The sequence below is a fragment of the Ascaphus truei genome, chromosome 3 (assembly GCF_040206685.1).
Source record: "Ascaphus truei isolate aAscTru1 chromosome 3, aAscTru1.hap1, whole genome shotgun sequence".
Lineage (NCBI taxonomy): Eukaryota > Metazoa > Chordata > Amphibia > Anura > Ascaphidae > Ascaphus > Ascaphus truei.
Genome location: NC_134485.1, coordinates 133,562,804 through 133,634,892, shown reverse-complemented (window position 1 = coordinate 133,634,892; position 72,089 = coordinate 133,562,804). Strand labels below are relative to the sequence as shown.

At 41.9% G+C, this 72,089-nt stretch overlaps 13 non-coding genes across 13 annotated transcripts; all 13 read left to right on the top strand.

Moving 5' to 3' along the window:
- Positions 1-7,310: 7,310 nt before the first annotated feature.
- LOC142491745 (small nucleolar RNA U3) lies at positions 7,311-7,527 on the top strand. The gene has a single exon (XR_012800501.1). It is a non-coding gene; the product is annotated as a small nucleolar RNA U3 (small nucleolar RNA).
- A 14,271-nt stretch (positions 7,528-21,798) lies between these two features.
- LOC142491742 (small nucleolar RNA U3) lies at positions 21,799-22,015 on the top strand. Its single transcript, XR_012800498.1, has one exon. It is a non-coding gene; the product is annotated as a small nucleolar RNA U3 (small nucleolar RNA).
- Positions 22,016-22,874: 859 nt separating this feature from the next.
- LOC142491748 (small nucleolar RNA U3) lies at positions 22,875-23,091 on the top strand. Its single transcript, XR_012800504.1, has one exon. It is a non-coding gene; the product is annotated as a small nucleolar RNA U3 (small nucleolar RNA).
- Positions 23,092-23,967: 876 nt separating this feature from the next.
- LOC142491741 (small nucleolar RNA U3) lies at positions 23,968-24,184 on the top strand. The gene has a single exon (XR_012800497.1). It is a non-coding gene; the product is annotated as a small nucleolar RNA U3 (small nucleolar RNA).
- A 9,214-nt stretch (positions 24,185-33,398) lies between these two features.
- Positions 33,399-33,615, top strand: LOC142491731 (small nucleolar RNA U3). Its single transcript, XR_012800489.1, has one exon. It is a non-coding gene; the product is annotated as a small nucleolar RNA U3 (small nucleolar RNA).
- Positions 33,616-34,469: 854 nt separating this feature from the next.
- LOC142491753 (small nucleolar RNA U3) lies at positions 34,470-34,685 on the top strand. Its single transcript, XR_012800509.1, has one exon. It is a non-coding gene; the product is annotated as a small nucleolar RNA U3 (small nucleolar RNA).
- An 879-nt stretch (positions 34,686-35,564) lies between these two features.
- On the top strand, positions 35,565-35,781 carry LOC142491724 (small nucleolar RNA U3). Its single transcript, XR_012800482.1, has one exon. It is a non-coding gene; the product is annotated as a small nucleolar RNA U3 (small nucleolar RNA).
- An 8,078-nt stretch (positions 35,782-43,859) lies between these two features.
- Positions 43,860-44,075, top strand: LOC142491747 (small nucleolar RNA U3). Its single transcript, XR_012800503.1, has one exon. It is a non-coding gene; the product is annotated as a small nucleolar RNA U3 (small nucleolar RNA).
- An 870-nt stretch (positions 44,076-44,945) lies between these two features.
- Positions 44,946-45,162, top strand: LOC142491739 (small nucleolar RNA U3). Its single transcript, XR_012800495.1, has one exon. It is a non-coding gene; the product is annotated as a small nucleolar RNA U3 (small nucleolar RNA).
- Positions 45,163-46,023: 861 nt separating this feature from the next.
- Positions 46,024-46,240, top strand: LOC142491738 (small nucleolar RNA U3). The gene has a single exon (XR_012800494.1). It is a non-coding gene; the product is annotated as a small nucleolar RNA U3 (small nucleolar RNA).
- An 861-nt stretch (positions 46,241-47,101) lies between these two features.
- On the top strand, positions 47,102-47,318 carry LOC142491750 (small nucleolar RNA U3). Its single transcript, XR_012800506.1, has one exon. It is a non-coding gene; the product is annotated as a small nucleolar RNA U3 (small nucleolar RNA).
- An 859-nt stretch (positions 47,319-48,177) lies between these two features.
- Positions 48,178-48,392, top strand: LOC142491746 (small nucleolar RNA U3). Its single transcript, XR_012800502.1, has one exon. It is a non-coding gene; the product is annotated as a small nucleolar RNA U3 (small nucleolar RNA).
- Positions 48,393-71,001: 22,609 nt separating this feature from the next.
- On the top strand, positions 71,002-71,218 carry LOC142491726 (small nucleolar RNA U3). Its single transcript, XR_012800484.1, has one exon. It is a non-coding gene; the product is annotated as a small nucleolar RNA U3 (small nucleolar RNA).
- Positions 71,219-72,089: the final 871 nt, after the last annotated feature.

The following is a 72,089-nucleotide window of genomic DNA, read 5'->3' as shown; positions in this document are numbered from 1 at the left end:
TGCTGTGCGCTGCACACACATTGTTTTTGGCAGCTCAGGAGACCCCCTGCTCCCACACAATATTATTAACAATACATTAATGCTGCTTCATTACCGTAGCGGATAGTCGGTACGGTAATGAATTATTGTTTATTGATATGTGTGTTTTACTCAGTGTAGATGTTCAGGGGGTCTACGGAGCAGGACCACGTTGATTTCAGGTCTGGGGACCCCCTGCTTCCAGAGATACAGGTCCCAGCTTTACTCACCTGTGTTTATCCTTTTGACTCTCTGCTTGCAGCAGCTAGCTACGATCACCGCTCACCAGTGATTCCAATCATATGGACACTATTCTTAATATTGTTTTTAATATAACAATTGTTGTATATTATTCATTTTGTGTTTTATATCCACATAAAGTTGTCTTTTAGCCATTTACCCGTTTTTACTTCGCTTCCTTATGTTTTTTTCTTTCTTTTGATCTCACAACCAAGGACTGGGGTCCCTTGTATTGGAAGCAGCAATTAATTTGGGTTTTGTTTTTTTTACTTACTTTATTAGTGTTTAAACTCATAATAAGACCCTTTATGCTCCGGAATGGTTCATGTCACGTTATAATCATTTGTGTATTTATTAATTTTAACCTAAAGGGTTTCACGAATCAATCATTTGGCGCACCTACCTTTCCTTCTCTTTTTTATCTTCAATGTAGAGATGCTGGTCTAGAAAAAACAAAAGGATATACTGGTGCACAGCCAAGAGTGGGTCCCAAACAGATTGAGTTAAAAAAATATGCTTTATTATTCCATCTAAAAGGTGGAGGTAAACACGAAATGCATAGGAGGGTGTTTACCTCCACCTTTTTAGATGGATTAATAAAGGATATTTTTTAAACTCAATTTGTTTGGGACCCACTCTTGGCTGTGCGCCAGTATCTCCTTTTGTTTTTCTAGCCAGGAGCAGTAGCCAGGGCTAGGTTAGAACAGCATAGGGTTCTGTTCTCGGACCAGCTGGGCAGGACACATACAGTAGTACAGATCTTCCTGTGCTCACAGGAGATCTGCGTCCTCTGCATAAGCATGCCTACCGGGTATCTGCAGAGACAACTAGGGATCAAAGTAAAGGGTACTGGCAGATCCCCCTGACCCAGGAGGCTAGGGAGAAGTCAGCCTTCATCACTCCGAGTGGCCTCTATGAGTTTTTAGTGATGCCATTCGGGATGAAGAATGCCCCGGCTACCTTCCAATGCCTGGTCAATAGGTTACTGGAGGGAGTGCAAAGTTATGCAAGGGCATACCTGGAGGAGATAGCTGTATTTAGCCATTCATGGGATTCACATCTAGTGCATGTAGCAGTGGTGCTAGCCAGAATTAGGGAAGTGGGGCTCACTTTGAAACCCACTAAGTGCTTAGTCGGAATGGTAGAGTTATTGTACCTAGGGCACCGGGTGGGCGGAGGGCATCTTACACCTGAGCCAGCTAAGGTTGAGGCAGTAATGCAGTGGCCCATCCCTAAGACTAAGAAGCAGGTTATGGCTTTTCTAGGCACCGCTGGCTACATCCGAAAGTTGGTCCCAGAGTACAGTGCTGTGGCTAAACCCCTGATTGACTTGTCCCAGAAGCGACTCTCAGTACTGGTTGTCTGGTCTCCCCTGTGAAGTTGCTTTACATGCATTAAAAACCACACTGTCCACTCAGTGTTCCTATACTACTCTAAAAAGTTTTTGGTGCAGACGGATTCCTCGGATTTTGGCATCAGGGCTGTGCTCAGCCCAGTAGGGGAGGAGGGCAGCGGGCATTGCAATGCGGATGGACTATCCTGCAAGGACAGTCCCATGGACACATTAACCTAAAGAGCTGTGCAGCCAGTTAAACCGCCGGATGGGATGGTCGTAACAGCGCCTACACTTTGAGGTGGGGAGGTGTGACGGTGAGGGGGTACCCAGGCCATTAATAAAGGTATTTGGCCTGGCTGGGTGCCCCTGAGCCATAATGGGTGAAGGAAAACCATTTTTCCTCGCCTAGGCTTTAAACTGAAGGCCCTGTGACTGGACACAATCTGCACCGTTTTGCAGCAGACTTCCCAGGGAAGCTTTCACCCCCTGCCACTGTTATCTTCGATCTTTGGTGAACTTACAGGCCTGGTAAATGAAAGAAATGAAACGTAACGCAAGCCAGGTTTCAAATCCTTTGTCTCAATTTATTACTCATAGGGTAATGACTTTTATACAGAAAAAAAAAAAGATATTAGTTAGAGGCATAACATAGACATATCCTGGGTGTGTCTTGGGCGTAGCTTTGATTAGAGGCGGGATTTAGGGGCAGGACATATTAGTGGCATGATTTTGGGACATGTCTCTCCCAAATACAAGCAATGTCTGAATACATAGCTTATTCATTGTCTGTTATCAAAAGAGACCTTGAGTCTTTAGCAACTATATTACACTATTTTGCTTCTTGCTTAGAACCAGTTTATTGTATTCTAACTAAAACAGCAGGAGACTGTCCATACAAAAAGTATCTTAGCAATATTCTGAGCAGGAAGAAAGGAAATGCAATTTGGCAGAAACTGAGTGCATTTAGGAATTATATTTCAGCAAAAGGCTGACTACAGAATCTTAACTAGTTATGATCAGACAAAATGGAAGCTTAACACAAGTGTAGATTCTGGCCTGACCTACTGGTCCTAACAATTCCTTCCTTTTTGTTCTCTAAAGAACAAATACCCTTACTTGGTACTCTTCTCTATGACTATGGGCTTGTAGTGACCAATAGAGACATATATATCCTTAAGAGACAGTCTATTTACAGAACAGTTAACCATTTCATAGTCCTGATGGACCAAGATGTCCAAGTTGTGCATAACTTCATTCCTTTTTTTACGGCCATTATATCAGCCCAGTTGATTTCTTCTTTGGTCTCTTCTTCTGGGGGACTGGCGACATCATCACCGCAGAGAGGCAAAGCGTCGGTGGGGGTTGCAACGACTTCTGGATCAGAGTTTTGCTGTACTTAACACATAGAGAGCAATGAGTAGGACAAACACACACATACAAAAACATTCGCTAGCTTCGCTCAAAGCAAATCAATCGAACCACCAAGTCCCCATGGTCCCGGAATCCTGGATAAATACACAACATTGCGCTTTAACTAGGGCGCATACATACCCCTCCTTTTGAGGCTAAAATATAGTCTAGAGCTATTCTATTCTGCGGAGCCATTAATTTAAACTAAACCTATTCTTGGTTAAGTGAGTAAATGTCTGTGGTTGTATGATTGAGGATATCCTTGTAAACCTGTCATTCAGTAACCCAACTCCTACATTTGGGAATAAATTCCCTGAAACTTATTCTTCCCATAGACTACTTTTTAGCACTTGTGTATTGGGTGTCTCTCTTTTGTTTCTAACTCTACCTGTGAGCAATTAACATAACCGTGTGTTTGACTGATAAAGCATTCTCCCACCGGGATATCATTCTGCAGGGAGATTCTATTAACCTATAAATCCAAACAAAATAAACAGAGTTAAACAAATAATACCTTATACTACACTACCGACACGTTTAAATCGAGCAGGGCTAGTTCCGCAAGCCGGGGGATGCCCCGGCTTGCTAGCCCCACTCCCTCGGCGTGCCGCGCGTCACCGATGCGCGGTCACGCGTCATCGGGTGTCAGCGCCCCCTGCACGCGCGTCCAGGGCTCCCCGAGGGAGCCCTGGTGTCCCGCGATGTGGGGGACGGCGGCAGGGGGTTCCGGGGGACCCGGCGAACCCGGCAGCGGTAGGGAGAGCGCCCCGATCGGAGGGCGCTCTTCCGCTGCTTTGGCGCGCGCCCGGCACCCTCCGGCGCGCGCCAGGATACTGCTGCGGCCGAGAACGGGCAAATGCTCGAATAAACTCGGCCGCAGCAGTATTTTGGCATCCTTATGGGACGCCACTTACACAAACATAATAGAGCATACATATGTAACTGAAAAATAATAAAAACCTGTAAAAATAAAAAGTTCAAAGTTCATGTGTTGAGGCCTGGACTTTTTTGCCTATGACCTTTCTCCCTTGATGATTAGTGGTCAGAGAGTATTGTGTCCATCAAACACTTATTTGCAGGTGCTATGTCTTTGTCTTTATTACAGTAGCTGTTTGTGCCTAGGCTGGCACTATTTTGACGTGCGTGATGTGTATCCATGATGATAAGAAATTTTTATTGCAATGCTGGTGATGAGTAGTATTTAAATGGCCTTTTCATCTGGGATGAAGAGCGTGCTTGCGTAGAAAATGCTTGACCATTAACCCGTCTCGCGTAGGTGCACTTTCAGCTTCAACCTGTGCCTAGAAAGACTCAAAAATATATATTAGTTGCATGCAATACTTATTAATTATTTTATTACCAATAACATGGTCCTTAATTCGTTACTTTGAACTACTGATGGTCATAACTCATCCCATAAGTGTCTCATAGGGAGAGAATTTATACCTAGAAATAAATTCTTGTATTAATATGGTTACTACTATTATTAGCATCCGCATATTAAACAGAGATATTCCCTATTAACGCTCCTCAAATTTTAAACTAAGCAACCAATGTGGATTTGACTTTGCTACAATCCAAGTTCCTAAAACTTGGTACCTCAGCCTGTGCCAAACCAATTGCTTCCATAATCAACTCTATCCTGTCTGCAGGCCATATCCATAAGACCTGGAAAACTGCCAGAGTTGTCCCAATCTTCAAAAATGGGGACAAAAACACTGTCTCAAACTACAAATCAATCTCTCTTCTCCCAATACACACTTCCTCTCATTCATACCTAACTGCCATCTGCCATTTTCTCTGATGTAAATGGTGTCAACCTTTTAGTCATTTAATACTAACTAACCTTAAAACTCGCCCCACAAATCAAGCATCCCAACAGCCTGCACTCATGGCTATTGTCCCACACCCACAGTCACTCCTGGCTTTCACCTCAAACACTCCACTGTAACTATTCTGCTAAAAAAAAATGTGAAATGCCCTGTATATAATATATAATCTGTTCACACATGCAATTATATATCCCCTGTCCTTTAACTGTATGTCCAGGACATACCCAAAAACGAATAAATGGTTACAAAATTATAAATTTGGCAGATATGATATATCCCTCAACATAGGGACGGCTTGCTACCTGCTTTGCTGTGACATCTGCAAAGGTATTATTATTTTTTACCAGGGGCCTGTCAGCCCTGTTAGTATGGCAGCAACTTTTATTACTGCAAGAGTCCTTGGAGTTAACATTGCTATAATAAATTCTGAACCTGCTGTGCATTGTGTATTATTTACAACATATCAAGCTCTGAACCTCTATAGGGATTTCAGAGAGTCCTTCAATAACCTTTGTATCTCCCCTCTTTTGTTCATATATTATCTTATACAATTATGTGAACAAAAATACAAAAATAGTTATGAAAACAGGTTGCTTGATATATAGCAAAATTAAACTAAATAGATTTGTATGTGTAGTGACTATAAAAATATTTACTGCTTGTGTTAAAAGAAAAAGCCTGCAGTAGGTCTTTTAACAACTGTGGCATTAACAATATAAAAAAATCCTGAAATCCTGAACAAGAGACTTCCTTTTAAAATAGACAAATAATTTTGAACTCTTTGCAAAGTGCTGAGCACACGGCCAGCATTAACTTTTAAAGACACTCTGACTTTAAAAAGAAAAAAATAATTTTCAAAGCACTTTTTTTTTCTTTCTGGACAAACAGCCAGTTTTTCCAGGCCTTTCGCCAGAAACCTCAAATTACAGATAGCAGACAACGGGTTTCGCTGTCTAATTCATATTAACTGCTGGATTAATCCTCGCGCAGGGGATTGTAACATTAGATTAATGTTATGAAGCTTTCCACGCTGTCCTAAAACTGCATTATGTATGGCCTTTCAAAAATTAAATAACGGAATATTTCAAATTACTTATAAACACCAAATCTATGCCAACAAGAGCACTCATTCCCCTGAATGCCTTCTGAAAGAAATCTCATATTCCTGCAAACTTCCATCAATACAATTTTATGCTATCCCGTTTTAACTATGCCCTCTCTTAAACTAAACAAAATATCTTCAAACATGCAACAGTTATACCATGACTAAAAAACTGCAAGCTTGACCCTACCTGTCTTGTATGGCTGCTTATTTAACGGGGACAATTCTCGCTAAAATAACTGATGACCTCCATGCTGCTAAAGACAGATATCACCACACTCCGCTCACACCACTCAACCTCCCCGCAGCACCTGCCACCACGGACACCCTCCTTTTGAAGCGCTATGCACATTAATGGCGTTATATACATATATAATACAATATATTAATTCAAACAGTGTTTGTGATCTCTTACCAGCATTTTTAAACATAAACATTCCCAAACATATCTTAATCCTGTAGAAATAAAATTGAAATGTGTTATCTTACTGCTTTACGGATAAGAAGACAGTTCTACATTACCTTGTTCTCATAAATAAACTGCTTAAGCACAGAGCTAGTTAATTTTAATGTGAATGCTTCGCATTCTTTAAAATGTAAGGGAGAGGCTATGCCCCTCCTTTTATTAAGATAGAAATACCACAAACGAAAAGAAATGTGTCCGGTTTAAAAAGTATCCGCCTGGCCAGGACGAATAAACCTTTCAAACTATAACCAGGGACAGAGCTGAATATACTCCCCTTCCGTTGTGAGGTATTTCTCTCCTATATTCGGTGTACACCTTTTTAAAACCTTTTAAAATTTAGATTTCATCATAAGCAACTAATATTCATATTTTTTGTACACACATGATAATCAGCATGACCCACAGTATCTTTCACACAAGAAATCATTCAGGAAAAAATTAATCAGGGTTACAAACAAACTCTTTTACATAAGGTAGCGGTGTTTTTTAAAAAAAAATTTTTACAGAGACTTGCACTCTGAGCCCCCACAGGCAAAGCAGCACTTCCCTGCTTCTGACTGATAGTGGCACACTCTCTGCCAATGACCAAAACCACCACAATTAAAACAGACACCATTATTCTGAGCTATTCTTCCTGATTGATTTCTGAGAGAGGTAACTTCAGTCTTATTGGCTACTGGGCGAGACACATGCAAATTGCTAGGATAGTTTGCTTATAACTTCAATAAGAGCCTTAATAAAGACTTTGTGCTAATATATTGGCATCACAATTATACAGTACTACCCTGTATTTGAGAAAGTTTCTCACCCTTTGAGCACCAGAATATTAACATTTTTGGAAAAACTTACTATAACTTGAAAGAGGGTCATGTACTGTGTGCATTTCATTTGCAGCGTTAATTGGTTAAGACTATACTTTCAGGGATCATTTCTATAGTTCCAAACTGGAGAAATGTGCTCGAAAGTGTCCAAACTCACAACCCACGAGGAAGAGCTTCAGTGTTTTCTCCTGAGCGTGAAGTGAGCTTACAGTGTTGCTTTCATGCAGCTGCTGTTTGCTTTTGATGACTGTTCCTCTCTCCTGCAAAGGAGAGTTGGAGAGAGAGAACACAAGCTGAGTGGTTAGTTCTTTATAGCAAGTAAAAAATAGAAACCAAAAGAAGAGTAATGTTGTTGTTGTTGTTGTTGTTGTTGTTGATATGACTTTTCTATTAAGTCTAGAAATATTTTTAATACAGATGTATTTCTGAGCGCACATTCATTTTTAAATCTATTTTAAAGCACAATACTCACTCATTAGCTAATATTAGCAACAGGGTGCAGTGAATTAACATATAGGAATATCAAATACAATTATTTGGATTTGCACACTGGATAAGGTGAAACAATGTGCTTTGTGTTTCTAATTGTAAACATGTATTTAATTCTATTCAAATCAGTAACATTTCTTGTTTTCTTACAGATATTTATTACTGTGTGCAGTATTTATACAGATCCTCAGACTTAACAACAATAAGGAAAAACAGGATAAAAATCCAAATAGCAGTGCTTCAGCTAGGTGGATACATATGAAGGCAAACAGTATAAATTGTAGCCAATTGGAGGAGACGTGAAATAAAGCTGTCTGTGGTATTGGACCCAGTGCACTTGATAGCAGTAAGAGTAGAATAATATATAATGTCTATATGGTTGAAGAAAAATGTAGATACTGCTGCGGCCGAGTTTATTCGAGCATTTGCCCGTTCTCGGCCGCAGCAGTATCCTGGCGCACGCCGGAGGGTGCCGGGCGCGCGCCAAAGCAGCGGAAGAGCGCCCTCCAATCGGGGCGCTCTCCCTACCGCTGCCGGGTCCGCCGGGTCCCCCGGAACCCCCTGCCGCCGTCCCCCACATCGCGGGACACCAGGGCTCCCTTGGGGAGCCCTGGACGCGCGTGCAGGGGGCGCTGACACCCGATGACGCGTGACCGCGCATCGGTGATGCGCGGCACGCCGAGGGAGTGGGGCTAGCAAGCCGGGGCATCCCCCGGCTTGCGGAACTAGCCCTGCTCGATTTAAACGTGTCGGTAGTGTATGTGTATCAAACAATCCTGATATTGCTTCACCGGACTATGTTGATATTACCTGCAGCACTGTTCCTGGTCAGCAACTTCCCTTGATAAACAAGGGAAGAAACAATACTCACTTATACAGCCACTTCTCCATTGGTGCGTGCATCACGCAGTATGTTGTAGGCAAAGTAGAGATTCCAAAGATTGCAGCGGTGCACAGCGGAAGGAGGGGACCAGTACCAAAAATATGGGTTAAAAACGAGTATTTATTGGAACATGGTATAGAGGGGGAATGCAAACACACTCTGATGCGTTTCAGGCTAACGCGCCCTTTATCAAAGAGTACGATCGCGTCTCATATCCCTGCAGTTATAAAGGGGATTCCCCGCCCACAAAACTCACTGATGTTGCGCGATTTTGGTGCGAAAATCAAGGTTCAAAGATATTGGTAAATCCAACTCCCAATCAGAGCTCTAGATTGAGAGGGTGCATCTGATGCGGGTGAGGTTTCCTATTTGACTGCGAGGACGGACAAAATGTAAACAAACAGAAGCTGTTAAAACAGAACGAACAAACAATTAACACATACTGTATATTTATAAATTCGCGAATTGGTTCCAATTATGGATGATGATTGAGGGAGACATACTGTAGTATGAAATAGGATATCTCCATAGTTGTAATACATAAATCACAATAAACATTGGGTGGGTTCATAATGTATGCTTATACTCTAATACCCATATGTTTAGTGAGCAAACATAGGTATGACAATACAAGAGAAACATTACATGGTATATGACAAATGAATAAAATGCAAATAATTTTATATGACCATAATATGAAGGGATAATTTGGCCACGGATAAACACTTGCCTGTCCACTTATTAATAGATCATATGTTGAATATGTTAGTGAAAGAAATAAAAATAAATTAAAAAGGGTGAACAAAGGAGGGAGATGGTGAGGAAAGAAGAGGGAGGAGGGGGGGGTGGACAATTCTCTTTTTTATATATAATACAGTAGTCATGACAATGAAAAATGAAGGTACAAGAACGGATTAGCGTGAAGATGGATATAAAAGATCTACAAGAGAGACTTAACAACTTTAAGGATATGGAAGATTTCCAAACCATGGATGAGAGACTCTCCAATAATGTGGAAAAGGCCGAGAAGGAAATTATGATAAAAAAACAACAAACATTCGACAGGGATCGGATCGATTATGAAAGGAACCAAATATATGTTTGGCAAAGGTTACCTCCCTTAACAACACCGACTCGCCAGGACTTCACACAGAGGAATCCTCAATCCAAAAAAGAATACCATAAGAAATCAACAACAAAATGATCCATTCTAAAGAAATTTCCTGAAACATCTAGTATCTCTGACATCTCAGACGGGGAAACTCGTCAGCAAATAGTTTCATTTTCAACGGATGATGACACGGATAGGGAGAAGCCTCTACGTCCTATGACCTTAGAAGTCAAAAGTCATCAAAAAACATTTTAAAAGGACAAGGTGCTCGCCAAAAAGAAGGGTCACTAAAGAAAAGAAAGATCAACCCTTGACACATAATGATAATGTTATAAACATCTCAGGTGTTCCCTGATGGGGAAATGGCTGTTTTGAATAAAGGTCTTAATTTTGCTATTATGGATAACTTTGACCTTTTCAACACAGTCATTGACCTCCAGAGGTATATCAGGAAACTTTCGCTAAAGAAATTCTTTTTATCCAGGAATACTTTGATTCCTGTGTCTCCTCTCACACATGCTGGGGATGTTTCAATCCCCTGCATGTGATCGATGACACCTGGGAGGATAGACTATCCTTCAGAGAGTATGGGGAACTTCAAGATCTAATTGATTTAGCAGGTGAAAAAGAAGTTGTTGATTTTGTAGATAAGGAAGAACAATCTCTATTTCTTAGTGGGACAAAACATACACACTTTAAAAATAAATCCATTTTTTGTCCCTCCTTCTCCAAAGGTCCTCATCTTGAAACCTTTGAGAAAATGGTTGAGAAGGATCTACAAACTTTGGCAAAAGGTTATTCATTTTCTACCCCCTTTTTTGACAATATAACCAAGGAAGAATGTTCACATCTATGTTCATTGAAAAAGAGAACAGATATTGTTATAAAAAGTGCAGACAAAAGGGGAGCGGTGGTTATTATGCATTCAGACTTTTATCATTTAGAAGCTTTGAGACAACTCAATGATAATCAGGCATACTGCAATTTGGATACGGATCCCACACAATCATATCTATCTGAAATTTGTGATCTGTTGGACCTGGGCAGGGAGATAGGAGTTTTGACTAAACAGGAATCATCTTATTTATCAAGCACTCAATGTTGGGGTACAGTAGTAAGACTCACAGTCGTCTATCGGTGTAAATACCGTTGATAGGACAAAATATGGCCCATCTTGACCGGAATAGCTCAGAAAAATAATACAATTTTATTCAAGTAATTTCAATTAGTAAGGTTAAAAACACATATAAAACATTCAAACATTAAAAAACCCCATTAGGAAGTGGTAAGGTGAGCAATCAATCAAACAATTAGTATCAATGTAATATACAAATTTAGTTGCTCTCCACAGACGTCTTATTGCGGAATATAATTATTCCTGGACAAGCAGGTAAGTATCCCTTCAAGCCTATATAGTGAAAAATTCACGATGTATATAGTTATAGATAAGGTGGTATCAGAGGTGCAATATATACACCTTTGTTGTCAGGTGTATGCACTGGCTCAGGAATGGTATGCGAACTGTCACACAATCTAGGATGCAGTACAGCAGGTGCAAGGGGCTCCGCTCCAAAGGGAGAATACAGTGGTATATACTCTTGTCACTAATATAGTACTAATGCTTCCCCAGGAAAGCAAGATGCCCCCACCGCGGGTAAAATATGACTTAGTATCGCATCCAAAACACAATGTGTATCAGGTGTATGTACCGGCTCAGGTGTATAGCATAAAACACAATGTGTATCAGGTGTATGCACTGGCTCAGGAATGGTATGCGAACTGCCACACAGTCTATGATATAATACAGCGGGTGCAAGGGGCTCCGCTCCAAAGGGAGGAAAAATATAGTAGTATATACTCTTGTTACTAGTGTAGTAGTAAGTAGTAAGCAGGACGCCCCCACCACGGGCAAAAATGACTTCGTATCGCATCCAAATCACAATGTATCCTGTCTGAATACAAGCCTGGCTGGAGTCTCTCTGCTGCTGTCTCAAAACGCAGACGCTGCCACTTCAGATGACGTCGCCTATGACGTCACCACGTCCCGACGGTCGTTTTGCGTAGACTGACACGCTTCTTCAAGGGGAGGAGTGTGTTTCCTAGTTATGCCGGTGAATATTTATAGGAAAAAGGTCCCGCCCCTCTGAGTCAGGGGGGCGTGATTACTGCCCGAGATCCAATCGGGTCAGAGAAATATAGATTGTTGTAACATTATGGCATTTTTGGCCTATTAAACTTACCTGCTCCGTACCTCCCCTTAGAGGCTATAAAGACAGCCCATGGTGCACCTCTAAGTACACCTGCAATCCACACAATGGCGAAGTATACTTTCTCTGACCCGATTGGATCTCGGGCAGTAATCACGCCCCCCTGACTCAGAGGGGCGGGACCTTTTTCCTATAAATATTCACCGGCATAGCTAGGAAACACACTCCTCACCTTGAAGAAGCATGTCAGTCTACGCGAAACGATCGTCGGAACGTGGTGACGTCATAGGCGACGTCATCTGAAGTGGCAGCGTCTGCGTTTTGAGACAGCAGCAGAGACTCCAGCCAGGCTTGTATTCAGACAGGATACATTGTGATTTGGATGCGATACGAAGTCATTTTTGCCCGCGGTGGGGGCGTCCTGCTTACTACTTACTACTACACTAGTAACAAGAGTATATACTACTATATTTTTCCTCCCTTTGGAGCGGAGCCCCTTGCACCCGCTGTATTATATCATAGACTGTGTGGCAGTTCGCATACCATTCCTGAGCCAGTGCATACACCTGATACACATTGTGTTTTATGCTATACACCTGAGCCGGTACATACACCTGATACACATTGTGTTTTGGATGCGATACTAAGTCATATTTTACCCGCGGTGGGGGCGTCCTGCTTTCCTGGGGAAGCATAAGTACTATATTAGTGACAAGAGTATATACCACTGTATTCTCCCTTTGGAGCGGAGCCCCTTGCACCCGCTGTACTGCATCCTAGATTGTGTGACAGTTCGCATACCATTCCTGAGCCAGTGCATACACATGACAACAAAGGTGTATATATTGCACCTCTGATACCACCTTACCTATAACTTTATACATCATGAATTTTTCACTATATACTGTATGCTTGAAGGGATACTTACCTGCTTGTCCAGGAATAATTATATTCCGCAATAAGACATCTGTGGAGAGCAACTAAATTTGTATATTACATTGATACTAATTGTTTGATTGATTGCTCACCTTACCACTTCCTAATGGGGGTTTTTAATGTTTGAATGTTTTATATGTGTTTTTAACCTTACTAATTGAAATTACTTGAATAAAATTTAATTATTTTTCCGAGCTATTCCGGTCAAGATGGGCCATATTTTGTCCTATCAACGGTATTTACACCGATAGACGACTGTGAGTCTTACTACTGTACCCCAACATTGAGTGCTCGATATATGAGGGAGCCTTTTTTGATCCTTTTGGGATCTACTCTGTAATACAATTGACTTTTCCCTTAGAGCACCTGTTGCACAATATACATACGTATACATACATGGATGAGCGGTTTATTTGCCCTTTATAAATGTAAATGGTTTTGGAACAGCTAATGTTCATTATATAAACCAGCTCCCAATTCTCCAGAATATATAGTGAGAATCTTCTGATCCATATTGTGTGAGGTGTACACTAACTCTTGTGAGACACCATACACGATGACGAGTTTTTTGACAGATGACCATGACTTTGACGAGTGGATGAATGAAATGGCAAAAGAAACCTTTTCGGTTACATCCATACCTAGTGCAGAGACCCCAGTAGCAGATATCAAAAGTTTTTTTAGTGATTTAGAAAGAACTTACAGCTCAAGAACTAAAATTTGGTGGGAAGTGGTAAGTCTTGAAAACTATATTAAGACCAACTTGGTCCCAAGGGGCCTTAGAGTAAAGCTCCCACCCTCTCACCAAATAACTGATGCAACTTTTCACTCCAATTGGAATAAGATTTTACTCCAATGCTCAGCACAACTAATGGGCCTTTTGGTTGATTATGAAACAAAAAAACTAGACACAGTAAAGGCTGAAATTAAAGTCCTTTTGGCAGATGTGAATAAATGGAAACCTGATCCAACCTTTGAATCTTTGGAAAATAAACTAAAAACAAACATAGAAAAAATAAAAAAAAGATATAAAAGACAGGAAACACAAAAAGTATATTCGTGATTACGAAGATTTCAAAGAAGGAAAATGTTTCCATTTCAAAAGCAGATATCGGTGCTACAACCCTTATCCCAAAACACAAGATTCTTCCACCGAATGGGAGGTCTCGGCTAGTGATACAGAAGTAGACACGGGTACACATATTTCCTATTCAGGATTTGAAATCCCCTTTCCCCTACCCCAAAGGACGGAGACTTTTTTAGAGAACCCGGGTCTTTTCCCTATACCAGCCACAAGAGGAAAACCAGGAGGGGAAAGGGAGGATTATTTACGGGACCGACAAAGGTGGGCTTACAAGGAACCTCCCAGGAGGGCCAGACGAATGAGGAGACACAGGTGATCAATTTGTCTACCAAAACCTTGACTAAAGACCACACTAACCTTCTATCTAAGGGTCTATCATTTTGCCCTACTAATCAATTAGACCACTTTGAATGTGTTAAGGATTTAAACCTTTTTTGTAGAAAGCTGTCACTGCACAAGTTTTTCAAAAAACGTAGACAGTGGAAAAGTGTAAATACACCAATGGAACTATTAAACACACAACAGTTAGACACCATTGACATCCTTGAACAACTCGAAGAAGAAAGTCTAAGACCACCTGGGGAAGGTCCCTTCACAGACCTTAAAAATAAATCCACTTTTGTACCTCCCTTTGACTGTAGTAACAATGTAGACGTCTTTAACAAACTTGTAACCCAAGATATACAAAGACTCCATAGTCACAAAAATAAGCAAAATTTGACCTATTCTGAGAGATTGGCCCTACGAGATTTGGAACAAGATAAAAATATAATCATCAAACCATCTGATAAAGGTGGAAATATTGTTATCTTGAACCAGGAAGACTATGTATAGGAATGTAAACGCCTACTATCTGATACGAACTGTTACTCCATCTTACAGACCAATCCAACTCTCACATACCTTAGACAATTAACAGACATACTCAATGAAGGACTGGAAGAAAAACTGATATCCCAAAAAGAGTACAAATTTATGCTAACAAAAAATCCTAAGGTGGCAACGTTTTACCATTTACCAAAGGTACACAAAAAGGTGAGACCACCTCCTGGAAGACCGATTGTGTCCAGCATAGGCAACCTGACTTCAAACACTAGTGTATATCTTGATCACTTTTTGCGACCGTTTGTAGAAACTCTGCCCTCATATGTCAGAGACACAACAGATGTACTGAGAAAAATTGAGGATGTCAGTTTGGATACGAACACCATCATGGTAAGCTTAGATGTGGAAGGACTGTACTCAAGCATTCCACATGACTATGGTATAAGAGCAGTGGAACATTTCTTGAAAGCCAGAAGTACAGATTGCATATCTCATAATGCATTTGTCCTTAAACTGTTGGACTATGTTCTGACCCACAATTTCTTTCTGTTCAATAACATTCTTTATCATCAGATACAAGGAACAGCTATGGGGACCACCTGTGCTCCCACCTATGCCAATTTATACCTAGGCTGGTGGGAGGAAACAGTGGTCTTCATAGAAACACAAGAACGCTACACTGAATGTGTGGAATTGTGGGTCAGATACATTGACGACATTTTCCTTATCTGCAAAGGAACAGAAGATCTACTTTATGAATTCATCAATACACTTAATCAGAATCCTCATAATCTGAAGCTGACAGCACAAGTAGACAGACAGAGAATAGAATTCTTAGATCTCTACATTTCCAGATCAACAGAGGGGTACATAGAAACTACAATCTTCAGGAAACCCACAGCCACTAATAGTCTCTTAATGGCTAGCAGCCACCATCCTCAACACATTACCAACAATATACCAATAGGTCAATTTCTGAGATTACGTCGGAATTGCTCCACCACATCTGAGTTTACTTAACAGTCTAAGGAAATGTCTTTAAGATTTAAAATGAGAGGATACAGTAATAAATTAATCAAAAAGGCATACCACAGGGCCCTGACAGAACCGAGAGCAAAATTGCTGATTAATAAGAAGAGAGAATCGAAAGACGAAACCATTCGATTTATCTCAACTTATAACAGGCAATGGCGGGAGGTTAAGAACGTCCTCCACAAACACTGGCATATTCTCATGGAGGACACAGACTTACAAAAAATCCTCAAAGAATACCCTAACATAGGCTACAGACGTAGTCCTAATATGAAGGATAGATTAGTGCATAGTCACTTTTCACAAACTCACAAAAAAACCTGGTTGGGTACTAAACCCTGTGGATCTTATCCATGCTCCAGGTGCAAAGCATGCAGTAATATGCCAGTTACAAAACAGTTTTCTGACTCATCTAATACCAAGAATTTTCAGATAAAAGACTTCATCAATTGTCTCACTGTGGGCACAATATATCTGATGACCTGTGACTGTAGTCTCAAATATGTTGGAAAGACTCACAGACAACTAAAGACCAGAGTTTTGGAGCATGTGGGCAGTGTACGGAACTCTATAGATACACCGGTAGCCAGGCACATCATTAAACATCACAAAGGGGACTCGAGAGCCATGCACTTTTGCGGCATCGAGCATGTACCTAGGGACCCTAGAGGAGGTGATTGGGATAAACGACTGCTTCAAAAAGAGTGTCGTTGGATTTATCAACTTCAGACCCTCTCACCCCTCGGTCTTAATGAGGGTTTCATATATTCCTCCTTTATCTAGAGGGAAATCCTTTGATATACCACTAACAATGGGATATGCTATTATTCAACGGGTCTAATACATATATGCATGGAGCTTTGACATACAGATTTTTTACCGCTGGAATTAATGTTTCTTCATTTATTTTATATTAAACAATTGGGGATCCAGGTATATAGATATTAATACCCTCTGGACCTGTATTGACCATTATGGGCAGGTCACCTAGACATCCATCACTCCTACACAATTGATTTATAATGGATTACGTTTTATGAACATGACATAGTCATTCACAAGACACTGAGTTCTTATAAATTCATTTTTAGACACTAGTAACCACTAATTTGAACTGCACTTCCATTCCTACACGACACAGTTTTTCATTTTTAATTGTGTATTTTATTTTTATTTTTATTATTTATTTTTATCCTTATAACTAAGTATAAACAAGTCACTATATCACCAATTTTATTTGATTATGTTGATGTGAAATATACCTTAAGTACCTTTGACCTGTATTGACCATTATGGGCAGGTCTCTATGATATTATTCACTCCTACACTCCACAGACTCCATTCCCTCCCCACTTTTATGTTTTATTTAATTCATTTTGGTATATATGTACACTAGAAACGACACAAGAAGTACGACACCATATTTATTTATTTATTTATTTTATTTATTCATACACAATCCACATTTCTGTTCGGCACATCCATACACACATATAATGGGAATAAACTATGAACACATTTAAATATCTACTATATTTCACTCTGATTGGCCGTTCCAATTTGATCGATCCACTCTATAAGGATAAGAAACATTACAGCATAGCATGATATAGTCGGGTGTCTCCTAGTGCATATATGTTTAAACCCTTGCATATAGATTGTTGTAACATTATGGCATTTTTGGCCTATTAAACTTACCTGCTCCATACCTCCACTTAGAAGCTATAAAGACAGCCCATGGTGCACCTCTAAGTACACCTGCCATCCACACAATGGCGAAGTATACTTTCTCTGACCCGATTGGATCTCGGGCAGTAATCACGCCCCCCTGACTAAGAGGGGCGGGACCTTTTTCCTATAAATATTCACCGGCATAGCTAGGAAACACACTCCTCACCTTGAAGAAGCATGTCAGTCTACGCGAAACGATCGTCGGGACGTGGTGACGTCATAGGCGACGTCATCTGAAGTGGCAGCGTCTGCGTTTTGAGACAGCAGCAGAGAGACTCCAGCCAGGCTTGTATTCAGACAGGATACATTGTGATTTGGATGCGATACGAAGTCATTTTTGCCCGCGGTGGGGGCGTCCTGCTTACTACTTAATACTACACTAGTAACAAGAGTATATACTACTATATTTTTCCTCCCTTTGGAGCGGAGCCCCTTGCACCCGCTGTATTATATCATAGACTGTGTGGCAGTTCGCATACCATTCCTGAGCCAGTGCATACACCTGATACACATTGTGTTTTATGCTATACACTGGCGACACACTTTATTCGAGCTCGGCTAGTCCCACGAATTCGGGTATACCCGGGTGTATTGAGGTTTGTGACTGTTTTCTGCCCGAGTATATTGGGTTATTTTCTAGGCAGGGATTGAAGCATTTTATTCCCGCTGGCTGCAATACTGCACAGTATATATATATATACTGCATTACAATTCATGAATTTATGCCATCTTGTAGACACGCGAAGCATTGCAGCCTATTAAATCCTAATCATTATAATTTAACAAATCAGCCGCCCATCAGCCAGGCATGAACCCAGGCTGGGAAGGCAAACGCAACGGGGCTTGTCAGAGGTGAGGAGCGGCGCATTCCAGGTATCTGCCAGGTACATACCGGGTATTTGCTCGAATAAAGTGTGTCGGTGCAGTACACCTGAGCCGGTACATACACCTGATACACATTGTGTTTTGGATGCGATACTAAGTCATATTTTACCCGCGGTGGGGGCGTCCTGCTTTCCTGGGGAAGCATAAGTACTATATTAGTGACAAGAGTATATACCACTGTATTCTCCCTTTGGAGCGGAGCCCCTTGCACCCGCTGTACTGCATCCTAGATTGTGTGACAGTTCGCATACCATTCCTGAGCCAGTGCATACACCTGACAACAAAGGTGTATATATTGCACCTCTGATACCACCTTACCTATAACTATATACATCGTGAATATTTCACTATATAGGCTTGAAGGGATACTTACCTGCTTGTCCAGGAATAATTATATTCCGCAATAAGACATCTGTGGAGAGCAACTAAATTTGTATATTACATTGATACTAATTGTTTGATTGATTGCTCACCTTACCACTTCCTAATGGGGTTTATTAATGTTTGAATGTTTTATATGTGTTTTTAACCTTACTAATTGAAATTACTTGAATAAAATTGTATTATTTTTCTGAGCTATTCGGTAAAGATGGGCCATATTTTGTCCTATCAACGGTATTTACACCGATAGACCACTGTGAGTCTTACTACTGTACCCCAACATTGAGTGCTCGATATATGAGGGAGCCTTTTTTGATCCTTTTGGGATCTACTCTGTAATACAATCATCTTATTTATACAATCCTTTTCCCACCGTGCCTATTTTTCACCATCTCCCAAAGATCCACAAATCCAGTGTCAATCCTACGGGTAGACCTATTATATCTAGCATTGGATCTTTGGGAGATGGTTTATCTAGGTACGTTGATTATTTTTTACAGACATTAGTGAAAGAGCTTCCCTCATACTTGAGGGACTCTTCGGATTTGCTTCTAGATATTCAAAACATCAATTGGTTAAGCACGTTTATGTGGGTCACATCGGATGTGACCTCATTATACACTATAATTGATCACACTTTAGGCACTAAGGCTATCAGTCACTTTCTTAATCACTCTAATTTACACTTAGCACAGAGCACTTTTTGATTAGATTCAGTAATATTTTTGTTACAACATAATTATTTTATGTTTGATAAACAATATTATTTACAGTCACAAGGCACAGCAATGGGCACGTCATTCGCACCGTCATATGCGAACCTTTTTATGGGATTTTGGGAGACTACACACATTTTCGGTGATAATATTCCATTTAGAGAACATATTATTTTTTATCGCCGTTTTATAGATGATTTATTATTTATTTGGAATGGTGACACAGACACTCTTCACTCCTTTTTTGAATATCTGGAAGCAAATAACTACAACCTAAAGTTTACTCATGTATACCATGATACAAAAATAGATTATCTTGATTTGCATTTATATATAGACGTTGATCTTAGAATACAAACGATGTCTATAGGAAAGCTAACTCTCGCAACTCCCTGCTCAGGTCTAACAGTGCTCATCCAAGACCTTTGATCCGAGGCATTCCTAAAGGACAATACTTGAGACTTAGGAGGATATGTTCAACAGAACAATCTTTCCTTACCCAGGCAAAAGAACTCAGACAAAGGTTCATGAATCGAGGTTATAGATAGAGGGACCTGGAGGTTGCATTTGAATATGCATTAAACGCAAATAGGAAAGAACTTCTATTAAAGAATAGAAACCGCATTAATAACAAGAATAAAGGTGGAGTTTATACTCAAAAAGATGCAACAGACCAGTTACCACTCTTTATAACAACATATTCGAAACAGGCGGAGCAAATCAGGTCTATTCTACTAAAACATTGGTCAATTTTAAAACTAGATAAAGATCTCGAAACCTACACTACCGACACACTTTATTAGAGTGTGGCCGGTACCGCAAGCCGGGAGATTTCCCGGCTTGCTAGTGGCCGCCCCTCGGCGTGCCGCGCGTCATAGACACGCGGTCACGCGTCTTCGGGAGCGTGCGCCCCCTGCATGCGCGTCCAGGGGCTCCCCGAGGGAGCCCTGGTGTCCCGCGATCGCGGGACAGCGGCAGGGGGTTCCGGGGGACCCGGCGGACCCGGCAGTGGTAGGGAGAGCGCCCCGATCGGAGGGCGCTCTTCCGCTGCTTCGGCGCGCGCCCGTCACTCTCGGGCGCGCGCCAGGATACTGCTGCGGCCAAGAACGGGCAAATGCTCGAATAAACTTGGCCGCAGCAGTACACTACCGACACGTTTAAATCGAGCAGGGCTAGTTCCGCAAGCCGGGGGATGCCCCGGCTTGCTAGCCCCACTCCCTCGGCGTGCCGCGCGTCACGATGCGCGGTCACGCGTCATCGGGTATCAGCGCCCCCTGCACGCGCGTCCAGGGCTCTCCGAGGGAGACCTGGTGTCCCGCGATGTGGGGGACGGCGGCAGGGGGTTCCGGGGGACCCGGCGGACCCGGCAGCGGTAGGGAGAGCGCCCCGATCGGAGGGCGCTCTTCCGCTGCTTTGGCGCGCGCCTGGCACCCTCCGGCGCGTGCCAGGATACTGCTGCGGCCGAGAACGGGCAAATGCTCGAATAAACTCGGCCGCAGCAGTACACAAAATCCAACCCTAGAATAGTTTTCAAAAAAGCCAAAACTATTGGGAATTTTGTATCCCCTAGTCTTTATTGTTCTACAAAGACAAACAAGAATAAAATGCCCAAAGGATTCCACAAATGTGGTAACTGCAGCTCATGTAAATATGCCACACCACTAAAGTCAATTAGGAATGTTTACACAAATCAAACTTATCACAATGAAACATTTTTGACATGTAATACCAACTTTGTGGTATACCTTTTGAGATGTGGTTGTGGGAGTGGATACATAGGCCGCACTGTTAGGCCCTTGAAAGTTTGAATAACAACAATAAGGGACTACTGTAAACTATTTATGTTTTGTAGCTTAGCAGAGTGATTCATTTTCTGAATGTTAATTTAGTTCCAAAATATGTATTTCTTTTATACATACTACAATGTTTCGATGTTTTCTTTCTTGCAGGCTAAGCAGAATGCATAGGTTTCTTCAGTCTCTAGTAACTTGCATCACTAACATTATTCACCATGTACATGCCACGCATTTCCAAAGTGCCAGAGAGGTAACTTCAGTCTTATTGGCTACTGGGCGAGACACATGCAAATTGCTAGGATAGTTTGCTTATAACTTCAATAAGAGCCTTAATAAAGACTTTGTGATAATATATTGGCATCACAATTATACTACCCTGTATTTGAGAAAGTTTCTCACCCTTTGAGCACCAGAATATTAACATTTTTGGAAAAACTTACTATAACTTGAAAGAGGGTCACGTACTGTGTGCATTTTCTTTGCAGCATTAATTGGTTAAGACTATACTTTCAGGGATCATTTTTATAGTTCCAAACTGGAGAAATGTGCTCGAAAGGGTCCAAACTCACAACCCACGAGGAAGAGCTTCAGTGTTTTCTCCTGAGCGTGAAGTGAGCTTACAGTGTTGCTTTCATGCAGCTGCTGTTTGCTTTTGATGACTGTTCCTCTCTCCTGCAAAGGAGAGTTGGAGGGAGAGAACACAAGCTGAGTGGTTAGTTCTTTATTGAAAGTAAAAAACAGAAACCAAAAGAAGAGTGTTGTTGTTGTTGTTGTTGTTGTTGATATGACTTTTCTATTAAGTCTAGAAATATTTTTAATACAGATGTATTTGTGAGCGCACATTCATTTTTAAACCTATTTTAAAGCACAATACTCACTCATTAGCTAAAATTAGCAACTGGGTGCAGTGAATTAACATATAGGAATATCAAATACAATTATTTGGATTTGCACACTGGATAAGGTGAAACAATGTGCCTTGTGTTTCTAATTGTAAACATGTATTTAATTCTATTCAAATCAGTACAATTTCTTGTTTTCTTACAGATATTTATTACTGTGTGCAGTATTAATACAGATCCTCAGACTTAACAACAATAAGGGACTACTCTAAACTATTTATGTTTTGTAGCTCAGCAGAGTGATTCATTTCCTGAATGTTAATTTAGTTCCAAAATATGTATTTCTTTTATACATACTACAATGTTTCGATGTTTTCTTTCTTGCAGGCTAAGCAGAATGCATAGGTTTCTTCAGTCTCTAGTAACTTGCATCACTAACATTATTCACCATGTACATGCCACGCATTTCCAAAGTGCCAGAGAGGTAACTTCAGTCTTATTGGCTACTGGGCGAGACACATGCAAATTGCTAGGATAGTTTGCTTATAACTTCAATAAGAGCCTTAATAAAGACTTTGTGATAATATATTGGCATCACAATTATACTACCCTGTATTTGAGAAAGTTTCTCACCCTTTGAGCACCAGAATATTAACATTTTTGGAAAAACTTACTATAACTTGAAAGAGGGTCACGTACTGTGTGCATTTTCTTTGCAGCATTAATTGGTTAAGACTATACTTTCAGGGATCGTTTCTATAGTTCCAAACTGGAGAAATGTGCTCGAAAGGGTCCAAACTCACAACCCACGAGGAAGAGCTTCAGTGTTTTCTCCTGAGCGTGAAGTGAACTTACAGTGTTGCTTTCATGCAGCTGCTGTTTGCTTTTGATGACTGTTCCTCTCTCCTGCAAAGGAGAGTTGGAGGGAGAGAACACAAGCTGAGTGGTTAGTTCTTTATTGCAAGTAAAAAACAGAAACCAAAAGAAGAGTAATGTTGTGGTTGTTGTTGTTGTTGTTGTTGTTGTTGATATGACTTTTCTACTAAGTCTAGAAATATTTTTAATACAGATGTATTTCTGAGCGCACATTCATTTTTAAACCTATTTTAAAGCACAATACTCACTCATTAGCTAAAATTAGCAACTGGGTGCAGTGAATTAACATATAGGAATAAAAAATACAATTATTTGGATTTGCACACTGGATAAGGTGAAACAATGTGCCTTGTGTTTCTAATTGTAAACATGTATTTAATTCTATTCAAATCAGTACAATTTCTTGTTTTCTTACAGATATTTATTACTGTGTGCAGTATTAATACAGATCCTCAGACTTAACAACAATAAGGGACTACTCTAAACTATTTATGTTTTGTAGCTCAGCAGAGTGATTCATTTCCTGAATGTTAATTTAGTTCCAAAATATGTATTTCTTTTATACATACTACAATGTTTCGATGTTTTCTTTCTTGCAGGCTAAGCAGAATGCATACTGTAGGTTTCTTCAGTCTCTAGTAACTTGCATCACTAACATTATTCACCATGTACATGCCACGCATTTCCAAAGTGCTAGAGAGGTCACTTCAGTCTTATTGGCTACTGGGCGAGACACATGCAAATTGCTAGGATAGTTTGCTTATAACTTCAATAAGAGCCTTAATAAAGACTTTGTGATAATATATTGGCATCACAATTATACTACCCTGTATTTGAGAAAGTTTCTCACCCTTTGAGCACCAGAATATTAACATTTTTGGAAAAACTTACTATAACTTGAAAGAGGGTCACGTACTGTGTGCATTTTCTTTGCAGCATTAATTGGTTAAGACTATACTTCCAGGGATCATTTCTATAGTGCCAAACTGGAGAAATGTGCTCGAAAGTGTCCAAACTCACAACCCACGAGGAAGAGCTTCAGTGTTTTCTCCTGAGCGTGAAGTGAGCTTACAGTGTTGCTTTCATGCAGAGGCTGTTTGCTTTTGATGACTGTTCCTCTCTCCTGCAAAGGAGAGTTGGAGGGAGAGAACACAAGCTGAGTGGTTAGTTCTTTATTGCAAGTAAAAAACAGAAACCAAAAGAAGAGTAATGTTGTTGTTGTTGTTGTTGTTGTTGTTGATATGACTTTTCTATTAAGTCTAGAAATATTTTTAATACAGAGGTATTTGTGAGCGCACATTCATTTTTAAACCTATTTTAAAGCACAATACTCACTCATTAGCTAAAATTAGCAACTGGGTGCAGTGAATTAACATATAGGAATATCAAATACAATTATTTGGATTTGCACACTGGATAAGGTGAAACAATGTGCCTTGTGTTTCTAATTGTAAACATGTATTTAATTCTATTCAAATCAGTACAATTTCTTGTTTTCTTACAGATATTTATTACTGTGTGCAGTATTAATACAGATCCTCAGACTTAATAACTATAAGGGACTACTCTAAACTATTTATGTTTTGTAGCTCAGCAGAGTGATTCATTTCCTGAATGTTAATTTAGTTCCAAAATATGTATTTCTTTTATACATACTACAATGTTTCGATGTTTTCTTTCTTGCAGGCTAAGCAGAATGCATAGGTTTCTTCAGTCTCTAGTAACTTGCATCACTAACATTATTCACCATGTACATGCCACGCATTTCCAAAGTGCCAGAGAGGTAACTTCAGTCTTATTGGCTACTGGGCGAGACACATGCAAATTGCTAGGATAGTTTGCTTATAACTTCAATAAGAGCCTTAATAAAGACTTTGTGATAATATATTGGCATCACAACTATACTACCCTGTATTTGAGAAAGTTTCTCACCCTTTGAGCACCAGAATGTTAACATTTTTGGAAAAACTTACTATAACTTGAAAGAGGGTCACGTACTGTGTGCATTTTCTTGGCAGCATTAATTGGTTAAGACCCCATAATGTCATCAACTCAATGTATTCGTGTGCATAATTTGTTTACCTTTTACGCTTACGTAGTGACGACACGCAACCTTGTAGAGGGGGCATGGGTTTAGTGTTTTGTGTATAAATAATGCCTGTATGCTACCATGTCTTTGGGAGAGTTTTTATTTTGAAACCCTCCTCTGCGTGTGCACCGCACAAGCAATAAACTTATTTGTCTATTCTGCAAAACATACCTCAGACTTGTGTTTTGTTATTCACAGCTTTTAACAGTATGGCGCTCCGAATAGAAACCCAAAAAACACCGGAAGCTGAGCACCTGAAAAAACCACTCCTCGGTCACTCAAATCTGAGCGCTCATAAGAATCAAGGTAAAAGGCACCTTTTGAGGAAAGCCTGAGTTTAAAAAGTTGTTTTGAGTGATGTGTAGAGAGATGTGTTTTGAAGGGTGTCTCAATCTGCGTTGACGGGTTAACCTAGCAGTGTCAAATAAGTTTATTTGTCTGTTCCTGTATCCATTTTAAAGTGTTATAGATGTTAAGTTTTATTGGGATTAAGGTGAGAGTCCCGTTAAATTTTTTGGTGTTTTGGTGATGAAGGTGTGTTTGTATGCTTTAGGGATTGTTTTTCAGACTGTCCTGGGTTGTGATAAATATTTTTGTTGTCTGAGCAGGAAGGGTCCCTGATTGTACATTTGCTCTGTCTTGTCATTAACATACCATGTGAGTTTATTTATGGATATCTGTTTAGAAGGTCTTATCTGTATCCATGTTATAGAAGAATAAGGTTTATCAGGGCTGGGTTGGACCCGCTGAAGTAATTCAAGTGTTTTCTTGGGTATAGTTATGGTGAAAAAAATCAGAACAATAACATGCCAAAAGAGTTGTACGTGATCAGCTTGCGCTGATTATTGTATCAGAAGTATTGTACAGGTCAATTAAATTTGATTTCTGTAACCGAAGAAGTATTGTACAGGTCAATTAAATTTGATTACTGTAACAGGAGAATAATGGGAAACCAAAGTTCTCAAAATTTGCCGTTAGAGGTTGTGTGTCTGCAGACAAAAATAATAAAGAATGGATACAGAGAACAAGAAGAGACAATATAAATATGTTTTGTTGGCCAATGAAAATATACATGCAAGTTCAAATGAAAATACACATGCAAGTCCCAGTGAAAAACATGCCACCCCAATGAAAAAAGTTTGTTTGCAATATATTACTATAGAAGGAAGAGTGAAACTATGAGTAGTCGCACCGGTTTTCTTATTCGTAAGAATGCGAACGCAAGGGCTCATAGTGGAACCTTCTAACTTTCAGTGATCCCTGTGTGTCTGTGGTAGTATAAATCTTTGGATTTTATGAGGTTTTTGTGGCAAAAGTCAAGCATGGCAGGCCCGGCTGACCTGATACTGCAGAAATCAGTTGTGAACGTATAAGCTTTTCCTTCCATTTCCCCACATGCAATAAGTGGTTATAAATCATTTCCTGATATAAACTCAAGTTTCGGTGCCGGCAAGTAAAACTGTTGCGCCCTTAATGGAGAGTGGTTAGATGGATTTGATACCCTAATGAATTTTTCCTGAATGATTACCTGTGTGAAAGATAAACCATGCTAAGTATCACGTGTGCACAAATCACCATCCAGAAACTTGCAAGTACGTACGAAAACAGGAATATTTTTTGCTCACAATGAAATCAAATGTCTGCAAGAAAGAGAATCAAAATCGCAGCAGCACAGAGCGTGCCCCCACTTTTTTCTCCAGCGCGAGGAATGTGCTAAGATATGAAAGTTAACTCAAAAAGCTCCGGAGCATCAGAGTAGTTTTAAAGTCAGGTTATTTATGAGAATAAAGAAAGAGAAGAGAACTTTTATTAATAGTTGCAGGGTGAAATTGTTGGGTAATAGGGGAGAAAGGGTTTTCTTTTATTTGTTTGTTATTTTTGTGATGTTGTGTGGCTGTGTATGAGAGAAGTTTTTTGTATTGTGTGTGTTCTGTATTGTGTGTAACCAGTAAAAACACATTTCAATTTTATTTCTAGAGGATTAAGATGTTTGGGAATATTTTGTGTTTAAAAATGTGGGTAAAAGATCATAAGCATTGTTTGAAGTATATATTGTATTGTATGTTTTCATGTATATAACGCCATTAATATGCACAGCGCTTCACAGAAGTGGTGCACGTCGTAATCATATAGTTAGCAAATGGTAAAGGTAAGAGGTCATGAAATAAGTGATCCAGACATAAAAGTAACATTAAGGAAGAGAAGTCCCTGCTCTGAGGAACTTACAATCTAATTGGTAGGTAGGGAGAGCGTACAGAAGCAGTAGGCTTTGATTAGAAGCCAGGAGAGGAATTTCAGGAGGGGAAATGCAGAATCAGAGTTTTAAGAGTAGAGTGAATCTGGCAGCAGCGTTTGGGAGAGATAGTAGGGAAGACAGGTGAAAGTCAGGAAGCTGGGATAGCAGGGGATTACAGTTATCAAGAGGGGAGAGAATGAGGATCTGAATCAGAGTTTTAATAGTTGAGCAACAGAGGAACAGGTGTATCTTTGTGATATTGTGGAGGAAAAAGTGACAGTTATAGAAATGTTTTGAATGAAAGAGGAGAATATGAGAGAGGAGTTGAGGGAATGACCCCTAAGCAGCGTGCTTAGAGCTACTGCATGGAAGATTCAAGAGTAATGTGAAACTAGATAATAGGGTCAGGTTTGGGAGGAAGTATGAGGAACTTTGTTTTTGCCATGTTAAGTTTAAGGCAAAAGAGGGTCTTCCAGGATGAGATAACAGAGGGACATTCAGAAACGTAGGTTTGTATGGCAGGTGTAAGGTCAGGGGTTGAAAAGTAAATGAGGGTGTTGTCAGCATAGTGATGATATTTAAACTCAAGAGATGTTATTAGGTCAATTACAGAGAGTGTGTACAGAGAAAAGAGAAGAGTGTGGGCCACAGAGGCAAATGCTGCAGAGAGTAATAGGAGCAGAGTGTAATGACCTCTGTCTGGGGCAGCATATAGGTAATCAGTTATTTTAGTTAGAATTGTCTCCGTGGAGGGAGCAGTGCAGAAGTCAGATTGTAGAGGGTTAAGGAGAGAATGGGTGTTGAGAAAATGGAGCAAGCAAGAGGATACAAAACAAGTTCAGTAGTTAGAAAGACAGGTAAGGTCAAGCTTGCTATTTTTGAGTCATGGTATAACTATTACATGTTTTAAGGAGAATGGAAATGTAGCAGATTAGAGGGAGAAGAGGAGATTAACAGTGATGGTGACACTCTTTTGAGACAGTGGAAAAAGAGTCAAGGAAAGCAGGAAGAGAGTAGGAAGCAAAAGTAGGATAGGAGGAAAAAGAGGGAATGTTCTGGTGTATGAATTCAACCTCTTTCTTAAAATAGTCAGAAAAGTCCTGAGGTGAGATGAAGGAAGAATTAGTGAGGGTTAGACTTGTGAGTGTTGATTAATGGAGAGAAATAGGTTTGTGTAGCTTGAGAAAGGACAGAATTGCAACAGGATAGCATAAATTTGTAGTGAATGAAGTCAGTGAAACTATGAAAGTTCAAAACAGAAAGCATTAAAAAGAACTGAGTGGAGGGAAATAGCATGAGCGTGTGGAGTTATTTGTGTGTTAAGAAGTTATATAAACCTTAGCTATATAAAAGCCTGTGGGTTAATTTTTAAAAGGCCATAAAAAATGTAGTTCTTAGGGCTCTGGATAAAGCTCCATGTATTTAAACTTTAAGCAAAAGTTCCAATCCAATAATTATTATTTTTCAGGAAGAAGCCGTGGTGTACCTTTATATTATCTTTTCAGGGTCAATTGGCGAAACGCCCAGAAACAAAATGGCTCTTTGCCCGGAAACAAGTCTTATAGAAAATATTTTTTCTTTAGTCAGATGAATATGCAGAGTGTCTTTAAAATTATAAAGCTGACCGTGTGCTCAGCACTGTGCAAAGAGATTATATAAAGCAAGACATTAGTGTGAAGTCTTATACAAAATTATTTGTCTATTAACTGAATGTGATGTATTTTATAACGAATTAACCATTTATTTTTTCCAAAGGTGTCCGTAAGCAGTGGTTAATGTAAAAATTGCTGTGTAATCTAGAATGGGTTTACCAGGAAGGGGTGAATTTGGGAGTCACCTCTCATTTGTGGGTGTGTCTTGTGCATAGGGTTAAATACAGGGGATACATAGTTGCAAAAGCAGTTACATAAGTGAATAAGGTATGCATTATGTAGAAGGCATTTCAATTTTTTAACAGAATCGTTACAGTGGAGTGTTTGGGGTAAAAGCCAGATAGGGAGTGGCTAGGAAATTTGTATGGGTAAAATAATGGTTTAATTGGGAGGGAATATTTTTCCATAACAGTGGATAGTATTGGGAGAAGAGAGATTGGCCTGTAGTTTGAGACAGTGTTTTTTGTCCCCACTTTGAAGATTGGGACAAACTCTGGTAGTTTCCCAGGTCTTAGGGATATGGCCTGCAGACAGGATAGAATTAATTATGGAAGCAAGTGGGTTAGCAAGGGATGAGGCCCTAAAGTTTCAGGAACTTAGATTGTATCAAAGTCAGGTTCACATTGGCTACTTAGTTTTAATTTGAGGAACATTAATAGGGAATACCTCTGTCTATATGTGGATGCTAAGACAGGAGTAAACACATTGATACAAGAATTTAGTCCTAGGTATAAATTATCTCCCTATGAGACACATATGGGATGACTTGTGACTATCAACAGTCCAAAGGAAAGAATTAAGGACCATGTTATTGGTAATAAAACAATAAGTTGTATGCAACTAATACATTTTTTGAGTCTCTCTAGGCAACGTTGAAAGTGCACCTACTCGAGATGGGGTTAATAGTCACATATTTCCTGTGCAAGCATGCTCTTCATCCCAGGTGAAAAGGCCTAAAGTAATCACCAATACAGCAATTAAAGCGGCAGAGTCATTTTCCTGGACCCAAAGTACAGTAAAGCTCGTTCCAGCGCCACCAAAGACCAAAGTCACCTAAAGCACAGCCGCATCAAGTTAACGTCTTGCCGAGTCAAAACTCTAACCGTTAACCAACGAGGAAAATAAGACACCAGGCTAAGGCCAGGTTTTATCAGAACATTTCATTTTTTCAGAGACTCAATATTTTTATTCTTTAGAGTGTGTTAAGTTAGAAATTTAAGGTGTATGTACAAGTGAGCCTTGATGGGAGGATTGGTTTCCTGGAAGCGTGGCTTGTGAAAGCTCTTGTATGTGTTTTGGCAGTACTCATCACTCTCTATGTATGTGTCATGTGCAGCAAAACTTTGATCCAGAAGTGTGTTGCACCTCCACCGAAAGGAGGGGGTCACCCAGGGGCGTGTGTCAGCCACAAGGAAAGGATCATAAGTCAGCCATGTTGACCATCGCACACATTGTCTGTTCTGATATTCTGAGTGAATGATGTATACAATGCGTGCAGGGTGAGGATCATGCATTTCGCTTCCACAGATACCAAACCCCCTCAATTCTCAGTAATAGAATGTTGTGATGATTCTAAAAGTATATGATGATAGAGATAGATGCAATTTCCTTTATCTAGCAACTGCATACCCAAAGAAAGGTTGCTTGCATAAAATAAGGTTTTTAGTATTATGTGTATAATTTCTGTATTTTTCCAATTTTTTAAGGGAACCTCTTTAAAGGGTGTATCAGACACTAGGAACAAGAATCAATTTATGGGTCAAGTGTCTCCACCAACCAATGAAACCTGTGTAAAAATGTATGTTTAGTCAGATAACAATTTACAGGAAGGATGTGGCCTTAATTTTGCAGTTTTAATTTTATCATTAAACCAAGAACAGGTTCAGATTAGGCTTATGGACTTACAAAACAGAATTGCTTTAGACTATGTTTTAGCTTCAAAAGGAGGGGTATGTGTCCTAATTGAGGAACAATGTTGTGTTTTTATTCCAGATCAGTGTAGCAATGTGCAGCATGAACTAGATGAAATACAAGAGAGTCAAAAGAGGTTTACAAAGGGAAGTGACAGATTATCACCCTTGGGGTTAGGTGAATGGCTTAGATCACTTGGAGCAAAAACTTTTGAATGTTTTGATGTGTTTGGGAGTGTTACTTGTTGTCATATATGTGGGTGTCACGTGTTGCAAAGGTATGATCCACAAGAGTGCGACCCCCTCCCCCATTCGGATGCCACTCTTTACAGATGCCAGAAAACAGCAGTACCGTGAAGAAAGAAGATGCCGACCAGTTATTCAATTCATCAAAAGACATATTGGCCGCAGCGCCTTACGAGACTATGACAGTGAAGGGCACGCGCCCTTGTCCTTTGAGTTATCCCTGGACTATCATCATGAACTTAATTCTCAAAAGCTATGTTTTAAGAATAAAAAGGAGGGAGTGACAAAGTGAGAATTTGACGTAAGGGGAGGGTCTGACATAACAGCACTGGGATCTATGCAACCATTTTAAGTCAGCATTCATCTTAGGTTTTGTCTGAGTGAACGGGTTATGAGATGGACGTTTTTGAATGAGGTTTTTGCTTTCAACTTTCAAGTGAGAATAAACCAAGCAGCTAACTGAAAAACCTTGAGCAAAGTGCCAATGTTATGAAAAAGGCCAGACTGATAGGGATGGTTTCTGTATGTAGAGAAAAGGTCACCAGCTTAATAAAGTATTATTGCTGAATCATCTCATTTAGACACCCCATAATGTCATCAACTCAATGTATTCGTGTGCATAATTTGTTTACCTTTTACGCTTACGTAGTGACGACACGCAACCTTGTAGAGGGGGCGTGGGTTTAGTATTTTGTGTATAAATAATGCCTGTATGCTACCATGTCTTTGGGAGAGTTTTTATTTTGAAACCCTCCTCTGCGTGTGCACCGCACAAGCAATAAACTTATTTGTCTATTCTGCAAAACATACCTCAGACTCGTGTTGTTATTTCACAGAGTTTTATCACTTTCATGCAGCTGCTGTTTGCTTTTGATGACTGTTCCTCTCTCCTGCAAAGGAGAGTTGGAGGGAGAGAACACAAGCTGAGTGGTTAGTTCTTTATTGCATGTGAAAAACAGAAACCAAAAAAAGAGTAATGTTGTTGTTGTTGTTGTTGTTGTTGTTGTTGTTGTTGTTGTTGTTGTTGTTGTTGTTGTTGTTGTTGTTGTTGTTGTTGTTGTTGTTGTTGTTGTTGTTGTTGTTGTTGTTGTTGTTGATATGACTTTTCTATTAAGTCTAGAAATATTTTTAATACAGATGTATTTGTGAGCGCACATTCATTTTTAAACCTATTTTAAAGCACAATACTCACTCATTAGCTAAAATTAGCAACTGGGTGCAGTGAATTAACATATAGGAATATCAAATACAATTACAGTACCGACACACTTTATTCGAGTGTGGTCGGTACCGCAAGCCGGGAAATCTCCCGGCTTGCTAGTGGCCGCCCCTCGGCGTGCCGCGCGTCATAGACGCGCGGTCACGCGTCTTCGGGAGCGTGCGCCCCCTGCACGCGCGTCCAGGGGCTCCCCGAGGGAGCCCTGGTGTCCCGCGATCGCGGGACAGCGGCAGGGGGTTCCGGGGGACCCGGCGGACCCGGCAGCGGTAGGGAGAGCGCCCCGATCGGAGGGCGCTCTTCCGCTGCTTCGGCGCGCGCCCGTCACTCTCGGGCGCGCGCCAGGCTACTGCTGCGGCAGAGAACGGGCAAATGCTCGAATAAACTCTGCCGCAGCAGTATTTGGATTTGCACACTGGATAAGGTGAAACAATGTGCCTTGTGTTTCTAATTGTAAACGTATGTAATTCTATTCAAATCAGTACAATTTCTTGTTATCTTACAGATATTTATTACTGTGTGCAGTATTAATACAGATCCTCAGACTTAACAACAATAAGGGACTACTCTAAACTATTTATGTTTTGTAGCTCAGCAGAGTGATTCATTTCCTGAATGTTAATTTAGTTCCAAAATATGTATTTCTTTTATACATACTACAATGTTTCGATGTTTTCTTCTTGCAGGCTAAGCAGAATGCATAGGTTTCTTCAGTCTCTAGTAACTTGCATCACTAACATTATTCACCATGTACATGCCATGCATTTCCAAAGTGCCAGAGAGGTAACTTCAGTCTTATTGGCTACTGGGCGAGACACATGCAAATTGCTAGGATAGTTTGCTTATAACTTCAATAAGAGCCTTAATAAAGATTTTGTGATAATATATTGGCATCACAATTATACTACCCTGTATTTGAGAAAGTTTCTCACCCTTTGAGCACCAGAATATTAACATTTTTGGAAAAACTTACTATAACTTGAAAGAGGGTCACGTACTGTGTGCATTTTCTTTGCAGCATTAATTGGTTAAGACTATACTTTCAGGGATCATTTCTATAGTGCCAAACTGGAGACATGTGCTCGAAAGTGTCCAAACTCACAACCCACGAGGAAGAGCTTCAGTGTTTTCTCCTGAGCGTGAAGTGAGCTTACAGTGTTGCTTTCATGCAGCTGCTGTTTGCTTTTGATGACTGTTCCTCTCTCCTGCAAAGGAGAGTTGGAGGGAGAGAACACAAGCTGAGTGGTTAGTTCTTTATTGCAAGTAAAAAACAGAAACCAAAAGAAGAGTAATGTTGTTGTTGTTGTTGTTGATATGACTTTTCTATTAAGTCTAGAAATATTTTTAATACAGATGTATTTGTGAGCGCACATTCATTTTTAAACCTATTTTAAAGCACAATACTCACTCATTAGCTAAAATTAGCAACTGGGTGCAGTGAATTAACATATAGGAATATCAAATACAATTATTTGGATTTGCACACTGGATAAGGTGAAACAATGTGCCTTGTGTTTCTAATTGTAAACGTATGTAATTCTATTCAAATCAGTACAATTTCTTGTTATCTTACAGATATTTATTACTGTGTGCAGTATTAATACAGATCCTCAGACTTAACAACAATAAGGGACTACTCTAAACTATTTATGTTTTGTAGCTCAGCAGAGTGATTCATTTCCTGAATGTTAATTTAGTTCCAAAATATGTATTTCTTTTATACATACTACAATGTTTCGATGTTTTCTTTCTTGCAGGCTAAGCAGAATGCATAGGTTTTTTCAGTCTCTAGTAACTTGCATCACTAACATTATTCACCATGTACATGCCACGCATTTCCAAAGTGCCAGAAAGGTAACTTCAGTCTTATTGGCTACTGGGCGAGACACATGCAAATTGCTAGGATAGTTTGCTTATAACTTCAATAAGAGCCTTAATAAAGACTTTGTGATAATATATTGGCATCACAATTATACTACCCTGTATTTGAGAAAGTTTCTCACCCTTTGAACACCAGAATATTAACATTTTTGGAAAAACTTACTATAACTTGAAAGAGGGTCACGTACTGTGTGCATTTTCTTTGCAGCATTAATTGGTTAAGACTATACTTTCAGGGATCATTTCTAGAATTCCAAACTGGAGAAATGTGCTCGAAAGGGTCCAAACTCACAACCCACGAGGAAGAGCTTCAGTGTTTTCTCCTGACGTGAAGTGAGCTTACAGTGTTGCTTTCATGCAGCTGCTGTTTGCTTTTGATGACTGTTCCTCTCTCCTGCAAAGGAGAGTTGGAGGGAGAGAACACATGCTGAGTGGTTAGATCTTTATTGCAAGTAAAAAACAGAAACCAAAAGAAGAGTAATGTTGTGGTTGTTGTTGTTGTTGTTGTTGTTGTTGTTGATATGACTTTTCTACTAAGTCTAGAAATATTTTTAATACAGATGTATTTCTGAGCGCACATTCATTTTTAAACCTATTTTAAAGCACAATACTCACTCATTAGCTAAAATTAGCAACTGGGTGCAGTGAATTAACATATAGGAATAAAAAATACAATTATTTGGATTTGCACACTGGATAAGGTGAAACAATGTGCCTTGTGTTTCTAATTGTAAACATTTATTTAATTCTATTCAAATCAGTACAATTTCTTGTTTTCTTACAGATATTTATTACTGTGTGCAGTATTAATACAGATCCTCAGACTTAACAACAATAAGGGACTACTCTAAACTATTTATGTTTTGTAGCTCAGCAGAGTGATTCATTTCCTGAATGTTAATTTAGTTCCAAAATATGTATTTCTTTTATACATACTACAATGTTTCGATGTTTTCTTTCTTGCAGGCTAAGCAGAATGCATACTGTAGGTTTCTTCAGTCTCTAGTAACTTGCATCACTAACATTATTCACCATGTACATGCCACGCATTTCCAAAGTGCCAGAGAGGTAACTTCAGTCTTATTGGCTACTGGGCGAGACACATGCAAATTGCTAGGATAGTTTGCTTATAACTTCAATAAGAGCCTTAATAAAGACTTTGTGATAATATATTGGCATCACAATTATACTACCCTGTATTTGAGAAAGTTTCTCACCCTTTGAGCACCAGAATATTAACATTTTTGGAAAAACTTACTATAATTTGAAAGAGGGTCACGTACTGTGTGCATTTTCTTTGCAGCATTAATTGGTTAAGACTATACTTTCAGGGATCATTTCTATAGTGCCAAACTGGAGAAATGTGCTCGAAAGTGTCCAAACTCACAACCCACGAGGAAGAGCTTCAGTGTTTTCTCCTGAGCGTGAAGTGAGCTTACAGTGTTGCTTTCATGCAGCTGCTGTTTGCTTTTGATGACTGTTCCTCTCTCCTGCAAAGGAGAGTTGGAGGGAGAGAACACAAACTGAGTGGTTAGTTCTTTATTGCAAGTAAAAAACAGAAACCAAAAGAAGAGTAATGTTGTTGTTGTTGTTGTTGTTGTTGATATGACTTTTCTATTAAGTCTAGAAATATTTTTAATACAGATGTATTTGTGAGCGCACATTCATTTTTAAACCTATTTTAAAGCACAATACTCACTCATTAGCTAAAATTAGCAACTGGGTGCAGTGAATTAACATATAGGAATATCAAATACAATTACAGTACCGACACACTTTATTCGAGTGTGGTCGGTACCGCAAGCCGGGAAATCTCCCGGCTTGCTAGTGGCCGCCCCTCGGCGTGCCGCGCATCATAGACGCGCGGTCACGCGTCTTCGGGAGCGTGCGCCCCCTGCACGCGCGTCCAGGGGCTCCCCGAGGGAGCCCTGGTGTCCCGCGATCGCGGGACAGCGGCAGGGGGTTCCGGGGGACCCGGCGGACCCGGCAGCGGTAGGGAGAGCGCCCCGATCGGAGGGCGCTCTTCCGCTGCTTCGGCGCGCGCCTGTCACTCTCGGGCGCGCGCCAGGCTACTGCTGCGGCAGAGAACGGGCAAATGCTCGAATAAACTCTGCCGCAGCAGTATTTGGATTTGCACACTGGATAAGGTGAAACAATGTGCCTTGTGTTTCTAATTGTAAACGTATGTAATTCTATTCAAATCAGTACAATTTCTTGTTATCTTACAGATATTTATTACTGTGTGCAGTATTAATACAGATCCTCAGACTTAACAACAATAAGGGACTACTCTAAACTATTTATGTTTTGTAGCTCAGCAGAGTGATTCATTTCCTGAATGTTAATTTAGTTCCAAAATATGTATTTCTTTTATACATACTACAATGTTTCGATGTTTTCTTCTTGCAGGCTAAGCAGAATGCATACACTGGCGACACACTTTATTCGAGCTCGGCTAGTCCCACGAATTCGGGTATACCCGGGTGTATTGAGGTTTGTGACTGTTTTCTGCCCGAGTGCATTGAGGTATTTTCCAAGCAGGGATTGAAGCATTTTATTCCCGCTGGCTGCAATACTGCACAGTATATATATATATACTGCATTACAATTCATGAATTTATGCCATCTGGTAGACACGCGAAGCATTGCAGCCTATTAAATCCTAATCATTATCATTTAACAGATCAGCCGCCCGTCAGCCAGGCATGAACCCAGGCTGGGAAGGCAAACGCAACGGGGCTTGCCAGAGGTGAGGAGCGGCGCATTCCAGGTATCTGCCAGGTACATACTGGGTATTTGCTCGAATAAAGTGTGTCGGTGCAGTAGGTTTCTTCAGTCTCTAGTAACTTGCATCACTAACATTATTCACCATGTACATGCCATGCATTTCCAAAGTGCCAGAGAGGTAACTTCAGTCTTATTGGCTACTGGGCGAGACACATGCAAATTGCTAGGATAGTTTGCTTATAACTTCAATAAGAGCCTTAATAAAGACTTTGTGATAATATATTGGCATCACAATTATACTACCCTGTATTTGAGAAAGTTTCTCACCCTTTGAGCACCAGAATATTAACATTTTTGGAAAAACTTACTATAACTTGAAAGAGGGTCACGTACTGTGTGCATTTTCTTTGCAGCATTAATTGGTTAAGACTTGACCAGGGAGGTTCCAGGCGGTTCCCCTCTCCCCCCGCCTTGTACCCCCATGCAACGTACAAATAAAGACAGGAAACGGGAGCTGGAGGTAAAATGGCCGCGGCTATTTATTTATACAGAAAACCTAATGGGGTAAATGCACTCCCTGCCAGAGTGTGCTCCTTTGACAGGAGGGGGAGGGGACGGTCAGCCGGCCCTCGAACCGCTGACCTCGTGTCCCCTACGCGAGCGGGCTCTCGAGGTCATGGATAACTGACCTTGCCCACTCGTACTCCCCCCGGGCTCAAACGGCCCAGCTCCCAGTCTGGCAAGAACAAGCACCCACCCCCCAAGAGCCGCCACCGACGGGTCTATTTAACCCCCCTTAAACTAGGCCCGTACCGCCAACCCTCCAGACCCTCTCGAAGCCCTCCCGGAAACTCAAATAAGTCTACCCCGCCTGGCATGCCTAGCAGCGGGACCGATGCTCCTCTACCGGCCCAGCCTGTCCTCTCCATTCCACCTGGGGCTGCCAATCGCGCCTGGGGCAGTAGTTACTCAACTTGCCATGCTTTTTAAAGATGCCCTGAGAATCGCTTTTTTCGCTGCACTATCCCTCACCCGGTCCCGGACATACCCACTTCCGGAGCCGCAGGCCGCCTTTGCCCAGCGCTATCTGGGATTTCGCCTTTTTTACTGCTGCAGGCTTCTTACCCGCCCTCAGTGACCCCTAGGGAATCGACCCTGGCAGTGGACTGGGCCACGCCTCTTCCCTTGCTCGCTCTGTGTCGCCCACTGCAAGCCTTGACGCATCTCCTCGATACCGCCCTAAACGCGACTCCTTACCATTACCCGATACGCCATATGCCGTACCTTCCACGGCGTGTCTCCATCAACCGCCTGCCGGGGCTGTTCCACCATCTGTGTAGTGCTTGATGCTGCCGGGTGGGTCAGCTACCGCGCCCCTGACCCCGGCCGTGGCTGAAGAATTGAAAGACACCAGGGTCCAGCTGATGGCTGTTGGTACTGGAATGGGATTCGCGGTGCCAGTGACCCCGGCCGTGGCCATCTGTGGCTTCCCGTGAGGAAGAGACCTGGGCTGCGACTTGGTTCGCCCTTCACCCGATGCCGGCTCCACGTAGTCGAACCCTGCTGGGTTCTCTGCTCTACGAAACACATTGGCACCAACCGCGGTTGCGGTTGGCCGTCTTTGTCTCCTTGGCCCTGCCGACTCTGCAGGCGAAATCCTGACAGTGACACCGCCCGCGTCAGCAACGGGCGGCCGTGTGGCGTGCCGTGACGCCCTGTTCTGCGTCACGGTGGCTGGAAGTCGCCGCCCCTCCTTGGCGGGCCGACCTGCGCGCCGCTCCGCCGTGTCCTGCGTCCCAGCGGTCGAAATCCTCCCCACCATCGCTGAGGCCCGACCAGGCCGCTGTGATGCCCTGCCTCGCGGTACCGTGACCGAGGGCTGCCGCCCTGCGTGCGGTTGCTGAACTTCGCCTGCCGCCTTGCACTGCAGCACCCTCCGCGCTCCCTTCCTGTGGAGCGCGGCTTCTCTGCCTGCCGCCTGTCTAGCGCGCAATGCTGCCTGAGGACTGTCGACTGTCGCCTGTTGCGTTGTGCTGCAGCGCCCTCCGCTTTGACGCCCTGCCTCACGGTACCGTGACCGAGGGCTGCCGCCCTGCGTGCGGTTGCTGAACTTCGCCTGCCGCCTTGCACTGCAGCACCCTCCGCGCTCCCTTCCTGTGGAGCGCGGCTTCTCTGCCTGCCGCCTGTCTAGCGCGCAATGCTGCCTGAGGACTGTCGACTGTCACCTGTTGCGTTGTGCTGCAGCGCCCTCCGCTTTGACGCCCTGCCTCACGGTACCGTGACCGAGGGCTGCCGCCCTGCGTGCGGTTGCTGAACTTCGCCTGCCGCCTTGCACTGCAGCACCCTCCGCGCTCCCTTCCTGTGGAGCGCGGCTTCTCTACATGCCGCCTGTCTAGCGCGCAATGCTGCCTGAGGACTGTCGCCTGACGCGTTGTGCTGCAGCGCCCTCTGCTTCCCCTTCCCGCGGGGAGCAGCCTTAGTGCCACGTGCTGGTTTCACAGAGAACGCCTGCAGCCACCGATCCAACCATGCCTCGTCATGGTTTTCCGCCTCGACTTGAAGGCGTAACTGCTCTGCCATTGCTGCCATGCAGCCCGCTTCCCGTATGCCTGTCCAAAATTTTCGCGCGACGGGGCACCGGCCCGTCCCTGCTTGCACGGGTCGTGACTATTGCCTGCCCCAGGATTAGCAACCCAGGGCCTCACGCGCTGTGACCGCGTGCCTTCGCCAGTCCCTCTCCCCGCACAGCAAACCGTACGCACCCGCGCGCATTTCCGTGTGCCCATATACACCCGCGTGCATTTCCGTGTGCCCATATACACACGCGCGCACATTTCCGTGTGCCCATACACACCCGCGCGCACCCATAAACATCCACGCGCACCCATATAAACCCGCGCGCACCTGCGTGTGCCCCGCTACACACGCACCCTGCGTGTGCCCGTATACACAGACGCGCGCATTTCCGTGTGCCCATATACACACACGCGCATTTCCGTGTGCCCATATACACACGCGCGCATTTCCGTGTGCCCAAATACACACACGCGCATTTCCATGTGCCCATATACACACGCGCGCATTCCCGTGTGCCCATATACACACGCGCGCATTCCCGTGTGCCCATATACACACGCGCGCATTTCCGTGAGCCCATATACACACGCGCGCATTTCCGTGAGCCCATATACACACGCGCGCATTTCCGTGAGCCCATACACACGCGCGCATTTCCGTGAGCCCATATACACGCGCGCATTTACGTGTTCCCATATACACGCGCACATCTACGTGTGCCCGTATACACACGCGCGCATCTACGTGTGCCCATATACACACGCGCGCATCTACGTGTGCCCATATACACACGCGCGCGCATCTACGTGTGCCCATATACACACGCGCGCATCTACGTGTACATATACACGCGCGCATTTACGCGTGTCCATATACACGCGCGCATTTACGCGTGTCCATATACACGCGCGCATTTACGCATGTCCATATACACGCGCGCATCTACGTATGCCCATATACACGCGCGCATTTACGTGCACCCCTATACCCATGCGCGCATTTACGTGCACCCCTATACCCACGCGCGCATTTACGCGTGGTATTTATCATCTAATAATTACTACAGTATATTTATATAGTTTATAATGTCACTAGATAAAGAGCTCTACTGACATCTACGTGTGCCCATACACACGCGCGCTCATACACACGCGCGCATCCACGTGTGCTCATACACACGCGCGCATCCACGCGTGCTCATACACACGTGCGCATCCACGCGTGCTCATACACACGTGCGCCCATACGCACTCGCGCACATCTACGTGTGGCCATACATAACCGCACGCATCTACGTGTGCCCACGCACGCAAGCGCACATCTACGTGTGCCCCTATACACCCGCACACTTCTACGTGTGCCCCTACACATATAAACATCCACATGTGCCTACATGCATACTTCTGATGTGCCTACACGTATATCGCAGAGAACAACGCATGCAACCACCGATCCAACCATGCCTCGTCATGGTTTTCCGCCTCGACTTGAAGAAGGCGTAACTGCTCTGCCATTGATGCCATGCAGCCCGCTTCCCGTATGCCTGTCCAAAATTTTTGCGCGACGGGGCACCGGCCCGTCCCTACCCGTCCCTGCTTGCATGGGTCGCGACTATTGCCTGCCCCAGGATTAGCAACCCAGGGCCTCACGCGCTGTGACCACTTGCCTCCGCCAGCCCCTCTCCCCGCACAGCAAACCGTACGCACCCGCGCGCATTTCCGTGTGCCCATATACACCCGCGCGCACCCATATAAACCCGCGCGCACCTGCGTGTGCCCCTCTACCCACGCACGTGCGCGCCCTGCGTGTGCCCGTATACACACGCGCGCGCATTTCCGTGTGCCCATATACACACGCGCGCATTTCCGTGTGCCCATATACACATGGGCGCATTTCCGTGAGCCCATATACACGCGCGCATTTCCGTGAACCCATATACACGCGCGCATCTACGTGTTCCCATATACTCGCGCGCATCTACGTGTGCCCACATACACACGCGCGCGCATCTACGTGTGCCCACATACACACGCACGCGCATCTACGTGTGCCCATATACACACGCGCGCGCATCTACGTGTGCCCATATACACACGCGCGCATTTACGCGTGTCCATATACACGCGCGCATCTACGCGTGTCCATATACACGCGCGCATTTACGCGTGTCCATACACACGTGGGCATTTACGCGTGTCCATACACACGCGCGCATCTACGCGTGCCCATACACACGAGCGCATTTACGCGTGCCCATACACACGCGCGCATTTACGCGTGTCCATACACACGCGCATTTACGCATGTCCACATACACACACGCATTTACGCATGTCCACATACACGCGCGCATTTACATGCACCCCTATACCCACGCGCACATTTCCGTGTGGTATTTATCATCTAATAATTACTACAGTATATTTATATAGTTTATAATGTCACTAGATAAAGAGCTCTACTGACATCTACGAGTGCCCATACACTCGCGCGCATTTACGTGTGCCCATACACACGCGCGCATCCACGTGTGCCCCTACACACGCGCGCATCCACGCGTGCTCATACACGCGTGCATCCACGTGCACCTGCCTACGTGTGCCCATACGCACTCGCGCACCTCTACGTGTGGCCATACATACCCGCACGCATCTACGTGTGCCCACACACGCAAGCGCACATCTACGTGTGCCCCTATACACCCGCACACTTCTACGTGTGCCCCTATACATATAAACATCCACATGTGCCTACATACATACTTCTGATGTGCCTACACGTATATCCATATATCCAACTACCTGTGCCCACACACCTATCCCCCACACATGCGCCTCCGCACGCACGCCTCCCCATGCGCCCATCCATGAATTAATTGGGGAATTCAGATAAAGTAACCAAGCATAAATGCTAAACATTGCGATTCCCATTAACAAGTATTTATCATCTAATAATTACCACAATATATCTATATAGTCTATAATGTCCCTAGATAAAGAGCTCTATTGACATTATATAATTCTCTGCACCGTCTGAGACCATAAGTGGGGGGGACACGTCGCTAGTCAGACCGCGCTCCCTCCTATGCAAATCTTATGCCAGCCTTTCTGTCCCAACTTCGCCATACCCCCACCCCGCACGGGCGGGCAACTGCTACCCCCGCACGGGATACCAGAAGGAAGCGGCCGCTGGGAGCAGTCAAGCATCCACTTGCCATCGCTCCCAGCGCCTCAGCGTGTGTCCCCCCGCCGAACTACTATATACACCCCCATACCACACATACATATACATATATATACATATATATATACACACACATATATATATATACACACCCATATATACCCATACAACGTTATTTATTTATTATAGATTTTTCCCGGCCGGCCCCCCCTGTAAAGCCCACCTCACGCATACATTTTAACGACCCCACAAGTGTGGGGGAAGGGGGGGGGGGGGCGCGGGAGCAGCCGCCTCTCCAGCCGCATGGCTGACCGGTCCACCCCAACCCCCGTGCCCCGAGACCACTAACGAAAGGGGGGAGGGGTAGGAGGGGCCTCTGCCCGCGCTACACTCCCCATCGGGAGACGGAAGGCCCGCACCACGTGGGACTGCGCCCCAGCCCCCGAGCGGGCCGCGAGCAGCCGCATGAGTCACACGCGGCGAATTTCCGCGCGGGCTGCATGCCTCGGCCGGATCCCCCCCCCCTCCCCGCCGGGGTGCCCTTACCGATGGCAGCCACCGCGGGGCTATGCGGATGGAGGAGGCACCCGCCCGCACAACGCTGCGGGAGCAGGTAGTCCCCACCCCCAGGGAAAGAAGCGGGAAAATTCCCGTCAGGCCCCTTCTGCCCGTCAGACCCCCTCTGTCCCGAGACCACCACTCCCCGCCTGCAGCCGCCGACCCCCCTCATGGCACAGGCTTAACTCCGGCCCCCCCAGCTCCATGCTGCGCGCCGCAGATGGAGGATGGGAACGGGCCGCTACACTAAGGGTTCCCTCTCCTCCCTGCATCCCGCCTGCCCCCTCACCGCCGATTCAAAAATCGCGGCTATACAGGAGGGGAGAGTGCCCAGGATTGACCCCCCCTTTTGGGGCCTTACCTTAATTTAACCTGCAGGGAGGAGAGGGACGTCCAAATCGTCTGGCGGGCAGCCAAAGAGGATGTGCTGCCCGCCAGCCTGGCCTTAAGTAGGCCTTCCTGGAACTCCTCCCCTGTCCTGGGGAGGGAGGTGTGGGGGCGGGCCAGCGAGGGGAAGGCCGGACCCCCCCCGGTCATGAAGCCCCCCCGCCTATGGCTAGGGGGGCCGCTATACTTTCAGGGATCATTTCTATAGTTCCAAACTGGAGAAATGTGCTCGAAAGTGTCCAAACTCACAACCCACGAGGAAGAGCTTCAGTGTTTTCTCCTGAGCGTGAAGTGAGCTTACAGTGTTGCTTTCATGCAGCTGCTGTTTGCTTTTGATGACTGTTCCTCTCTCCTGCAAAGGAGAGTTGGAGGGAGAGAACACAAACTGAGTGGTTAGTTCTTTATTGCAAGTAAAAAACAGAAACCAAAAGAAGAGTAATGTTGTTGTTGTTGTTGTTGTTGTTGTTGATATGACTTTTCTATTAAGTCTAGAAATATTTTTAATACAGATGTATTTCTGAGCGCACATTCATTTTTAAACCTATTTTAAAGCACAATACTCACTCATTAGCTAAAATTAGCAACTGGGTGCAGTGAATTAACATATAGGAATATCAAATACAATTATTTGGATTTGCACACTGGATAAGGTGAAACAATGTGCCTTGTGTTTCTAATTGTAAACATGTATTTAATTCTATTCAAATCAGTACAATTTCTTGTTTTCTTACAGATATTTATTACTGTGTGCAGTATTAATACAGATCCTCAGACTTAACAACAATAAGGGACTACTGTAAACTATTTATGTTTTGTAGCTCAGCAGAGTGATTCATTTCCTGAATGTTAATTTAGTTCCAAAATATGTATTTCTTTTATACATACTACAATGTTTCGATGTTTTCTTTCTTGCAGGCTAAGTAGAATGCATACTGTAGGTTTCTTCAGTCTCTAGTAACTTGCATCACTAACATTATTCACCATGTACATGCCACGCATTTCCAAAGTGCCAGAGAGGTAACTTCAGTCTTATTGGCTACTGGGCGAGACACATGCAAATTGCTTGGATAGTTTGCTTATAACTTCAATAAGAGCCTTAATAAAGACTTTGTGATAATATATTGGCATCACAATTATACTACCCTGTATTTGAGAAAGTTTCTCACCCTTTGAGCACCAGAATATTAACATTTTTGGAAAAACTTACTATAACTTGAAAGAGGGTCACGTACTGTGTGCATTTTCTTTGCAGCATTAATTGGTTAAGACTATACTTTCAGGGATCATTTCTAGAGTTCCAAACTGGAGAAATGTGCTCGAAAGGGTCCAAACTCACAACCCACGAGGAAGAGCTTCAGTGTTTTCTCCTGAGCGTGAAGTGAGCTTACAGTGTTGCTTTCATGCAGCTGCTGTTTGCTTTTGATGACTGTTCCTCTCTCCTGCAAAGGAGAGTTGGAGGGAGAGAACACAAGCTGAGTGGTTAGTTCTTTATTGCAAGTAAAAAACAGAAACCAAAAGAAGAGTAATGTTGTTGTTGTTGTTGTTGATATGACTTTTCTATTAAGTCTAGAAATATTTTTAATACAGATGTATTTCTGAGCGCACATTCATTTTTAAACCTATTTTAAAGCACAATACTCACTCATTAGCTAAAATTAGCAACTGGGTGCAGTGAATTAATATATAGGAATATCAAATACAATTATTTGGATTTGCACACTGGATAAGGTGAAACAATGTGCCTTGTATTTCTAATTGTAAACATGTATTTAATTCTATTCAAATCAGTACAATTTCTTGTTTTCTTACAGATATTTATTACTGTGTGCAGTATTAATACAGATCCTCAGACTTAACAACAATAAGGGACTTTTCTAAACTATTTATGTTTTGTAGCTCAGCAGAGTGATTCATTTCCTGAATGTTAATTTAGTTCCAAAATATGTATTTCTTTTATACATACTACAATGTTTCGATGTTTTCTTTCTTGCAGGCTAAGCAGAATGCATACTGTAGGTTTCTTCAGTTTCTAGTAACTTGCATCACTAACATTATTCACCATGTACATGCCACGCATTTCCAAAGTGCCAGAGAGGTAACTTCAGTCTTATTGGCTACTGGGCGAGACACATGAAAATTGCTAGGATAGTTTGCTTATAACTTCAATAAGAGCCTTAATAAAGACTTTGTGATAATATATTGGCATCACAATTATACTACCCTGTATTTGAGAAAGTTTCTCACCCTTTGAGCACCAGAATATTAACATTTTTGGAAAAACTTACTATAACTTGAAAGAGGGTCACGTACTGTGTGCATTTTCTTTGCAGCATTAATTGGTTAAGACTATACTTTCAGGGATCATTTCTAGAGTTCCAAACTGGAGAAATGTGCTCGAAAGGGTCCAAACTCACAACCCACGAGGAAGAGCTTCAGTGTTTTCTCCTGAGCGTGAAGTGAGCTTACAGTGTTGCTTTCATGCAGCTGCTGTTTGCTTTTGATGACTGTTCCTCTCTCCTGCAAAGGAGAGTTGGAGGGAGAGAACACAAGCTGAGTGGTTAGTTCTTTATTGCAAGTAAAAAACAGAAACCAAAAGAAGAGTAATGTTGTTGTTGTTGTTGTTGATATGACTTTTCTATTAAGTCTAGAAATATTTTTAATACAGATGTATTTCTGAGCGCACATTCATTTTTAAACCTATTTTAAAGCACAATACTCACTCATTAGCTAAAATTAGCAACTGGGTGCAGTGAATTAACATATAGGAATATCAAATACAATTATTTGGATTTGCACACTGGATAAGGTGAAACAATGTGCCTTGTATTTCTAATTGTAAACATGTATTTAATTCTATTCAAATCAGTACAATTTCTTGTTTTCTTACAGATATTTATTACTGTGTGCAGTATTAATACAGATCCTCAGACTTAACAACAATAAGGGACTTTTCTAAACTATTTATGTTTTGTAGCTCAGCAGAGTGATTCATTTCCTGAATGTTAATTTAGTTCCAAAATATGTATTTCTTTTATACATACTACAATGTTTCGATGTTTTCTTTCTTGCAGGCTAAGCAGAATGCATACTGTAGGTTTCTTCAGTTTCTAGTAACTTGCATCACTAACATTATTCACCATGTACATGCCACGCATTTCCAAAGTGCCAGAGAGGTAACTTCAGTCTTATTGGCTACTGGGCGAGACACATGAAAATTGCTAGGATAGTTTGCTTATAACTTCAATAAGAGCCTTAATAAAGACTTTGTGATAATATATTGGCATCACAATTATACTACCCTGTATTTGAGAAAGTTTCTCACCCTTTGAACACCAGAATATTAACATTTTTGGAAAAACGTACTATAACTTGAAAGAGGGTCACGTACTGTGTGCATTTTCTTTGCAGCATTAATTGGTTAAGACTATACTTTCAGGGATCATTTCTAGAGTTCCAAACTGGAGAAATGTGCTCGAAAGGGTCCAAACTCACAACCCACGAGGAAGAGCTTCAGTGTTTTCTCCTGAGCGTGAAGTGAGCTTACAGTGTTGCTTTCATGCAGCTGCTGTTTGCTTTTGATGACTGTTCCTCTCTCCTGCAAAGGAGAGTTGGAGGGAGAGAAAACAAGCTGAGTGGTTAGTTCTTTATTGCAAGTAAAAAACAGAAACCAAAAGAAGAGTAATGTTGTTGTTGTTGTTGTTGTTGATATGACTTTTCTACTAAGTCTAGAAATATTTTTAATACAGATGTATTTCTGAGCGCACATTCATTTTTAAACCTATTTTAAAGCACAATACTCACTCATTAGCTAAAATTAGCAACTGGGTGCAGTGAATTAACATATAGGAATATCAAATACAATTATTTGGATTTGCACACTGGATAAGGTGAAACAATGTGCCTTGTGTTTCTAATTGTAAACATGTATTTAATTCTATTCAAATCAGTACAATTTCTTGTTTTCTTACAGATATTTATTACTGTGTGCAGTATTAATACAGATCCTCAGACTTAATAACTATAAGGGACTACTCTAAACTATTTATGTTTTGTAGCTCAGCAGAGTGATTCATTTCCTGAATGTTAATTTAGTTCCAAAATATGTATTTCTTTTATACATACTACAATGTTTCGATGTTTTCTTTCTTGCAGGCTAAGCAGAATGCATAGGTTTCTTCAGTCTCTAGTAACTTGCATCACTAACATTATTCACCATGTACATGCCACGCATTTCCAAAGTGCCAGAGAGGTAACTTCAGTCTTATTGGCTACTGGGCGAGACACATGCAAATTGCTAAGATAGTTTGCTTATAACTTCAATAAGAGCCTTAATAAAGACTTTGTGATAATATATTGGCATCACAACTATACTACCCTGTATTTGAGAAAGTTTCTCACCCTTTGAGCACCAGAATATTAACATTTTTGGAAAAACTTACTATAACTTGAAAGAGGGTCACGTACTGTGGGCATTTTCTTTGCAGCATTAATTGGTTAAGACTATACTTTCAGGGATCATTTCTATAGTTCCAAACTGGAGAAATGTGCTCGAAAGTGTCCAAACTCACAACCCACGAGGAAGAGCTTCAGTGTTTTCTCCTGAGCGTGAAGTGAGCTTACAGTGTTGCTTTCATGCAGCTGCTGTTTGCTTTTGATGACTTCCTCTCTCCTGCAAAGGAGAGTTGGAGGGAGAGAACACAAGCTGAGTGGTTAGTTCTTTATTGCAAGTAAAAAACAGAAACCAAAAGAAGAGTAATGTTGTTGTTGTTGTTGTTGTTGATATGACTTTTCTATTAAGTCTAGAAATATTTTTAATACAGATGTATTTCTGAGCGCACATTCATTTTTAAACCTATTTTAAAGCACAATACTCACTCATTAGCTAAAATTAGCAACTGGGTGCAGTGAATTACCATATAGGAATATCAAATACAATTATTTGGATTTGCACACTGGATAAGGTGAAACAATGTGCCTTGTGTTTCTAATTGTAAACATGTATTTAATTCTATTCAAATCAGTACAATTTCTTGTTTTCTTACAGATATTTATTACTGTGTGCAGTATTAATACAGATCCTCAGACTTAACAACAATTAGGGACTACTCTAAACTATTTATGTTTTGTAGCTCAGCAGAGTGATTCATTTCCTGAATGTTAATTTAGTTCCAAAATATGTATTTCTTTTATACATACTACAATGTTTCGATGTTTTCTTTCTTGCAGGCTAAGCAGAATGCATACTGTAGGTTTCTTCAGTCTCTAGTAACTTGCATCACTAACATTATTCACCATGTACATGCCACGCATTTCCAAAGTGCCAGAGAGGTAACTTCAGTCTTATTGGCTACTGGGCGAGACACATGCAAATTGCTAGGATAGTTTGCTTATAACTTCAATAAGAGCCTTAATAAAGACTTTGTGATAATATATTGGCATCACAATTATACTACCTTGTATTTGAGAAAGTTTCTCACCCTTTGAGCACCAGAATATTACTGCACCGACACACTTTATTCGAGCAAATGCCTGGTTTGTACCTGGCAGAAACCTGGAATCCGCCGCTGCTCACCTCTTGCATGCTTCGTTGCGTTTGCCTTCCCAGCCACGGTTCATGCCTGGCTGACGGGGGCCTGATCTGTTAAATGATAATGAGAATGATTTACTAGGCTGCGATGTTTCGATTGTCCACCAGATGGCATAAACTCATGACTTAAGTAATGTGTGGCCTTTGCAAGTTGTTTCGTTTCCAAAAAAAGTTACTTTATCCCAGTACAGTATGCTATTGTGTAACTTGTCCTTGAGACTGAAGGAAGAGTTGCAAAAAATGTATCAATTTAGGCTTTACATACAGTAATGTATTAAATAAAGACAAAGATCATTTTCACTTACACTATTCTACAGAGACATGAGTGTTCAAGTGGAGCCCGTGTTCCAAAAACCTGACAGAAGTTATGCTTATTTGATATGGGCCGCTATTAATGCAACAGAGGATAAGATGGCAACAGTTGTTCAAATTTATCAGTATTTTATCGAAAATTATGACTTTTACAGATTTTCGCCAACTCCTCATTTGTGGAAGCATGCAATAAGGAAAAGGTTATGTAGTGACCCCTGTTTTCACCGTATTGAGCCCCAATTTGTTGGAGGGTATTGGTGTGTGTCACAGGGTTTTTCCTGTATCTATGATAATGGAGGCGGCAAAAGGCGAAGGGTCGTGTTAAAACGAAATAAGAAGCGACAGTCCCTGCCAAGCAATGCGCCAGAACCAGAACCAGAACCAGCAGCAGCACCAGCTTATCATCATGGTCCCGCCGTCGGTGACAACTCTGAGATGGATTTCGCAGCCAGTTTTGATGAAGCTTGCATGTACCTAAGCGATTTCCCGCTGACTACAGGTGGGCTAGTCCCTATGCAAAATGATGAAAGCTGGACTGGAAGTGGGCCGGCGCCAGCGCAAGCTGAATGGGAAATTTAGTAATACTGTACAGTATGGTGAGTACTGTATTTTTGCCGTATTATTTTGGTGGGGCTGGCTGGGAACTTCTTTAGGGGGCTGACCATTACTGTACATTAAAACTTTTCATTTTGTTTTTCCTCAGAAAAGAAAACGGCTAATGGGGGGATTTCGATGGATTATATTGTACTGTATGCTGATGTTTTCCGGCCATACAGTATACTGTGTAATAAACCCGAATAAATAAAACTATGCATTTATTCTACAGTACATGTTCAGTAAATTACTGCACATACTGGGGGCGAGATGTGTTTGCAGCAGAGAGAGATTTAATAATATTGTACAGTGAGCAGGGGGTTCCCTGAGCCAGAAATTAATGATCAGGGACCCCCCCCCCTGCTCCTGATCAGTATTATTAAAAATACGGAAAATGCTGCGTCATTACCATAGCGGATAGCCGCTAAGGCAATGAAGGGGTTAACCCATCGTGCCCGCTTTATTGTGTGTAGTGGGGATGGGTGAGGGGGGTATTTGGCCCTTGGTGTGAGTTTAGGACTTGCGGGAGGGGGGGGGGGGTTGCGGGTGCACTTAACCCCTTCACGATCGTAGCAGTTAATACCGCTACGGTCATGAAGGGGTTAAGCCCTCCCGCTACCCCCCCCCCCCGCAAGCCCTCCCCAACCATCATTGGGGCGAATACCCCATTCACCCACCCTCCCGCTACCCACAATAAAAAAATACACACACACAGCAGCCGCCAAAAAATAAATAAATAAATGACAATAAATACATTTGAAATACATTTTTATTGATAGTGTAGATGTGCAGGGGGTCTCCGGAGCTGAACCGCGTTGGTTTTAGGTCTGGGGACCCCGTGCCCCCCGAGATACAGGCCCCTTTAGGGGCTGCCGGTAGCCCTCTGCTTGGTTTAAAGGTCCGATCACGTGATCGCGGCCTGTAAACCAAGCAGAGCAGAGGGATACCGGCACCCCCTAAAGGGGCCTGTATCTCGGGGGGCACGGGGTCCCCAGACCTGAAACCTGTGCGCTTCAGCTCCGGAGACCCCCTGCACATGTACACTATCAATAAAAATGTATTTCAAATGTATTTATTGTCATTTATTTATTTATTTATATTTATTTATTCATTGTGCTGCTGCTGCAAGTCGTAAACTCACACCAAGGGCCAAACACCCCCCTCACCCCCAATAAAAAAAATTCACGCACAGCAGCCCCACAATTAATAAATAAATCTAAATAAATAAATAAAATCTATGTAAAACCCCCTCCCCTATTCTCGCTTTTAAAACGCCCTGCCTTCTCTCTAATCTATGTAAAAAACCCTCCCCCTATCCCCCTATTGTGTGTGCGTTAAGCTTCCCTGCAAGCTATGTAAAAAAACCTCCCCCTATTGTGTGTGTGTTTAAATCTGTCTGGCCTGTGTTTCTGAGTGCTGAGTGCTCTGCGTTTAAAGGTCCCGATCACGTGATCGCGGCCTGTAAACCAAGCAGAGCAGAGGGATACCGGCACCCCCTAAAGGGGCCTGTATCTCGGGGGGCACGGGGTCCCCAGACCTGAAACCTGTGCGCTTCAGCTCCGGAGACCCCCTGCACATGTACACTATCAATAAAAATGTATTTCAAATGTATTTATTGTCATTTATTTATTTATTTATTTATTTATATTTATTAATTGTGCTGCTGCTGCAAGTCGTAAACTCACACCAAGGGCCAAACACCCCCCTCACCCCCAATAAAAAAAATTCACGCACAGCAGCCCCACAATTAATAAATAAATCTAAATAAATAAATAAAATCTATGTAAAACCCCCTCCCCTATTCTCGCTTTTAAAACGCCCTGCCTTCTCTCTAATCTATGTAAAAAACCCTCCCCCTATCCCCCTATTGTGTGTGCGTTAAGCTTCCCTGCAAGCTATGTAAAAAACCTCCCCCTATTGTGTGTGTGTTTAAATCTGTCTGGCCTGTGTTTCTGAGTGCTGAGTGCTCTGCGTTTAAAGGTCCCGATCACGTGATCGCGGCCTGTAAACCAAGCAGAGCAGAGGGATACCGGCACCCCCTAAAGGGGCCTGTATCTCGGGGGGCACGGGGTCCCCAGACCTGAAACCTGTGCGCTTCAGCTCCGGAGACCCCCTGCACATGTACACTATCAATAAAAATGTATTTCAAATGTATTTATTGTCATATATTTATTTATTTATATTTATTAATTGTGCTGCTGCTGCAAGTCGTAAACTCACACCAAGGGCCAAACACCCCCCTCACCCCCAATAAAAAAAATTCACGCACAGCAGCCCCACAATTAATAAATAAATCTAAATAAATAAATAAATAAAGACATGAAGAGAAATAAATATATACTGTACAGTATATACTTTGTATATATATATACACTGTATATATATATATATATATATATATATATATATATATATATATATATATATATATATATATACAGTATACATATATACACTGTGTATATATATATATATATATCATACAGCTATATTTATATATATATATATATATATATATATATATACTGTATATATATATATATATATACATACTGTATGTGAGTGAAAAGAGAAAAAAGTAACCCGTATGGGAGCACTCAGGTATGCAATTGATATATTTGTTTATTTATTTGACACAGTGCAAAAAGGGATGAATAAACAGTACATGATTTAAAAACACTTAAAAAAGAGGCATGGACCCTTAAACACTAATGAACAGCACTAGGGAACGACACACACTGTCAACCCTAAACATGAAAAGGATAGTGACTCAAAAAACACTAGGGAGAATCAAAGTGAATCACAATAGGTTACTGGGTTTAAAGGCACCTATACAACGCTAAGGATAATGCACACTACACACCAAAAGGTAGACTTGTCAAAGTATAAATGACAGTCTCAAAGCATCACACATCTGCATTAGCATACAGTAATATACAGTAACCAATGCCTACAGCACAAATCATGTGTAGGAAAGGTGGTAAGGTGGAATGAAATCCCTAGATGTGTAGAGCAATGAAGTTAATGAATAGCATACAGTATAAAACATAACATTACAATCCACACAGTACATTGCATTTACAGTACATTGTATACTGTAAATGATGCATAGCATTAAATCTATGCACCATATACAGTACTGTACATTCTGCAAATGAATGTTAACAATATAATTGCAAGCTACTCTACCAGTAAATACTGTACAAACACTTCCAAACAAGTCAACTTAACTACAGTATTTTAACCAAGCAAGTAAACCAAAATCAATATATACTGTAAGTAACAACCAGAAAAGACAATTTAAAAACAAACTAACCCTTACAATACCAAGGATTACATCTATCTAATTGTAAAAAACCTTATACATTATACACAGCATTGTTTAAAAACCCCTTCCCCCCTAATGTTTGTGTTAAGCAGATTACACTGAAGGGAGAGAGATATAAAGGCCTAAAGCCCCTTCCCCCCTAATGTTTGTGTTAAGCAGATTACACTGAAGGGAGAGAGATCTAAAGGCCTAAAGCCCCTTCCCCCCTAATGTTTGTGTTAAACAGATTACACTGAAGGGAGAGAGATATAAAGGCCTAAAGCCCCTTCCCCCCTAATGTTTCTGTTAAGCAGATTACACTGAAGGGAGAGAGATATAAAGGCCTAAAGCCCCTTCCCCCCTAATGTTTGTGTTAAGCAGATTACACTGAAGGGAGAGAGATATAAAGGCCTAAAGCCTTACCTGCATTGGTAAACCCTCCCTGCATTGGTAAACCCTCCATGCATTGATGTCGTGTAGTGTACAGTATGTAAATGTGGGGAGGAGGGGGGCCCAATGTGCATAATGTACTGTGAGGTCTAACCACCCTCACCCCCTACCCACATACTGTACCGTTACCCCCCCCCCCCCCCATCCTGGCCATGGCCCCTCACGCACAGCAGCTCCACAATTAATAAATAAATATAAATAAATACATGAAGAGAAATAAATATATACTTTATATATAAATGTGAGTTTATAAATAAAATAAAGAATATTATTTCTAGGGGCCCTAGAACAGAAGTTCCCACGCCAATTTCGCGCTCATTGCTCTTTTTTTGCTCTTTTTTTACAATGTTGCTGGTCTTGCGGCTTTGCAGTATGCAAGCAAAAAGCGCAGTGTATGAAGTCTGGGTGAGCGCTTTCCACATTTGATGCCTACGGCACCTTCCCATTTCTACACACTTCAATACCTGCACAGTTGGTAGCGCTTTCCATCCCAGCTACCATTCTGGATATTCACCTCTCACAGGCCATTCTTGCCCGAGTCTGTCCTATCAGACAGGGGCATTAACCTGTATCCACACCACCTGGACAATTTCTCTCTGTCAGAGACTTGTGCTATTTATTTTATATATTTTTGTGTAATTATTCATGCAAATTTATGCTCATTTCATATGTGGTTTTCAACATAAAGTGGCTGCTGGGCCTGATCCTAACTCATACAGTATACAGTAGCGCTTCCCTGTTTGTTTGTTTATTGCAAGCAAAAAGCAGTTTGTAGTACTGAGTGTGAGATAAATTACTGTATTTATCAGTGTTGATCAAAGAGAGTTGATCAGAAGGATTCCCCTTATATACAGTACGTAGAATTAATAAAATTGTATTATTTTCCGATATCCGCAGTGATTCTGGTCAACCTGACAGATTTTTAGTAATACAGTATACTGCAAGACCATGTGTTGTCTACCCTTTACTACAGTATACTTTACTGTATGAATGACAATAGAGTGCTGTATACTTTATAAGGGGAATCCTTCTGATCAACTCTCTTTGATCAATACTGATAAATACAGTATCATATTTATACCCCTTTAGCACCTGTCGTTCCATCCTATGCACCCATTTACTGTACAATGGTGATTGCGGTCGTATTCACGTACTTTATGTGAGATAAATTAACCAGTTCTTTTATTGCTGAAGTCGCCACAAAATACTTTTATTTACAAATACAGTACAATACAATGGTGAAACATTTCAAGTTAACAGCAATTCAAAACATCAACACACAATAATACATACTTTACAGTACTGTATACTGTACTAGTATATTTGGGCCTTGTCTTTGGGGGTTTATTCATGCAATTATTAGGGTGACCTGGCGTTGGAAATACTGACACAGTACAATCCTACAGTACAGCTACACCACCCACCCCCTCCCTTAGAGTTTTTAATCCCTCCCTGGCCAAGCATCAATCGTCTGGCTAATCCAATCCAAGCCATTGTTTTGTTAAACTGGCCCTGGGCTGTTCAGAACAGCCACTGCTTCTAAATTACTGAAAATATACAGGATAAATATACAGTGATGTGAAATACTGTAATCCTTTCTGTGGGTCTGAGAGGGTTGAAAGTCACCAGGTCCTCATACAGTAGAGTACATTCTCGAATACCTTTAGAATAAAAATACAGTATATATAAATATACAGTATAAATATTGCACAGTATACTGTAATGTTAAATAACCCATCCTGTTCTTTTTCCCTTCATACTGTAACAGTATCCTCATTGTGTCTGCGGTACAGTAGTTCATTGAGAGAGGAGAGGTTTTGTGTACATCATTACTGCTGTTTATATACTGTACATTTGACTGCACAAGCAGATTTGACGAACACAAGGCCCCCCCTCCCTCCTGGTGCACCCTTTTTCCTGGAACGACAAGAAAACAAAAACTTTGTTCAGTTACTGTACTGTACTGTATGTGCATACTGTATTATGGTAGAACTACTGTACAGTAGGTGGCTGGTGCAGCTTTCTCTGGAAAGAAAAAAATGGAGCAGTTAGTAGGCAGTTACTGTAGTATGTCAAACTAGTCTACTGTACTGTATACTGGAACTACTGTAAACTCTGACTATTGGGAAAGCTAAAATCTGTGCCATACTTACCTGTATCATAGTGTACCTACTGTACAATACTACAGCACTGTACTACTTTCCTGATGCTTGTCCATTGCGCGCGATGACAATGGGCAACACAGTGGCAATATGGTCTATATATTTATTGCATCGTTCCACGGTGAGTACATCGTTCCAAAAACTCATTATGGCTGTATACAACTCGTCCTTCTTGGAGGGTTTCGCCACTTTACGGATGTGGTCCTTCAGCTGATGCCAGACCATTTCGATCGGATTGAAGTCTGGTGATCTGTGATTGGAAAGAAAGGACAATTAGTTTAAGAGATACAGTACACAGTAAAAACAGTGGGGAACATATAAATGGGACACGGTCTACTGCACTTACTCCGCTGGCGTCTTCACCCAGTTGATGCCGCGCTCAAGGATATGCGCCGTCGACGCGGTGTGCTTGGGATCATTGTCCTGGTAAAAGCGATGACCATTGGGAAAGTCTTCTGTGATGTATCGCACTATCACGGGCACAATGTTGTCTTGGAAGAAATCTTTATTCATGATTCCTATAGCAAGAAAAGAAAAGTGCTCAATAGTACAGTACAGTGCATACGGTAAGGCAACACTAGTCAAGTACAGTGCATTAGGCGGCATTATATTTGAGAAATTGTACCTTCAAAGACGACAATGCATCCCGGTCCACGCCTAGAGATGGCACCCCACACATGCAGCTTCACAGGGTGTTTTGGCCGTGGCTTCAAAGTTATGCGGCCTTTTTTGTGGAACGCAAATCTTGCAAATCTCTCCAGCGACACAGTAGACTCATCAGTGAAGATGCAATCCTGGAAAGTCTCACCGCTGTCGATCCATGCCTGGGCCTGGAGCACTCTTTTGATTTTGTTTGCGTCCCGTATCATGGGGTACGCTCTGTAATGACAATGAATAAAAAATGTTAGCGTCACAGCGCAGTACAGTTTGCAAAACAACATTTTTACTTTACAGTACAGTACCTCCTGTACTGTCCACTACTAACCTCACACGTCCATATTTCCATCCAATTCTGCGTCTCATCTTCTTTATGCTGCTCTCGGATACATTCAGATTGTGGTTTTCCTGAAGAGTGTTTTTAACCCTTAATGCGCTCCTCTCATCATTCTCCTCACTTATTCTGTCCACCAGAAGAGTAGTCTCCCTACAATGCAAAGAAATTATATTGTGTTATTAATATGCAGCAATATAAAATGTATATTGTATACTGTACATGTAATGTTGTAATATACAGTAAATATAAATATACAAAAAATGTATACTGCTGTACTATAAATATAAATAGACAAAATATACAGTATACAGTACTGTTGTAATATAAATATACTATATAAATACGGTATACTGTTGTTACTGTATATCATAATAAATACACATCATATACTGTATATTCCGTTGTCAGATGAATTGCAATATACCAAAAGTGTATACTGCTGCACAAAAAATATAAATTGACCACACATACAGTACAGTACACTACAGTATATACTGTTGTAATATAATAAATATACTATATAAATACGGTATACTGTTGTTATATCATAATAAATACACATCATATACTGTATATTCCGTTGTCAGATGAATTGCAATATACCAAAAGTGTATACTGCTGCACAAAAAATATAAATTGACCACACATACAGTACAGTACACTACAGTATATACTGTTGTAATATAATAAATATACTATATAAATACGGTATACTGTTGTTATATCATAATAAATACACATCATATACTGTATATTCCGTTGTCAGATGAATTGCAATATACCAAAAGTGTATACTGCTGCACAAAAAATATAAATTGACCACACATACAGTACACTACAGTATATACTGTTGTAATATAATAAATATACTATATAAATACGGTATACTGTTGTTATATCATAATAAATACACATCATATACTGTATATTCCGTTGTCAGATGAATTGCAATATACCAAAAGTGTATACTGCTGCACAAAAAATATAAATTGACCACACATACAGTACACTACAGTATATACTGTTGTAATATAATAAATATACTATATAAATACGGTAGACTGTTGTTATATCATAATAAATACACATCATATACTGTATATTCCGTTGTCAGATGAATTGCAATATACCAAAAGTGTATACTGCTGCACAAAAAATATAAATTGACCACACATACAGTACACTACAGTATATACTGTTGTAATATAATAAATATACTATATAAATACGGTATACTGTTGTTATATCATAATAAATACACATCATATACTGTATATTCCGTTGTCAGATGAATTGCAATATACCAAAAGTGTATACTGCTGCACAAAAAATATAAATTGACCACACATACAGTACACTACAGTATATACTGTTGTAATATAATAAATATACTATATAAATACGGTATACTGTAGATGTACACTACAGTTTTCTATATTTTTTTTGGTTAAGTTTTATAAATACAGTATACTTACGCATTTGTTACCCTTGGTGCCTTTTTGCGGTCTCTGTTTTTTCCTTGTGCATGATAGCACACAGTGCTTGATGGCACAACGAGGCCAGAAGCAGTTAACCAGCGCTGGATATCTGCAATTCGTTTTCCGCTCGTGTACATCTCCTTCATTCGCATGCTGAGATCCTTGGAAATCTTCTTAACAGGCATTGCTGCGAGTACTGTAGAAAGAAATACAAACACAAGAATGTGTATTCGATGTTTAGTCGATGTGTATTCAATGTGCAGTGAATCCACAAAATGGATGGTGTATTTATATGTTAATGACTCACATAACAGACCACCCACTTTCAACACCTGTACCTGGCCACCATGCATAAAAGGTTGTACACGTTGCATAGCCCACCACTTGCTGATCTTTATCTGAGGCATTGTCCAGATACTGCATTGTGCCTCCCGCTTACATGGAGCAGCCCCGGTTCTATGGACGAAAGAATCATCTCACCTCTGCTGTGCCTGCCACACTGAAAAAAAGAAAGGCAGTTACCGTTTCCAAGCCAAAGGCAAAGCGACAGGCTAAGGCCAACAAAGAAAACCTTCTGCTGACCCCAAAGGCTAAGGCTTTTAAAACACGTCAGCCTTATTATGTGAAGAAGAAATACGGTACTGTGCTCGGTACGCAAGACGCATGGCAGCCAACTCACCGAATCCGCAGACCACTTGCTCCCATATGCTTCGACGACTCTGCTGTAGCTGTCCCGGAAATCTTCAGCCCGGCTTCTCCACCCCCATCTTCTCCGGTTCCATCTGAAGATGCTGCTGCCTCTGAAATCAACGGGTCACTGTCTCCTTTGCTCTTGGACGACTCTGCTTCTCTCCCGGAAATCCAGCGGTCACCTTCTCCATCCCTCTTCCACCACGCTGCAGCTTCTCCTGTACCGGGCATCCCCAGGTCACCTCTTCCACTCTCCATCGATGCCGCTTCTCTCCAGGGAACCCCCATCTCATCCTCCGTTGCACCCATCCCCCCAGATCTCCAGATGCCATGCACAAGCAGCTCGTTGGACCGGATCCTGAATGGGCTAAGTGTGGATCTCCCCGGGAATTCTAGTGTGCTGGCAAAGCTAGATCTGCTTCTGGAGTCGGTGCTACAAATGGAGCAGCGGCTGGATCAACGGATGCTACATATGGAGCAACGTATGGATCAACGGATGGACAAGATAGAGGCAGACATAGCGGGCATACATTATTTGCTCGGTGTTAATGCCCCTGTTTCCCCGACGCTGGAGCAGGGGGGTGACATGGATGTGATGCATGGTACCTTCGACCCCCTTCCATCACCAAGCGCACCCCCTCCACCAGAAGATACAGTGTACTATGCTATTGAGGAGGACATGACAACCCCATCAAGACCACGCCAGGAGACAACCCGGCGACCACTACCGGAGGAAAGCTTCCTCCCAGACACCCTACCATTGCCCATCGCCTCAAGTACACCCGCTCCCAAAAGACTTCCTACACCCGCTCGCATACAAACAGTGCCCGACATCTCCCTGTGCGATCTGCCACCGGCGCTGAGGGAGAAGTATAGGGTGAGGAGTGCTGGTATACCACACAAGTATGCCTTGATCATATTTAAACACCATGTTCCCTACACATTGTACTGCGAGTGGGTGTTCAAAGTGAACTATGATGGGAATCGCCAAAAAAATGCCCTTCCTGCCAATTTAAGGAAAAAGATTGTGGAAGAAATGCAGCGCTATTATCCTGTTACAGATCCTGTAATGAGAGGCGTTAGAGACTGCATTAATGGCGTTTTGCGCCATGCAAGGCATCGGCCATGGCTGGAAAATGGGGAGGACTTTCAGTGAGACCATACTGTAATGTTGTGCTGTACTGTACAGTACATGTTTTACCCTATAGTACCTGCTGTACTTAAACAAAGGATACTGTATGTTGTTGTGTGTTGCACGGTTTTTGTACTGTATTTGTAAATAAAAGTTTTTAGTGGCGACTTCAGCAATAAAACAACTGGTTACTTTATCTCACACACAGTACTACAGTACAAACTGCTTTTTGCTGCCAGACTGCAAACCCGCAAGACCAGCAACATTGTAACAAAAGAGCAATGAGCGCGCAATTGGCGTGGGAACTTCTGTTCTAAGGCCCCTATAAATAATATTCTTTATTTTATTTATAAACTCACATTTATAAACCCCGTCACCCACCCCCGCTAAACACAATAAAAAATAATCACACACAGCATCCCCGCAATAAATAAATAAATAAATAAATACAAATAAATACATTTGAAATACATTTTTATTGATAGTGTAGATGTGCAGGGGGTCTCTGGAGCTGAAGCGCACAGGTTTCAGGTCTGGGGACCCCGTGCCCCCCGAGATACAGGCCCCTTTAGGGGGTGCCGGTATCCCTCTGCTCTGCTTGGTTTACAGGCCGCGATCACGTGACCGCGGCCTGTAAACCAAGCAGAGCAGAGGGATACCGGCACCCCCTAAAGGGGCCTGTATCTCGGGGGGCACGGGGTCCCCAGACCTGAAACCTGTGCGCTTCAGCTCCGGAGAACATCTACACTGTGAATAAAACACACACATCATTAAAGAATCATTCTTTAGCTTAGCGGCTATGCGCTATGGTAAAGAAGCAGCATTTCTGTCTTTTTAATAATATTGTAGAGTGAGCAGGGGGTTCCCTGAGACAGAAATCTAATCTCAGGGGACCCCCTGCTCCTGCACAATATTATTAAAAGTTCAGAAACGAGGCTTCATTAGCATAGCGTATAGCCGCTAAGGTAATGAAGGGGTTAAGGCATAATAACCAATAAATACATTCAATACACTACCCACTACCCATGGCAACCTCCGCTGCTGTACAGTAAAACAGAGAAAAAAAATAACACTTTCAAAGTAATGTCCCCTAACCCCTTAATCACCATAGCGGTTATTAACCGCTACAGTCATGAAGGGGTTAACCCGCCCTCACCCACCACTCGGGACGCCTACTGTACATACCCTCCCACTCTAACCCCCCACCCCGTGAGGCCTAACCACCCTCAACCCTCACCCACTAACTACCCACAAGGGAGGCCTACCCACATACCGTTGGGGAAACACCCCACCCCCACCCCAGTACCCACAATAAAAACAGTACAATCACCCACAATAAACAGCATTCTATTTATTAAATACATTACCCACCCCCTGTGCCCCCCCCCCATAAATACAAGATTTATTCTTTTACATTCAGGGTCCATAACGTAGCCCCACGCTAGTCCCCGGTGGGCTGGCAGGGCACCTGGACAGACCTACAGTTTACCAGCAGCATTCCACAGGTTCTGGAGGCCAGCTGGTGGATCCTGCCAGCACCATGGCGCTCAGGTGGTCTCCTTGGGTCACCGTGAGCCACAATTGGGTCCACACGGTAGGCCCAAGGATGTCTGGGAGCCCCGGGTCAAACCCACAGGTGTCTGCGGGGCCTCGGGCGGTTCCCATGGGGGTCTGGGGAACTCACGGGTGCTCACTACGGGTCCGCGGTGCCCCCACAGAAGTGGGACCACACATCATCATCCCCGCACCTACGACTCGGAGGTGCCCCCACAGAAGTGGGACCACACATCGTCATGCCCGCAGACTACGGGTCCGCGGTGCCCCCACAGAAGTGGGACCACACATCATCATCCCCGCATGTGTCACCCGTGGAACCACCAGCCTGCTACCCTTTAGGATACCCGAGGATTCCCCGCGGGTGGTCTCCAGAGGTCCCACGCAAAACCACGGAAGTAACCCTGAATGTAAAAAAAATAAACCTGGCCAATACATTCAATACATACACCCTCCCCCCCAACACCTACAGTACAATAATGTGCAAAATAACTATTATCCAGATATGGATAATAGATTAATTGCCCATTATTAAAAACATTAACTAGCATATACAAATAAATAAAGTACTACTGACCTCATCAATACGAAGTGTCCGACGCCAGCGCCTTCCTTCTCTTGCCCACACAAAACATAGCCAAAACCAAGCCAATACATTGCAATTACATTCAGATATCAATTAACCCCTTAAACACCTTATCGGATAATAACCGCAAAGGTAATTAAGGGGTTAAGCCACACAGGCATGATACCCACCCTTCACCCATGAATTTGTACTGTGGCTTCATCATGCAACTATATATATATACTGTATATATATACATACAGAGAGACAGAGAGAAAGAGAGAGAGAGAGATATATACAGTATATATATATACACACGTTATATACACACCCATGATAAACCAAATATACAGTACAAATAAATGTAGAAGGGTTATCAAAACCATACTGTTCTACAACCAAACACTTCTCCATACAGACACTACATTAAAATCAATTTCCTTTAAAAATCCTAACTGATCTCACAATCTACTGTACTGTATATGATCACAAACCAATGAAAAAAGTCACATTCCAAAATGCATAAAATCTATGCACCATACTGTATACATTCTGCAAATTAATCAACGTAAACAAAAATCAATTAGCAATCATTATTTAGATCTCTAAACATTTCACACTCAATCATGAACAATGAAACCATTAACAGATTCACGCCTAGAGCAGAACAATTAAGCCTTTGAAAAAATATAAGTACCGACAAAAATACAACCTTTCCAAACCAAGCCTACAGTACCTACAGTATCCCTGACCTTCCTCAAACACACAATACAATACCAAGGAATACATCTACAGTATCTAATTTTAAAATACTTTAAACTCACAAAATAATTAAAAACACATCTAATCCAGCTTTTAAAACATCATCATTTCTTACCCTGAATGTATACTGTACAGTATATCTCTCTAGACATATATATTGTACATACATACATACAGTGGCAAGAAATGATATACCACAAAAAAAAAAAAAAAACACAGGTTAAAAAACCTTTTGAAAAAATTAACAAGTTAAATAAAATACATTTCTTTACTGTAGTTCACTTACCATTACTTGCCCCCACCGACTCCCGTTGCCCAGCTTACTCACGAACCAATCCACGATCAGGAACCCATAAAATAATAAACCTTTGAAAATAATAAACATTAAACTAAAAATCCAAACCAATCCACGGGTCTTCTACTTGTAATACACCTTCATCTGTATTCTTCTTTCTTCTATCTCCTTCCGGGCGGGGCAGGGCGTGGTCTTCTTTCCATCATCAGCCACGCCCTTGTCTTTTTCCTTCTCCGGAGGTCCTTCCTCCGCGGCGTCTGGCTGCAAAATGAGACGACATAGGCTTTTAAAGGCCTATGACGTCACATTTTGCGTCATGGTTCCCACGGTCCTGATTGGACCGTGAAAACCATGTGTTTTGGCCGATAATAAAAAAATGATGACGTCACTTAAAGGGAATGAAAGCACAGCCAATCAGAATGGCTTTGCTTCAATTGCCTTTAAGTTGACGTCATGAAAAGGCACATGGCCGTGCACACATGGTACTAGAGCCAATCAGAGCGTGGGAACTTTATCCCTACTCTGATTGGCTCTGGTATACCATGTGTCAGGGGCTTGGGGGAGAAAGGATGTGACGTCAATGAAAACCTGTCACGTGGTACGGTAGCCAATCAGAGCGTGGGAACTTTATCCCTACTCTGATTGGCTCTGGTATACCATGTGTCAGGGGCTTGGGGGAGAAAGGATGTGACGTCAATGAAAACCTGTCACGTGGTACGGTAGCCAATCAGAGCGTGGGAACTTTATCCTTATTGACGTCACATCCTTTCTCCCCCAAGCCCCTGACACATGGTATACCAGAGCCAATCAGAGTAGGGATAAAGTTCCCACGCTCTGATTGGCTACCGTACCACGTGACAGGTTTTCATTGACGTCACATCCTTTCTCCCCCAAGCCCCTGACACATGGTATACCAGAGCCAATCAGAGTAGGGATAAAGTTCCCACGCTCTGATTGGCTCTAGTACCATGTGTGCACGGCCATGTGCCTTTTCATGACGTCAACTTAAAGGCAATTGAAGCAAAGCCATTCTGATTGGCTGTGCTTTCATTCCCTTTAAGTGACGTCATCATTTTTTTATTATCGGCCAAAACACATGGTTTTCACGGTCCAATCAGGACCGTGGGAACCATGACGCAAAATGTGACGTCATAGGCCTTTAAAAGCCTATGTCGTCTCATTTTGCAGCCAGACGCCGCGGAGGAAGGACCTCCGGAGAAGGAAAAAGACAAGGGCGTGGCCGATGATGGAAAGAAGACCACGCCCTGCCCCGCCCGGAAGGAGATAGAAGAAAGAAGAATACAGATGAAGGTGTATTACAAGTAGAAGACCCGTGGATTGGTTTGGATTTTTAGTTTAATGTTTATTATTTTCAATGGTTTATTATTTTATGGGTTCCTGATCGTGGATTGGTTCGTGAGTAAGCTGGGCAACGGGAGTCGGTGGGGGCAAGTAATGGTAAGTGAACTACAGTAAAGAAATGTATTTTATTTAACTTGTTAATTTTTTCAAAAGGTTTTTTAACCTGTGTATTTTTTTTTTTTTGTGGTATATCATTTCTTGCCACTGTATGTATGTATGTACAATATATATGTCTAGAGAGATATACTGTACAGTATACATTCAGGGTAAGAAATGATGATGTTTTAAAAGCTGGATTAGATGTGTTTTTAATTATTTTGTGAGTTTAAAGTATTTTAAAATTAGATACTGTAGATGTATTCCTTGGTATTATATTGTGTGTTTGAGGAAGGTCAGGGATACTGTAGGTACTGTAGGCTTGGTTTGGAAAGGTTGTATTTTTGTCGGTACTTATATTTTTTCAAAGGCTTAATTGTTCTGCTCTAGGCGTGAATCTGTTAATGGTTTCATTGTTCATGATTGAGTGTGAAATGTTTAGAGATCTAAATAATGATTGCTAATTGATTTTTGTTTACGTTGATTAATTTGCAGAATGTATACAGTATGGTGCATAGATTTTATGCATTTTGGAATGTGACTTTTTTCATTGGTTTGTGATCATATACAGTACAGTAGATTGTGAGATCAGTTAGGATTTTTAAAGGAAATTGATTTTAATGTAGTGTCTGTATGGAGAAGTGTTTGGTTGTAGAACAGTATGGTTTTGATAACCCTTCTACATTTATTTGTACTGTATATTTGGTTTATCATGGGTGTGTATATAACGTGTGTATATATATATACTGTATATATCTCTCTCTCTCTCTTTCTCTCTGTCTCTCTGTATGTATATATATACAGTATATATATATAGTTGCATGATGAAGCCACAGTACAAATTCATGGGTGAAGGGTGGGTATCGTGCCTGTGTGGCTTAACCCCTTAATTACCTTTGCGGTTATTATCCGATAAGGTGTTTAAGGGATTAATTGATATCTGAATGTAATTGCAATGTATTGGCTTTGTATTTGCTATGTATGTTGTGGACAAGACAAGGATTTTGCTGGCAACGGACACTTCGTATTGATGAGGTCAGTAGTACTTTATTTATTTGTATATGCTAGTTAATGTTTTTAATAATGGCCAATTAATCTATTATCCATATCTGGATAATAGTTATTTTGCACATTATTGTACTGTAGGTGTTGGGGGGGAGGGTGTATGTATTGAATGTATAGGCCAGGTTTATTTTTTTTACACTCAGGGTTACTTCCGTGGTTTTGCGTGGGACCTCTGGAGACCACCCGCGGGGAATCCTCGGGTATCCTAAAGGGTAGCAGGCTGGTGGTTCCACGGGTGACACATGCGGGGATGATGATGTGTGGTCCCACTTCTGTGGGGGCACCGCGGACCCGTAGTCTGCGGGCATGACGATGTGTGGTCCCACTTCTGTGGGGGCACCGCGGACCCGTAGTGAGCACCCGTGAGTTCCCCAGACCCCCATGGGAACCACCCGAGGCCCCGCAGACACCTGTGGGTTTGACCCGGGGCTCCCAGACATCCTTGGGCCTACCGTGTGGACCCAATTGTGGCTCACGGTGACCCAAGGAGACCACCTGAGCGCCATGGTGCTGCCAGGATCCACCAGCAGGCCTCCAGAACCTGTGGAGTGCTGCTGGTAAACTGTAGGTCTGTCCAGGTGCCCTGCCAGCCCACCGGGGACTAGCGTGGGGCTACGTTATGGACCCTGAATGTAAAAGAATAAATCTTGTATTTATGGGGGGGGGGGCACAGGGGGTGGGTAATGTATTTAATAAATAGAATGCTGTTTATTGTGGGTGATTGTACTGTTTTTATTGTGGGTACTGGGGTGGGGGTGGGGTGTTTCCCCAACGGTATGTGGGTAGGCCTCCCTTGTGGGTACTGACTGGGTGGTTAGGCCTCACGGGTGGGGGGGGGGGGTTAGTGTGGGAGGGTATGTAGGCATCCCGAGTGGTGGGTGGGTGAGGGTGGGTTAACCCCTTCATGACTGTAGCGGTTAATAACCGCTATGGTGATTAAGGGGTTAGGGGACATTACTTTGTATGTTTTAATTTTTGTGTCTGTTTTGCAGAAGCGGAGGGGCCATGGCCAGGATGGGGGGGGGGTTAACGGTATGTGGGTAGGGGGTGAGGGTGGTTAGCAATGCAGGGAGGGAGATTTACTGGTAACAGAAACATCTCTCTCCCTTCAATGTAATCTGTTTAAAGCCCCCTCCCCCCTAATGTGTGTTTCTGTAAAATCTCTCTCCCTTCAATGTACTGTAATCTGTTTAACAGAAACATTAGGGGGGGAAGGGGCTTTAGGCCTTTATATCTCTCTCCCTTCAGTGTAATCTGCTTAACACAAACATTAGGGGGGAAGGGGCTTTAGGCCTTTATATCTCTCTCCCTTCAGTGTAATCTGCTTAACAGAAACATTAGGGGGGAAGGGGCTTTAGGCCTTTATATCTCTCTCCCTTCAGTGTAATCTGCTTAACACAAACATTAGGGGGGAAGGGGTTTTTAAACAATGCTGTGTATAATGTATAAGGTTTTTTACAATTAGATAGATGTAATCCTTGGTATTGTAAGGGTTAGTTTGTTTTTAAATTGTCTTTTCTGGTTGTTACTTACAGTATATATTGATTTTGGTTTACTTGCTTGGTTAAAATACTGTAGTTAAGTTGACTTGTTTGGAAGTGTTTGTACAGTATTTACTGGTAGAGTAGCTTGCAATTATATTGTTAACATTCATTTGCAGAATGTACAGTACTGTATATGGTGCATAGATTTAATGCTATGCATCATTTACAGTATACAATGTACTGTAAATGCAATGTACTGTGTGGATTGTAATGTTATGTTTTATACTGTATGCTATTCATTAACTTCATTGCTCTACACATCTAGGGATTTCATTCCACCTTACCACCTTTCCTACACATGATTTGTGCTGTAGGCATTGGTTACTGTATATTACTGTATGCTAATGCAGATGTGTGATGCTTTGAGACTGTCATTTATACTTTGACAAGTCTACCTTTTGGTGTGTAGTGTGCATTATCCTTAGCGTTGTATAGGTGCCTTTAAACCCAGTAATCTATTGTGATTCACTTTGATTCTCCCTAGTGTTTTTTGAGTCACTATCCTTTTCATGTTTAGGGTTGACAGTGTGTGTCGTTCCCTAGTGCTGTTCATTAGTGTTTAAGGGTCCATGCCTCTTTTTTAAGTGTTTTTAAATCATGTACTGTTTATTCATCCCTTTTTGCACTGTGTCAAATAAATAAACAAATATATCAATTGCATACCTGAGTGCTCCCATACGGGTTACTTTTTTCTCTTTTCACTCACATACAGTATGTATATATATATATATATATATACAGTATATATATATATATATATATATATATATATATATATATATATAAATATAGCTGTATGATATATATATATATATATATACACAGTGTATATATGTATACTGTATATATATATATATATATATATATATATATATATATATATATATATATATATATATATATATATATATATATATATACAGTGTATATATATATACAAAGTATATACTGTACAGTATATATTTATTTCTCTTCATGTCTTTATTTATTTATTTATTTAGATTTATTTATTAATTGTGGGGCTGCTGTGCGTGAATTTTTTTTATTGGGGGTGAGGGGGGTGTTTGGCCCTTGGTGTGAGTTTACGACTTGCAGCAGCAGCACAATTAATAAATATAAATAAATAAATAAATAAATAAATGACAATAAATACATTTGAAATACATTTTTATTGATAGTGTACATGTGCAGGGGGTCTCCGGAGCTGAAGCGCACAGGTTTCAGGTCTGGGGACCCCGTGCCCCCCGAGATACAGGCCCCTTTAGGGGGTGCCGGTATCCCTCTGCTCTGCTTGGTTTACAGGCCGCGATCACGTGATCGGGACCTTTAAACGCAGAGCACTCAGCACTCAGAAACACAGGCCAGACAGATTTAAACACACACACAATAGGGGGAGGTTTTTTTAAATAGCTTGCAGGGAAGCTTAACGCACACACAATAGGGGGATAGGGGGAGGGTTTTTTACATAGATTAGAGAGAAGGCAGGGCGTTTTAAAAGCGAGAATAGGGGGAGGGGGTTTTACATAGATTTTATTTATTTATTTATTTAGATTTATTTATTAATTGTGGGGCTGCTGTGCGTGAATTTTTTTTATTGGGGGTGAGGGGGGTGTTTGGCCCTTGGTGTGAGTTTACGACTTGCAGCAGCAGCACAATTAATAAATAAATATAAATAAATAAATAAATAAATGACAATAAATACATTTGAAATACATTTTTATTGATAGTGTACATGTGCAGAGGGTCTCCAGAGCAGAAGCGCACAGGTTTCAGGTCTGGGGACCCCGTGCCCCCCGAGATACAGGCCCCTTTAGGGGGTGCCGGTATCTCTCTGCTCTGCTTGGTTTACAGGCCGCAGTCACGTGATCGGGGCTTTTAACGCAGAGCTGGATACCGGCACCCCCTAAAGGGGCCTGTATCTCGGGGGGCACGGGGTCCCCAGACCTAAAACCAACGCGGTTCAGCTCCGGAGACCCCCTGCACATCTACACTATCAATAAAAATGTATTTCAAATGTATTTATTGTCATTTATTTATTTATTTTTTGGCGGCTGCTGTGTGTGTGTATTTTTTTATTGTGGGTAGCGGGAGGGTGGGTGAATGGGGTATTCGCCCCAACGATGGTTGGGGAGGGCTTGCGGGTGGGGGGGGGGTAGCGGGAGGGCTTAACCCCTTCATGACCGTAGCGGTATTAACTGCTACGATCGTGAAGGGGTTAAGTGCACCCGCAACCCCCCCCCCCCTCCCGCAAGTCCTAAACTCACACCAAGGGCCAAATACCCCCCTCACCCATCCCCACTACACACAATAAAGCGGGCACGGTGGGTTAACCCCTTCATTGCCTTAGCGGCTATCCGCTATGGTAATGACGCAGCATTTTCCGTATTTTTAATAATATTGATCAGGAGCAGGGGGGGGGGGGGGTTCCCTGAGCATTAATCATTAATTTCTGGCTCAGGGAACCCCCTGCTCACTTTACAATATTATTAAAATAATGCTTCTTTACCATAGCGCATAGACGCTAAGGTAAAGAACGAGTGTTTATTTATACTGTATATTGTATGTGTTTTATTGATACTGTACATGTGCAGAGGGTCTCCAGAGCAGAAGCGCACAGGTTTCAGGTCTGGGGACCCCGTGCCCCCCGAGATACAGGCCCCTTTAGGGGGTGCCGGTATCCCTCTGCTCTGCTTGGTTTACAGGCCGCGGTCACGTGATCGGGGCTTTTAACGCAGAGCTGGATACCGGCACCCCCTAAAGGGGCCTGTATCTCGGGGGGCACGGGGTCCCCAGACCTAAAACCAACGCGGTTCAGCTCCGGAGACCCCCTGCACATCTACACTATCAATAAAAATGTATTTCAAATCATTTTTAATGTGTGGATGTTTGTGCAGAGAGAGAGCAGCGGATCTCTCTCTGCTGCAAACACATCTCGCCCCCGCCGCCCATACAGTAGTATCATTTATGTATGTGCATATACAGTACAGTACAGTACTGTACAGTACTGTATGTTAGGGCTTACAGGGGTTGTTGTTATACAGTACTGTATATATATATATATACTGCATTACAATTCATTATAGGGGACGGCTTCACAGAGAATAGCTCGCAAGCGCCACCATGTGTATTTTGACGGCATTGCAGTATTGTAACCAGCCGGAATAAAAAGCTTAAATTCCTGCCGGAAAATAACGCAATGCACTCTGGCTGAAAAATATCAGAAACCTGAATACACCCGAGTATACCCGAATTTGCGGGACTAGCCGTGCTCGAATAAAGTGTGTCGCCAGTGTAACATTTTTGGAAAAACTTACTATAACTTGAAAGAGGGTCACGTACTGTGTGCATTTTCTTTGCAGCATTAATTGGTTAAGACTATACTTTCAGGGATCATTTCTATAGTTTCAAACTGGAGAAATGTGCTCGAAAGTGTCCAAACTCACAACCCACGAGGAAGAGCTTCAGTGTTTTCTCCTGAGTGTGAAGTGAGCTTACAGTGTTGCTTTCATGCAGCTGCTGTTTGCTTTTGATGACTGTTCCTCTCTCCTGCAAAGGAGAGTTGGAGGGAGAGAACACAAGCTGAGTGGTTAGTTCTTTATTGCAAGTAAAAAACAGAAACCAAAAGAAGGTTGTTGTTGTTGTTGTTGTTGTTGTTGCTGTTGATATGACTTTTCTATTAAGTCTAGAAATATTTTTAATACAGATGTATTTGTTAGCGCACATTCATTTTTAAACCTATTTTAAAGCACAATACTCACTCATTAGCTAAAATTAGCAACTGGGTGCAGTGAATTAACATATAGGAATATCAAATAAAATTATTTGGATTTGCACACTGGATAAGGTGAAACAATGTGCTCTGTGTTTCTAATTCTAAACATGTATTTAATTATATTCAAATCAGTACCATTTATTGTTTTCTTACAGATATTTATTACTGTGTGCAGTATTAATACAGATCCTCAGACTTAACAACAATAAGGGACTACTCTAAACTATTTATGTTTTGTAGCTCAGCAGAGTGATTCATTTCCTGAATGTTAATTTAGTTCCAAAATATGTATTTCTTTTATACATACTACAGTGTTTCGATGTTTTCTTTCTTGCAGGCTAAGCAGAAGGCATAGGTTTCTTCAGTCTCTAGTAACTTGCATCACTAACATTAACATATAGGAATATCAAATACTATTCTGAGGCCCGAGTCATGTGTGGTATGAATAGCCCAGATAGGTTCAACTCGTTCCTTTTACAAGCACAACAAGTTTTTTTTTCTTTCTTTCTTTATTGAGAAAAGCGTGGATTTACAAAGGCACTTGTGGATGATGGTGTTGTGGGATAATGTCTCTATGGTGAGTGCGCTGGATTGTGGGGAAAGGTGAAAAGGATGAGGCCTTGCCAGTAGAGCAAATTACAGAAGGTACTCACTCAGGCAATGTTGAATGTGAAAAGGAAGTGCCAG